This window comes from Anopheles marshallii, chromosome 3, assembly GCF_943734725.1.
Source record: "Anopheles marshallii chromosome 3, idAnoMarsDA_429_01, whole genome shotgun sequence".
Classification (NCBI taxonomy): Eukaryota; Metazoa; Arthropoda; class Insecta; order Diptera; family Culicidae; genus Anopheles; species Anopheles marshallii.
In genome coordinates, this window is record NC_071327.1 from 34066151 (window position 1) to 34137577 (window position 71427).

Genomic DNA, 71427 nt, shown 5'->3' on the forward strand with positions numbered 1-71427 from the left:
ATATGTTCATACGTTTTCAGCTGATTCATTCTTTTTGCATTTTTGTCTATCATAGATGTAGTAACTTTATCTATCTCAAAAAAAAAAAACAATGTAAAGCTTCTTCAAAATAGGGCACCATTCTCATAGTTAAATTTAATGCTTTCATTCTTAGTAAATGATATTAAATGTTGTACATATTGCGCTTCCATCTTCCGTTCATAAGAATTCAACCTTGCCTAGATGTCCCTGTGGTAGAATCCATTAAACCTTTTTCCTTATTTATTACGTCTGAAATTTCAAATAACAGCAAATAAAGCTTTTTATAAAGCAAACATTTTCATCCATTTATGGGCCTTGTAATGCAACAAAATAGTTCGTAATAGTTTCATGTGTCGTAATAATCAACTTACACTTACTTTTGCATCGCTAGTTTAGTTATGCTTGCTCATGCGGAGCACGTTGCTCTTTTTTTTAAACCATTCATACCAATTACTGGCATTTTCTTTACTGCTAGAAAATGACACAAAATGATTTAAACCATTCACGCCGTGAAGTGTGCGGTGTGTGCATCCTGAAAGTCATCACTCCTTTGCCGGTCAGTAGGGCCAGCAACACCAACAACAACCAAAAAATGCAAGTCGTGAGAATAATCTTTTCCGCTTCTTCGGTCAAGGCTAAGATTGACCCCGGTTTCGAAAGCATTCGGTTTGTCTCAAGCATATTGTTCGACAGTACTATTACCAGTCCAAAGTAATAGTTGTTTGAAGAGGAACAAAAAAAAAGCGCACATAACGACGCTTGGCAGAGTGCTATGTTCTGACACTCTGACACAAAAAGCTACAGTTCTTCGGTCAAGAACATCCTCGCTTTCATTAGTTTTCTGTCTGCGTTTTTTTATCTTCACAGTTAAATTCAATTTCCGACCCGTAACGATAAATCGTGCGCATGTAACGCACAGCCACACAGACAAATACACACACGCTGTTTGCAGCAGCAGATCGCACCGAACCGGCCATTAATCAAATATCCGAAAGAATGAGACGCAACGAAAATTGCAACCTTCCGCATGGTTGCTCTTCTAAAATGCCAAATGTGGCTAGTCCCGCCAGTTACTCTTTTTCCGGCGCTTTTCATTTCTTTTTGCGTTTTTATATTTGCCTTTTCCAACAGACAAAAAAGAGCAATAGCAATCTTGCTAAATCTCAGTCCATGAGCGGGCAAGAAAAGTGAAATTTTCAATTACCACTGTTTTACAGAAAATTAGTTTCTGGCTTCTGTTTTGTACCAGTTCTATCCAGCAAACAAACAAAAAGCGTGCTTGGTGGAAGCAATACACACTAGCAGCCGGTATGTTCATGATGGCAAGCATAAATGATGTAGATAGTAATAATTACTTTTAACTTTACACTTAATCGAATTTTGCCTAGGGTTATGTGATGCATGTCCCCTAACTTAATTGTGATGATTTTGCGCACTTTCTTCGCAATTTCAATAATTCATAATACCCTCCTAACTAAATCAATATCACTTAACTAATTATGCAGAGCTTCGAAAAGAACCGCTTTCCAACAAAAAAAGAAAGGTATTTAAAAAACTTTTCAAAACTTCCTTGCTTAACATGTTTCTGATTCACGGTCTATCTGTGCTGATTCTGAATCGTATTGATGTTATGCCTAATTTTCGCTAACGCCATCACAACATTTCACTATTCACCGCTCGATTGAATACGATAAAAAACACCATTGCTACAAAACAATAATATTGTCCTATTGGAAAGAATGTAGAAAACGAAGAAGAAAATATGCTAGTAACAAACAACAGTTAGCAAACAGCTAAATAGACAATAGGAAGGAAAATGGAAACGCTGGCCGCTTGGCTGCTTAGCGAATTCGGTGTGCGGCTGCTGCCGCTGCTTTAACACACAGCCGTACCGGAACCGGATTCTAGATCAACACCTCCCCGAACTGTTATAAATCGGTCGAGTCGGACGATTTTGGTCGCCCGACCGGTGGTGGTGGGGCTGGTACCTGTGGTCGCTTGATTTTCGAATCAATACCCCGCGGCGACTGTGGAACATGCTGCAGACTAGTAGAGGTTGTGGTGCTAGCATTAGAACTGGCGGTGTTGTTGGGCGCGGTCGTTGTCCCGCTCGGTGTCGATGCTGGTGGTGGCATTGGATTGACGGGTGATTGAACGTCACTGCCAAGTGATCCAGTCGATTCCATCATTGCGAGCGGTGGAGTACCTTGGGGAACAGTGGTACCGATGGAACCCCCGGCCGTATCCAGCAGCTGACTGTTTACGGCACTAGCGGGTAATGGTTCCGGTTTTTCCTTGCGCGTATTCGATTGCTTCATCTTCGACAGTCCAGTACCCGAACTTTGATCCTCATCCGATGACCGCTCCACCACGTCTATGAAAGCAACCTGCTGCTTGTCGATGTTGTAAATTTGCGTCCGTTCGAGCGTACCACGCTCCAGATCCGTTGGCTTATCCGACGCACCTATTCGATTGCCTCCCGTCGTTTCGCCTCGGAAGCTTTGCGCTTTCTTGAGCGAGCTCGCCGAAGATGACGTCAATCCGCTAATGATGGTGTTGGTGCCTTCGCTAACCTTCGATATCTCCGGTATCGAACCCTTGAAACTCATCGGACGCTGCAGCGTGGCGGGTCGCTCGGGAATGACAGGTTTCTCCCGCACTACCACACCGGCAGATCCACCAGCCGAACCGAAATCTCCACCAGCGTCATCGTTATTGTTATTGCTGTTCCCACTCGTCGCAGCGCCTCCAGCTTTCGACGACAAGCCGGGAATTGTTGTCCTCGGCAGGGCCACTGGTTTCAATGGAGGGAAAGACGGACCCGCACCTGCCGAAGTCGCCCGGTTGTTATTTTCCTTGTTCTCCTTACTACTGCTACTACTGCTAGTTGTATCACAATTGGGAGCATTTGGTTGCTTGTTTTGGTGCTGCTGCTGCTGTAGGGTGCTGTTAGCGACGCTGGCCTTAATTTTACCCAGCACCTGACTGTCAACACTGACGGCGGCCGGTCGCGGTGGCGGTATCTTATCGGTCGACTTCAGTTTCAGCAGATTGTCGTGGCTTTCGGCGCGCATCATGGGCTGCCGTTCGTACTCCGCCTGTGCCTGCTTGTACGCGTGATGCTGAAGCGATGCAAACCCATCATCGCCATCCCCATTATGGTTGCCGCTTGCCGAACCTGCCGAACTGCTCAGTTGCTTAAAGTAGTGCGTCGAGTGCAGCTTGTTGTTAACCTCCCGGGATGCTTTGTTGTGGTGATGATGGTGCTGATGGTTGTCCGGTGGCGTTGGCGCTACCTGTTTGTTGTGCTTCCGTCTGATAGGTAGCTTCGGGCTGTACTCCTGCGGTGGGCTGGAATGATCCGATAGTGAACTGTTCGACTGACTGCGATACTTTAGCTGATCCGTACTGCCGCCACCACTGTTGTTATGATTGTTATTACTATTGATTAGAATAAGACTAGTATCGTGGCTACTGCTGCGGGAATGTGACACTCCTATTCCACCACCACCACCACCGCCTCCTCCACCTCCACCACCCTCTCCACGCCCAAGGCGCAACTCATCCTGGCTGCTACCACCCGTTAACGTCACTGCGACCGTCGGTTGACCGCCGCTGGACGATGTAACAAACATCGACCGGGACATCATATCGCTCCCGGCACTAGGAACACTCCGTACATGCTGATCCTTGTCGAACGGGAACCCCCCATTGTCCGGGAACAGTGCGTCGCGAGTCATGCTGGCATAGAAGTTAACCTCACCGTCGAAAAAGAACGCCCAATCGGCCACGAGCGCCTCGACGATCGTGTTAACCGTGGCAGTACTGTTCACCTGATCCATATAGTTTTCATTCTCTTTCGGTGACCACAGCAAGTTGGGCGACATTACGATCGCAATATTTTGCGGCGACATTTTGTTCTCCTGATTCTTCTCGGCCAAATAGGACAGGAACTTGGTCAGGTAGCGCAGGTTGTCATAGTTTTCCCTGGGGAGCTGATTCACGATATCGAGGATGGCCGCCTTTCGCTGTGCATCGCTAGGTTTTTGGGCCGCCTGTACAAAGCCCGGATAGAACTTGAACGTTAACAGCGGGTCGGGTAGGCTTCGTAGGTACTTTTTTAGTACACCCGCAACAACGTGCGGATCGCAGTATTTGTCCGCTAGCGGTGGTGAAACATAGTTAGCGTTGATCGCAGAAATCATGCGACGTAGTTTGGATGAGGCTACAAATAAAAGGAAAAATGTTTCTTTTAGTGACTGCATGATACATATTTTGCTTCCTATGATTCCCTACTCTTTATCAATTGATCAGTTCGTTACGGGAACTAATGTTATGAAACATAGGCCAAACAAACTGTTTAAGACAATACCCCTCTGTTGACCAGTTTCATTTGAAGCCGTCCAGAAGTTTAACAAACAAACGGACCATAAATCTAAGTTTACTTGACCGCGCTTCGATCGTGATTCACATTGACGCGAGAGTTCATCATCGTCATCAATTTTTCAACCCCCAACTAATAAACAAATAAACAGCTAAAACTGAAGCCAGAACCAGAGACAGGCGATCGCTCTGTGCTAGACGAGAATTGATACCCCACTTATGCCTAGTTTTCACGTGCACAATCAAGGCACACGCGCCACGACTTACCGCAGCCGACTCGCAGCAGCCCTTCCTCGTACAGGCCCTTCTCTAACAGGCAGCAGACGCACAGTTCGATCACGTAAGCGATTTTACGATCCGTCGCCTTCAGATGATCCCGTAGGGGTGTGTTGAAGATTTGCTTATTATTCCGACCTAGAGGAGAGACGGCGACAAGAAACAAGTAAGTAAAATAAGAGGGAATTCGTTTAGATGCGCAGTTGGTAAGCAAACCGACACTTACGGAACAATCCGTCCATGCTTTGCATCGTGTCTTGTATTTCCCGCAACACATTTGTGAAATGCAGCTCCTGATGCTGCACATACTCCTTCACGAACAGTGCAATGTTTTCCTCCTCCGCCAGCAGCTCGTACATGTACGATTCGTACAGATCGCGCTCCTTCTCAAGCTTCGTGTGCAGTTCCTCCTGATCATCTTTCAGCTGGATGATCTTTGCCTGATTTCCCGCTTGATCACTGTTACGTTGGGCCGACTGAAGAAAACAGAAACATGCAAAAAGCAGGAAAATCCAAAGATGAGTATTTGCGAAATGTTTAAGAACAAGAGCAAAACAAGCTGTAATCGCATGGAACCGCATGGAAAATCGGATTTAATATAGCAAAGAGGAAAAAAAAAGCTCTTCACAGTTCAAAAAACGCCCTCCATCATCGCCAAGACCACCCCCCAACCGGTAATTCTCCAGGTTTTGCATCATTGCCTACGATAGAAGCGAATCAAAGCAGCAAGCGACAAGCAAAAACGAAGCGAATGCATCAACCGAGGGCAACAAGGCGATGAATCATAACTGTGCGGAACCCAACGAGAAGACAGCTCATGTTTTCTCGGTCGCCATTCCACTGCATAGTGGTGCTTGAGCGCGATCGTACTGAGCTGATACGAATACACCCCGCCGCCCGTGATCCGTGGGCTTTGCACATTCGTGTTTGCACTCCGCTGCGAATGCATCACCAATGCACATCGAGTGGGATGCGCTCGTTTACCACTAACAGACAAGGCCAGCAGGGGAAAAGTGAAGCGTTGGAAGGCAGAGGAGTCCCCCCGGGATGAGTCAAGCCGTTGAGTTTGCAGTACTTACATCATACTTTTGTCGCGAGGCCTCATACTCCTGGTGGCACTTGGTGACGACGCGCTTCTGCTTCTGGATCGTGGACAAGTGGCGCTCGATGATTTCGTTAAGTTTTTTGCTGACGGAGTTCTCCACATTTATCTCGCTGTTCACTATTTCCGTCGCTATTCGCTTCTCGACGCGTGCTGCGCGGTGGATGTGGGGATAGAACGAGGTAGAAGATCGATAGACGATTGCAGATTAAATAATCGTCCAGTTGGAACGTCGAACAATCTCCATCGCAACTTCACTTACCGCACGTGTCCAGCACATCCTTCAGCAGACCGGCGGGTAGATCCTTGACCGATTCTTCCATCAACTGGCCAAGCTGGAACTCGGGCACCTTCTTGCACCGCTTCTCGCGTACCACCGCATCCTGGGTCTGGCCGGCGGAAATGTTCGTCGCTATCCGCTTGTTAAGGTTCTGCAGTATGTCTTTGTAACGGTCGACTTCACGCTCGATTTCCTGCAGTCCGTCGGCATTCTTTTCCGCCTTGCTGGACCTGCCGGTGGGGAGTAAAAGAAGACCGATTATACCGAATTAATTGTCAAGAACTCATGAAGGTTGCACTTCACACATAAGAGTTGTTTCAATGTAAACGCATATATAGATGAACCTTTACTGCTATTAAGCCACTTTGTGTATCTTCTCTTGACGTTCGCGCGCAAGACATTGACGCTGAGAAAATTATTTACACATTCCAGCTGCACAACGCAACATTCACGTACGCAAAACCGGCCTTACGCACCCCATCACCATCACCATCATCGAGCAGTAAATGATACAATGTTCTAAAAATGGCCAATGATTCCGAATGAAACGACAAACGGCTCGAACCCCGAATGGATGAACTGTTTACAGCAATGGAACAGCTGTTCAGTGTGTGGATTTAAGTCACATTTTATCGTCCAATAAAATTCTAAATCAATTCAATGCATTCGATTCATCCATCTCGCGTTGGGCTCGCTTTAATATAATAAATATTTTATGCTTTATGCTTGAGATGTATTTACCCTCTTTTCAGTGGCTTTTATTATTTTATTACAAAAAAAGTGCTTGAAAACCTCTTATATTTTGGTTCGGTTAGATTTATGGTGGGAACACTTGGGGGTTGTGTGTAAACAATTTTTAGCCTTACTCCCAAGACTAATCTTAAACAACAAGTATTTGTGTTGCAATGCTAAACATGGATAAATTTCCGGGGCCTTAGAAATGTTGGGTGACGTCAGTGGCGAACGATAAGCAGAAATATCGCGGAGATCCAAAAACAAACGTTCCTCTCCATCGAGTGTGATTGTCCCCAATTGAAACCCCAGATCCCCCAGCAAGTCACGGAGCAGGGATGAATGAAGCGGAAAAACAACCGTTCCGTTGAACTGAAGAGGGGGAAGACTTCAATAATTGCACTAACAGTAGAGCGGACAGCACAACAATTAAAACCTACATAAGACAACTGGCGGTTTGATTTTCTTGCCTTTCATTCCAGACAGCAACAAAGACGACATCGGTACGACAAAGTGGAACTGAGTGCATCTTGACAGAGCTCTATTACTCCGTTGTCTTTTCTCCACCTGCATTTGCTGCCTGTCTGCACACTGCACAACCAAAGCGACAGCGACTCGTGAGAACGTCATTAGTTGCTGGATGCTTTTTTCTTCCCATTCGAGTGGAGTTGATTGGAGACCGCACGAGACGTATCTCAAAACCTTACGTGCACATGTGAAAAACGATCGACTCTGTCAACATTTTAAACAGAAAGTCCAATTGTTTTGGACACTTTTCATGTACTGGATGTAATGAAAATTTGTTGCAGGATTATGGGAAAATAATACATATAGCTAAAGTCATTCTGCAAACAAGAACTCTGTGACGAGGAGTAATCCAAACAAATAGTCAACTTTAAAAAGAACTCACGAGTTTCTAAAACAGCGATGTGTTGACGCATTAGAGCTCACAAAGAGGATTGATGATAGACAATGCGTGAATTGTGCATAATTCTTTGTTAATGTACTTCTTACATCAAATCTCCCGTACAAAAGTCTATCAAGTTTCCTGCAAGGCTTTTCCAACAGAATTTTTTGCCATTTGCATCAGAAATCATGAATGGAAAGCATATCAAGTAACAAAGTAAAGAAAACAAACTGAAACGGTTCCAGTTTAAATAAAACAAATAAAGTTTAGCCTTTATAGACTGTGGCACATGGTGCCAAACCGATTGGCAAAATATGAACATTCCCATAAAACACCGAAACAAAAACACTCCCAACATCCAACCACAATTGACGGGGGCACACTTATCGGTTGCAAAATAGCTCATTAGTAGAAGCTGCATTCTGTCCCTCTGGTGTTTCTTTTTTTTCCAACCAAAGCTCAACCAGCGAGAAATATCACACAAACCTAGTACAGTAGCACTTACAAAAACAGTAGTGTGCAGCAGAGTACACGGGAACACTTTAACAAAAAGTAAACATTTAGCAAGCATAAATTTCACACGAACCCGCACAAAACAATAACAAGAGCAGAGAGAGAGATAGAGAGAGAAAGAACGAAGAAAACAAAAAAGCGTCATGGCCATTTATGCATCACCCAACAACAATAAAAACGGGTGTGAATTGGAAAGACAAAACCACCCTCCCACTGCTAAACCTCGGTGCAAGAACCGCAACATACACGGTGAAGGCATCTAGGTACCGATCGTACAGATCGCATCACACACGTGCATATGCGCGCATACAGACTAACTGGGGATGGGATGATTGCAACACCTCCCAGCCCGGGCTCGATCTTCCCATAGCACCTGGGGAGGAAGTACGTTATTAAATCGGAAACAGTAGAAGAAAAACAGAAATATTTATCCACCAACGAGGGCGAAGGAAAACACAATTGAACCGGGTGTTGCATTCGAAGCACCATCACTGAACTAGCGCAACGAACTCGCTGGAGAACAAGATCGAGCACGGAGAGATGACGCTCTACCCGGCGAATAACCAGCGCCGATTAGACAAATAAATGCCCAACTGGAGCATGAGCATTGCCCGTTTTACTAGCGGATTACATCAGCAAGCTGGAAAGACTAGCGCCCCGCAAGTCGTGAATTTGCGAACGAACAGCAGAAGGAAGTGCTCACACCGAGAAGAAAACCCCACAGAAAGAGCGCAGCATAATTTCGATCCCCAACCCAACTCCGACCAGTTCCGCGCCGAATTCGGCTACTCTTGCCTCGGGGGGTTGAAGAGGAATCAAATCAACACCCCTTACGGGTGTAAAGACTTCATCTATACAGCATCAAATCGAGCGCAGCGAAGCCATCGCTAAACGAAACGGAACGAAAAGCGAAAGACGATCGTCGTACGCCGTTCGGGCGGACGTTTTGCGTTCTCATCCGCATCAAGCAGACAGTTCCCGGGGCCGGGGCAATCGGCGAACAGCTGTTAAGACCACTACCACTGCAGAGCGCAGACACAACGCAACATTAAAGAGAGGCGGTTACAAGAAATATGTAACAACATTGCACGCCGGCGAAAGGAGAAAAACAAAAATTGCCTTCGATTGCGCTGGGTGCGATCGCGATCAAGCTTTCCGGTTGAGGAAGCGATAATGTTGGTTGTTTTCTTACGCGTTCTTCTTTCCGTCCGCCTCCCTATTCGGTCTACCCAATCTGAATGTTGTGCATATCGAAGAAGATCATTGATCTATCGGGGTGCTATTGGAAGGGAGTTGAGGCTTTTTTAGTGCACCTCATCTGCACCCACCCCTGTTCCTGTCCAGTTGGTGAGTCACTTCCGCAACGACGGGGGAAAAAAACAATATCTCTAGCGATCGGATTGGAATATTCATGCAATTATTGGCGCAGACGGTACGGTATGATACTCTCCAAGCCGTTCCAGCAGTACTCACAGATTTCGCAGTACGATGTTGTCGAGTTTTTAACCAACGGAATGATATCGTTCAGCTAATGCGTATTATTGGAAACTTTCCATTTTTCCAACTTTCCATCACCGCCGATTACATAAATATCATTTGCGTTTGGCTGCCAAAAGCAATCATCCGACAAAAGGTCGATGAAGTTATCAAGCAAATGAATGAAAATGAAGGGTGTGAAAATGAAAATATAATTTCTGATATTATTTGTACACGTATTCCAATTTGATCGATTACATCCCTTATTTTCTCAGCTGTGTACAAATCAGACGGTACGGAGCATCATCAAGTCTCCGCTCGCATCGATCGGGGTCGACAAAGGATGCCAGGACTATTTTAACTAATTGGGCAAACATTGAGGGCAATGTTTGCTCTACAAAGAATCGAAATGACCCGAAAGAACGCAGCGACACACCGAGCGTGAGTGTGACACCACCGGCCAATCTGATGTCTGGCAATGTAGGGCTATGTGTCTCATATCCACAGACTCCGCTCTCTTCCGATTGGATGGATTTTAATAGTGGTCGACCTATAAAACTCGTTCCGGAAGAATTGGTCTGTGACAGGGAGATTTTCCTGTGCCAACAAAGGTACGAGAGGTGCGTTAGTTATTCGGGCCGGGATGAATTGTGCGGGTTGCTCTAGCTGGCAAGATGCCAATAGTTGACGCAGGAGCCCGGCTATTGCCCCGTTCGTTGGAGCACACCGAGAACAAACTGCAACGCAAATCGGTTGTTTAGGACGTTAAAGTCCCGCTGCTTTCCATGCCGTCCACACACCAAGAAACCCGGGGTGTGCCACAGCGGTTCCGAACGAAACGCCCTATAAATAGCCCATTAATCTTGGTGCGAGTTTTTGCCCCAAAACAACAAAGACCGCGAAACGTGGACGCGATAATTAAATAAACCGCAATCGAAATGATTAATGAAGCTGCTCCTTTGCTGTGTCTTGAGGGAGCGAAACACTTGAATGCTGGAGAGCAAAGATTCCACAAAAAGGGAGCAACAATGTTAGATTTCGCTCGATACGCTAAATCTCCTAAACCAAAACCAAATCTCATCTCAGGAGTTGAAGAATCGCACATGTGGTGTGTAAAATTATCTAAACATTTCTGTCTCATGCGTCACGACAAATGAAATTCAACAGCAGTGCAATTTAAATAACTTATTCTGGAAAGTCCACACCGTTTCCTTTAATGAGCGCCGGGCAATTCCGGTCAGGCACCTCACCGAGATGAAACCGGTTGACAAATTCACACACAAAAATAATGAAAATGAAAGTCTACCTTACTCATGGACCCATCATTGCACTTCCTTTTCCAGCAGGAGGGGACTCATAACCACCTTCGCCATGTCGTTGGTGTCCCATTTAACAGCCACACACACACACACAAAGGCGGCAGCAGACAAAAGTGCAGAAAACCATCACCATCATCCATGGTGATGTCGCCGGGCCCGTCTTCAGCAAGAGGCTTCCGGTTCGTGACTAATCCTGTGTGCATTCTCTTCTTTTCACCACACCGGGCGGTGTGGGTCGCTGAACCGTGCGGCCAATACGAAACGCAAAAGGTCTCGACAACCCCCACGACTCTGTCGGCGACCTTTTCTGGCGGGTTCGCCATCATTCGCGCGCGCGCGCCCGTTCGCATAAATGCAAGAGATTTCTATGGAGTTATTTTCATTCAAGCCCTCTCTCGAGGCCTTTTGTATGCCGGAAATTTCTTCTCCAGTCTTCCCATCTGCTGAGCTGTTCCCTGTTTTCCCCCAAAATGGACCAGAGCGCGCCTCGCCGCCATTATCAACTTTGACGCTTTTCCATCGTACTGTGGTGGCAGAGAGCAACAGCAGCATAAATAATAGTAATGTGCGTTGATTTTAAATAAATCACTTCGGCTAGACAGACCCGTGTACAGTGTGTACGGCGGTCATGCCTGGGTACGCTTAACACCGCCGATGGCAAAGCAAATGACAGTAATCCCACTGGCAGTGTTTCATCTTTACCAACGGTACCGTACCGTAATGGAATGTCACCGTGGCTGGATGTGCCGGGGAGAGGGAACCGTTCTGTCGCCGAAAAATTCCAGTTACGAACGCAATGTAAGCACAGACGCTAGAACCTAGCACAGACCAGCCACCCGTACTGTTCCGATGCAAAACCTTCACACCACGGTGTACGAGCGTTTTGTGTGTTCTAATAATATCGCAATGAAATACCATTAGTACGTGCCCATGTGTTCCAGTCGATCATAAGAAGATGCAAACCAAACCCAACTTAAAGCGCTTTGTGCCCTAATAATATGTGCGAAGTGAAGTCATCTACAAATATAACGGAATAATTACTGTAGAACATTCTCTTTTGTATCGCGAAAAGCGATCCAAAAATTGTGTCTGAGCCTAATGAGGTGATTTAAGAATAGCTCTAAGAAGAATGTTACCGATTGTGTAGCTAAATAAAATACAGCGTATATATAATAAACAGCGTAGTGGGATGGAAGCACAAAAACACGAAACCGCTCCGGACATATTTCTAAACAGGCAGAAACGGATGTAACCGTCCGATGTTCTTCCGGCCTGAGCTAACCTGTTTCTCGGCACGAAAAGCGCAACGAAGAGAAAAGGGTTTTGCACCTATAAAAGGTTTTCAAAAGCAACCCGTAGAACGGAACGGCCAAACGGCCGAACACATCCGAAGGCACCACGGAACGGAAATCTCATTTGCATGTTTTGCATTTCGTTTAAGATGCTTAAGGAAAATTGGAACAAGCGACTGATCAATCTGAACCATGCCTCGAGGGAGACACACTGGCCAACTTCTGCCCCGCACTTCCAATATAAAAAAACCCCTTCGTTTCTTGGAACTCTCAAAGGGGCTCAGTATGCTGACCGGTAAGGGTGAATTGAGAAAGTTTTCCGATCCAATTCATCGCCACCTTTAGTTCGTCGTTCAGCAAGCACCATTTTGGACAACAGAAGCAAGCAGAGGATGGTGTGGCGATTTAGCCCCATCTCTACCTTTTAAGCATGGCGTTTTAAATGTGGTATGTTTGAGCGGCTAATTTTTTGGGGGAAAGCTTGAAAAATGCATCATATTAAATGGTTCGTTTTATGCTCCATTTGGCGAGGGAGGTTCGCGTGTGAAGGGTAGCTAGTATTTGCCAGTGGCGGTGGAACCAGCTCCGTGAAACCATAAACCGTAATCGTTTGGCCGGCCACCTGGTGGCATCTCGATTCATCAGTGCGGGGAAGGGGGGCAAAGTAAGATAAATGGGTGCCATTGAGTTTATGGTACAACGCGTCAATCGAACACCTTTGAGGGCTATATGACGAGGTGTTCGCTCGTACCCATTAGAAATTCAATTTCTCAAACAAACACACCAACAGACCCGGGAAGGCACACACGTTCAGGGTTTAGCCGGGTGAAATAGTGATAGGTTTTTGAGTCACGGTCGCTTATCAGACGGGGCAGAAAACACTCCACACTCGCTTGTAAAGCTGATAAGATTTCCGTCTGCCCATACCGTAATGGACCGTGCGGGATGGATCGATCGACGGGGTACATCACCCCGGACGTTGTATTTAGTGCACAAAACCATGATTTCGCTGTATGTATATGTGTCCGGCTGCAAAACGAAAACCCATTCTAACATTTCGGCAGTGTTGATAAAAAGAAATAAGGAACATTCAATTTTGCTAGCATACGAGCAAGAAAGGTGCTCGCTACTTTACCGACACGTAACTCATCTCTCCAACCGTGTCTTACTTATCGTACGACAAGGTAAAAGCCCGGATTAAGGCCTTGAAGATTATTCAATCACCTCCAAGATTCCCACTCTTCGATATCCATGGCAGACAGTGATTCGCAAAAGTTATCGTACAACAGGACGATATTTTTATATCCTAAAGAAAATTTCTACAGTATATGTGCATGGGCCTCTGATCCTGTGAGTAGTTAATGGATATGTTTATGGGCAATAATATTTTTACATAATATTTTTCCAGTTGTTAGTAGACCAACGGCAATCGTTGAGAGTTCTATTATCCGTAAAAATCGAACAGTGAAAAATTATTTTTCCGGATACATCAACTTTGACTATTGTTTAATGTTATGTAAGTTAATAGGTTATGCTAAAGTTCGAAAGTTAGATTCTTATCGAGTTGAAGTTGAAGATGTAGAGGTAAAATTTAATATTTATTTGGACTTTTCTTTGACTTATGTTTAACCATAGTTTATGAGTATGTATACAGCAACGAAGTCAAACACAAAAAGTAGGTTAAAATTCGAACAAACCATTAACGTAATAGTACATTCGGAATAATATAACATTTATCACTGACCAATGTACGACATCTTTGGTGTCTTACTGTACGCATTGGGCACGGGTGCGATATATTTGCATTCTCACCCTGCTGATGATACACACGGGTGCTTGTTAACGCATCTTCTTCGGTGTGTCTCCACATCTTACATTTTCAGCTCAATCAAAGTCCAGCCTCAATCCGGTCCGTTTGCTGGCTACACCAGCGTGTCAGTGCAACAACCGGCCGCTTGCTGCACAACTCCGTCGGCAACAGGTTACACATTCCCACAACAGCATCACACCATACGTTGCTTTGGTCGGGATGTGCGCCCGAAACGGGAGCGTGGAGTTGGTGTAGCTGGACACGCATATTATCACATAACTTCAATCAGCAGACCAGTTCACTTCAGTCCACCGCAAGCTAAAGCACCGCAGCCGTGTGAGATAATCAAAACAAATATGGCCTGCATATGTGCCGTCCGCCTTTTTGATTTTTCCCCCCCTGCTATACGCAGAGCTACACTTCGCGCCCTTTTGGTTGGTGCGAGATAGCATGGAGACGGAGAAATGATATCGTCAACTCGATGGCGTTTTCAACCTGACCTGAACACAGACAGATCTTTCTGTAGAAAACGACGTCTTCCGCGGGCAATAAAACGTTCACCATTTGTTGTTGATTGTCGCGCACAACCGAGGTCACCCCGTTTAGTGGTTGTTTTATGATTTTTAAACGGATGGGAACCAGGTGGGTCATCATACGGCTATCAAACGGTCAATGGGCCCCCCGTACGACACTATCTACCCTCCATCGAGGGGTGGAAAATTTTCTTATCCCCACATACGAGGGGCCTCCACAGCAGATGACCGTGAAAAGTTCAATACATGTACATCGCCTCTTGCACCATTGGCTGATGATGATGATTATGATGCGTGAAGTGATAAATTTTTCATACCCCAATCGAGTGGACACCGTGCGCGGTTCGTTTGCGGCACTAGTAGCACGTAAACTTCGCGGAACGATCAAGAAACGACGCTACCAAATTGATTGAAGCAGCCATACACGCTCTTGCGCGCACCAAGTGGATAAACGCCCTCATTTGCATTTTGATGGACACCGAGAGGGAACTTTCCGGTCGCGGTGAAAGAAAGTACCGAATTGAAGGAAAAAGAATTCAAACACAAAAAAAAATACGCAGAGCTTTTGGGATTTGGATGTTGGGAGGAAATGGCAGCATTGCTGTGCGGATGTTTCGCCAAATTGTGATTCAAAAGAGGTAAAAGCCGTTTAATATGCGAACGGTGCGAACTTGTAATACACCATCAAACCCGACTCCGTTCCGATTACTGATCACCTTGCCGGTTTGGGCATAACTGGAGATGAGTACAATCGTCACTTTTCTTGTCGGGATCAAATGAATCCAACTTTGGGACATTCCGGAGTTGACTCCAAATAAACTCTAAACAGTTGTTGAGACAAGGATACAGCTGATTCAGATCCAACTCCGGATTCAACTCAAAAATGTTGTAAGAGTTGTTGACTTCTCTTAAATGAGACACACATTTCCAATAAATACATTATAGCTTAACAATAACCCAAAGGTAATTACATCGATTTAAAACATGTTTTGGAGAACTAAGTGGAACATATCATCAACGTTATATTTCAAAAATCCTAAATTTAATTCGGGGTTCGATCGGAAATGCAACTCCGAATTCAATACCGAGCCCAAACTCCAAGTTCCGCATCTTGACCCCGGAAACAACTGTGACTTCTACTACGGACACATCTCCAAATTCCACATGTAAGCTCCAAATACAGTTTCAAATTTGTCTCCGGTGTTAATTTCGAACTCAAGCTCCAAATTCCTGAATCAATCCCAATTCGTCTCCTAAATCAACTTCGAATTTCCAGAATTCAGTTCCAAATTCGACTCCAGATTCAACTCCGAACTCCGGATGTGAATTCCAGATTCAACTACAAATTCGACTCCGGAATCAACTTCGAATTCTGGAATTCACCTCCAAATAGGACTCCGGATTCAATTACGAATTCCGACTGTGGATTTGGGATTCAGTTCCAAATTTAATCTAAATAATTATTCAATTCTAAATGTAATTCCGCATCGTTTTCGAATTCGATTTTTCACCGTTAGAATCTCGGAGTGGATCGATGAATCCACTCCGGTTTTCCCATCACTAGTCAAAACCTCTTCTGGAGGCTCTGTGTACTGGGAGTCTAAACTGTTCAAATAATCCGTTTCCTGGCCTACTTTAATTGCAATTGACATTGTTTTGTGGTACGGATCCACTTCAGTATATCGAAACGCAGTGAACGATTGTGCTTATTGGTTGGTCGTGTACTTACCGCGATAGGTTCGATTTTAGTTCCTCTTTGAACTTTTCCAGCTGCCTTTTCATGTTTCTGCTCATTCGGTACGCGTTCGAGGCGCTGTCACTAGATGCATTTAAGCTTGCACTTTCGTAGTATTTCGCGCTTTCCGTAGCAGTACCACTCGTTCAAAACGGTGTGTTAGTGCGTTTACTTCCCAGTATAGCGACGAAGCGTGGCTGTAAAGGAAAGGGAAGAGAGCAGCAACGTCATCAGTGACACAGGTGACACGGTGTGTGCGTGCTTTCCAATGACGGAAGATAGCTTCAAGCGCAGACGTAATCTGCGGGATGGACCACGAAGCCGGATCTCGTCCTCGGCGTAAACGAACGCAGTCCGAGGAGAGTCGTCGTAATCTGCTACTTGTGTTGCGCACTTACAGTGTAATGGCCATGTAAATTACACCGACGACTCACACACATGAATCTTTGCACACACACACAATAACCACACCCAAAGAGACCTTGGATAATGGATGAAATTTTGATAATTTGAACCACCGGAAATAATAAAATATGCTAAACGTTTGCTAAAAACACTCCCACACTCACACACACACACACTCAACACAATGCCACGAATCAGCCGTGCGTGAATCACATTGGTGACCAACAGAATTGCAATTGGACAACTGCAACCACACACGCTATGCGCGAAGGTTTCCGCACTTACATCCCATCGCGTTTTGGGAAGGGAGTTTGTTTCAATGCTGTTATCTGTTCGCCTGTTTTCTTTTCTTCCTTTTGTCCACACACGGCACTCGAAAAACCGTGGATTGATAACGGCGCGTGTAAGCTTCCTGCTCACTCCCCTTCTACGACAAGCCCTGCGAGATAAACACAACTGACAGAACGCGCGAGACAAAACGAGACGGTTGTCCGATAAGAAATCAATAAACCTACGCTAGGCTTCTCGATGTGCCCCACCGATAAATGTTGGTGTTTGGTGTGAATTTATAGGCGAAATTGATGTTTTCAAGTTGTTTCGGGGCCAAAAAAAATCCCCACATCATACACATTCATCTAGCAACCCAAGTAGCAGCACTGGTTGCTCCGCCAACACACATTTCGAAGCCAAAAATTTGCACGATTCGAGCGGGGCGAAATTGTGTTTCTGTGTGCGTTTGCCCAAAAACAGCATGAGATCATCGAACCGCCTCAACACGGAGTGACCGCAAACTACCGCAACTACACTACACAACACCCGCGATGACGCGTTGTCGCGCAGCCGCCACAAACGCACGACGTCCTTTATCACGCACGGCACGAAACAGGCCTTGTCATCTGTGCGTGCGTGCGTTCGTGTTGGTGAAGTTCTCGTGTGTCTGATGACTGGCGCTGCACGTTACACGCCCTTGAAAATCGATATCGGAGGGCGCCTTGTGTGTAGTAAACAATCCGCGCACGGGTTGCGTACGTGTGTTGGTTGAAGCGAATTCCGTCACACAGTGTGCCAATAAACACGCACACAGCCGTACAGCGTTAAGAGATCGTCACGATTGATCATCACATGCTGTTGTTGTGTTGATGACGAATCCCGCATTCGTTGTTGTTGGTCGTGTTGTTCAGGATCGTATCAAAGTAATCGCTGGATGGGTAATGACGCCAGCCTACTTGGCACACGTTCGCAATTCCACCACATGCATACACACCGCGTACAGGACAGGATCGTACGAAACACACAAGCGTGATATAATTAAATTATTAGCATATTTTGGTCTGTCCACCGAAAATAGATCGCCCAGAATTACTAACCCTAGCCAACTACCCTGGTCACTGTCCGCTAACTACCACCGCACTGGATCATCTCCACGGTAAACACAACACACAACATATGCACTATGGGAGGAGAACACACTCAACATGAAAGCTCCCCCAATGACACTCCCACCCCACACACCACCTTTTGGAACATGCGCGGACACTGGATGACACAAAAAAAAAGAACACGAACTACAAACAAAAGAGCTCAACCTAAATTAAGCATTACTTTGGAAAATGCCGTCTAAGATGAATTTTCCCCGAACGATCTGGCAGTAAAGTGAAAAACCGGGCAACATTCACGCACAACACACAAATAAAACTACTTCTTTTCCACTTTCGGCATGTAAAGGCCACCCTCCCCAATGTACGCCAAATTCACGAACGAAATTCCACCACTACCGTGAACACGTAGAAAAGGAATGGAGCAACATTTTTACCATTTAGAATAACATGTTACACTCGAGCGGTAGGCAGACGCAAGTTGCGGTGAAACACGGAACAACGAATAAGTTTTTCGCTTGACGGAACACGCGAACACAACCGCACGCAACAACGAACAGGAAAACAATAAAAATAAGCTGCCTCCTGGTGCTTGTGCTTTGGGCGATGACTTTCCGTACTGACGTTTTGCCTTCTAGGAAAGGGACCTCCTTCACCTCACTAAACCACACTAATTTCCATACAGTTTGGTAACTTTTTCTACTACATTCATGGGAAAAATAGTACTCTTTTCATTCCAAGAACGAAAACAAAAGTAGGAATATGACAAAATTGTGTTTTCTGATTGTTCTGAATTATTCGCAGGGGTAAACTGTCAAAACTCAACAGTGGCTCACAGAAAAAGACAGTACATAATATTTGTTTAGAAATTCATTCTTTTTACGACAACAAAACAAATCACATTGATAAATAAAACAAGCGTTTGTGCTGAATGCGTCGCCAAAGATAATATTTTATTTGAAATCAAAAGAAAATTATGTACTAGGGCTGCAACAAAAACAATAATTTCCTTGTAAAGACGTATTTTGTTTTGAACTGTGCTGCATATGTCGCCAAAACATCAACCATGTTAGCTCGCGACTACACAAATCCCCTACCCAAAGAACAGATTCTGTTGTCATTTTTGACAGCTGTCAATAAGGTTTTAAAATTTCCTACATTTTTAACGTAGTTCAGTTCTTCCGAACATACTGAATGTAATTTTACATCATTAAGTAAGTATACTTTTTTTTAATCCCAGTTCGTTATCAGAGGAATTGAACCTTTTTTAGCAGAGAAATGCTAAAGTCTTTCATGTCTAATTGCAATCATGTACTAGCAAGGAAAACATGCATCCTATAATCAGCCAAAACGCTGCCTTGAGCCGCTATTAAGTTATTATTATTACAAGAGAGGAATATTGAGCGAACACCGAGAAAAGAAGCTATAACAAAAAAGTAATAAAACTGAATCAAAGAATAAGGTGGCGGTAATCTCTGATTACGAATTCAATAGTAAAATTCTAGAGAAAATAAATGGTTTTTATTTAGAAATACCACCCCAATCGTTATTCTGAGCGTGCTAGTATTTCTATTTGATCGTTACCAAGAAATATGCGACATTTACTAGAACCTGACATGGCCAACCAAAAATCCTATTTTTCGTGGAATAATTAAATTCTGCTGTAATCAAGAAGCACGAATTGTATTTCGAGTCTATACATTTGTTTCAGAACCACACAATACATCTGCTATCGTTCGTATCGAGATTTCAGTTGTCAATAGGGCCTTTAGAAGCGTACCATAATGCGTGATGTTTTAAGTGAATAATAAAATCCTTTGAACGAATTCCAGCACATAGATACGGCATAAACAGTTGTGGCACCCTTCATATACTTGCCATTCAGATTCGAAAGATGGCAAGCGTCATACCACCATCCGCCGCGGTACACCTCTGCACAGCTACTTGAGTACTTGTCGTTATCCATATCGTACGTACTAAACATGGATCCTACATTACGCGACAACGAGTCTCCCGCACTTCCACTAAATGTGCCCAGACTTTTCAGGGTGTACTTTTCGGTATCGTCGCCTAGCTTAAACGAGTCATAACGTGCGATGCCTACGTTGCCATCAAAATCCTCCATAACGAAAGCTATTTCACGAGGCTTTTCAGAAGTTAGCTGTAATGACAAGAAAAAAAAAACATTAGACGCCTCAGTTTGGAGAATGTCATGTTGAAGCATTACTCAACGTGCTTCTTTTTACGCACTCTATAAATTTTCTCATTTCCCAACCAAAACTCGCCATTTAGGTTGCCAAAGCCGTACTCATAATCGGTCCAGTTGCGATAGAACTCTTCTGACCCATTGAAACGATGCTGTATCACAACCCAACCGCCCTTATCGAACTCTGCATCGCACAATACATCCATCGATCCGTTTCCAGGCATCCGAATCTTATATAGGCCGCTTTTTGATGCCTCATAGCATGAGTCTATTACACCTGTGGAAGAGTTTGTTATCATCACACACAATCAGATGAACTTAATGTGAGCGGATCAACCTAAAATGGCATTCTTTTCGAAAACGATCGGCATCGGCTCTTCCACGGGTCCAGAGGCAACAGGAGTGGATTTGATCTCTATCAACACATTCCCCTTAAACTGATCCAGAAGCAATTGCTGCAGACTGCATGCGCTCGATGCCATAGAAGCGTTAGAAGATAACTCGGTAGATGAACCCTCTCCAGCGGAGGCTTGTGACATTGAAGAAGCTGAAGCTGTTGTGTGAGCTGCCATTCGATCTGGTACGTTTTCGGATATTATTGCTGACATTGAAGACTGCCGAAACGCATCCATCTCCATTTTTAACTGGCGGAGTCGCATCTCCATTTGCATCGTAGTCCACACAACATCTTTTGTGAAGGTAGAAAGTTCTACAATCCTGAAACAATTACAAGCGTTTTGTTGACGTTAAAAACATCATGTTAAACACATCATGTATCTGACCCTTTCTCCATAACTGCGATCTCCATGCCAAGTTTGGACAGGAACGTTTCACTACGTTGAAAACAGCTTTCATCACACAACACCGGAACGAAGAATACAGACAGAAGACACAATCCCACCTTGAGCGCCATTTTACGCTAAGAACGAGGTATAAAGAACCGGATTGCTTCGCGACTTTTAATGAACTGATCGTAAGCGACAAGCGAAGATCAGTTTTAAACCAAGAACCAGGTTTGGGATTTCTTAAATAACAATAATACAGCAATCAAAACTAAGATGCGTTAACCTTGAGGCAGCAAGGTTAACATAGGTTATGCTTGCTCCTTTAGGTCATTCACGCGCATCATCTCAATGTTCCAGACCAAATTCGTATGCATGGTTTGGCAGGCGGTTTATGAAAACATCATTTGGCGACCAGTAAGCTTATAAAGCTGGTTATCAATCCAAGCTATCTCTTATCAATATACTGTATTTTCATGTGCTCGGTGCTTGGGATCCGAATTTAGGCGAAAAACTTGAAATAGATAGGGCGAAATCTCCATGTATAATATGAACCATCTGCACCATTCTTCATCAAAATTGTAGACGTTATAGTCAATACTATACACGAGTGAATTCGGCATGTTGTTATGGTTTGTTGTATATTTTTGTTTGTTTTAGCCAAATCAAATTAATCTTCCAGTATGACCAATAGCAATCTAGAATTCCTCGGGTTTAAAGACGAACTAAAAAGTACTGTAAGACTTTTTCCTAAGATGTTGTTGGTGTAAGATTTAATCTAGATGTAGAGAAAACAATAAAGGCACGGATGTTGTTCAGATGGTCATTAGGTATAAACATGTACTGTCATTTTACGAGTTACACGATACTTGAGTTTGATGAATTTGAGATACGCGAATCTCAAAATTTTGACAGTTCGTATAATTGTGTACGTAGAATAGAAATTTTGTTTGTTTGTCAAATTTCAAATCACCCCAAAAATTCGTTATATTATAAAATTTTAAACATTATTTTTGATTCAAATTTACTCCTATTGTAAGAAAGAAACGTAAATATATCGATTATTAAAGTGCTTCGAAACGTGAAAACAAGAAATCGATCACTGAATACTAAATATGAACGATATTATAAAGGGAATTCGAGCTACGCGAATTTATTTGGCACCCATTATTTGCGTAGCTTGAGAAAAGACTGTTGTATTAAAAACTATACTAATAACTAATCAAACATTTAATAGTATCAAGAGTGCAACACCGACATTCTACCTGTCAACAATATGAAATAACCGCACCATATTGTTCTGGTTTTATCAGTTCGATATGAAAGAAGGTCTACTCATCATATTTTCATCAACGACCTGGTCGAAGAATTATTTTTAAGTGCAAAAAATAAGGTTTGAAAACATCGAGGCAATTTGTGTAGTTTCACTACTGCTCAATAGATGGCGCAACTAAACACAGCACAACACAGAAAGCACTTTGGTTGGAAGTCGTAATGTTTTTATGCTGCCAGTTAAGGTTTGTATCTATTTCAAAGTTACTGTTTATTTAAACCAACCAATAATTGCTTGAAAGCGGTATGACTGTATAACATAGAATACAGTTTATATTGACAGTTTATATTAAACACAGAGTTTCAGTAAAAGACATATTTTCACTTTCATCCCTTATATCATAAATAAAATCCATTATATTTTCTTCAAACAAAATACATGTTAAAACCTCGTTTCTCTCTTACCATTAAAAACTCTTCCTAAAGTTTTATAGCTTAAATTAAGGATGCGCCGTACACACGAGAGCATATTGGGACATACTGTAATACAATATATTACTTAATATTAATTGGTTGTGCTATGTGCCTTCTTGTACGCAGCACATACTACCCAGCTATGGGGGAAAAAAGTCAAAGAAAGCCAGAAATAGAGTTGTTTTGCCGCTGAAAAAACGAAGAAAACATTACTTGCAGGATATTGGGGTTTGGAATTGATTGTGGCATTTTGTTAAGATCATGTCAATAGTCTTTGTGAGCAATTGGAGCCTTGCAGTGATGATTTAAAAATAATCCTAAACTGCTATTAATTTTTCACATTTTAAAATTATTGCTTCAATATTTCCAGGTTTTGAAATAACATGCCAAATACTAATAATAATTAATAAGTATAACACAGAATACACAATAAAGATTTCATAGGCGTTGAGCATAATCCACTAAACTCAACAATTATGCACGATTTGCAACACCGAAACACAGAAATACGTAGAACCAATTAAATTAAAAAAACACTACTAGCGTCCAGTATAATTTACGACTGACAAACAACGGCGATAGGCTTATCAGGACCAATTAGTCAGCAACCCAAAACATCAACCAATAAGTCGCGGCCCCTCTGCAATTGGAAGCCGGAATTGAAACAGGAACAAAAACTCCATCCGGAATTATATCACGCCGCAGCAAACCAATCGATTATGCTCACATTGCCGACCACCAGCAGGAAAATACACATGTGTGTCCATCCTTGCCGGGGAAGAGGGTTGCCTGCTTGCCAGTCGCGGTCGCGCATCAATCCAATAATTAAATACACAGCCGCTTTGAATAGCAATCCCAGTGCACAATGCAACGCACCGTGTTTGTGCATGATCGGATGGATGTAATTGCATAACCCGCTGCCTGGACCTGCATCGCCGCATATCCTGTAACAGCATTACCTTCCTTTGGGGGAAGCAGACGAAAGGAGGCCGGCAGTGCGGCCTGAGCGCACAAAAGTTCAGTAGGTGAATGCCACCTACCGTGGGGCAATACTGGCGTTGGCCCCCTTTTTTTCTAAATATCACGCGTCAAAAGCATGTCGGGCGTTGGATCAGCACTCGACGGATGGTATTGATGGATTCCTTCCCTCGGTGCGTTGCTGCTTGCTGTTTCGGTACAAGAAATGTCACTTCGATGGAAATTTGGTGTAACTTGGGAACACCGTGTTCACCTTCCGGTGCGAAGAGGGGAAAAGAAAACCCACGTCGTGGGTGCTTTCGCCCAGCGTTCGGGCCAACGGAAAAGCTTGACTTTTAAAAACGATTTTTGCGGTTTGTTCATTATCGCCTGTCAATAGGTGTCCGTGCGGGCATCAAAATGGTAGCAAATGCCGCAGAAAATGATCGTTGTAATAAAAACAGTGCCCCTCCACGGGAGCGCTGTCACGCCGTCGGGTTTGCAAGTGACCAACAGCCACGAGGTGTCGAACCGATCCGTCCTTAACGAACGAACCCACTGGTGTGGACCGGCCGATACACGTTTTATTCCACTTTCCAGTGGAACTCATGGAGAGGAAAAATACGTCTTCAATCCTTCTTCCTCAGCATCCAGCGGTTATATGGAGGACCCACTAAACGAGGATTTTATGCAAAAATCATGTGCATTTATATAACGATACACAACACAAGCAACGGGGGCAACATCCACCCCCGACGATGGGTAGCGGAACTTGCGGGGAGTATTTACAAGAAATATGCCCCACGGGCGGTCCTTTCGGGCGTGCTCGGTGCTGCTCGGTTAGATATCTCTATAAAAGCACACGGTCGGCGGAAAGGATTCTCAGTCAGCGAAGATTAGGCCACACTCAAGCACAGCACCGGTATTGCACACAGTTCCGTACCGCGCCTAGCGATTCCACGGCCGTTTTGTGATAGTGAACTCCGGACATATATGCAAGTGCATTTCCACCAAGTGATCGTTCCCAGTTCGGCTTCTTACGGTTGTGCCAAGTGCTCGCGTATCGCGTTATTGTTTGCAGGGAGCAGTCAAGCAGTGTAACCAAAACCGCGAGTCTAAACGCGTGAGTGAGCTTTGTGTAAGTAAGCGCAAGGAAGGAAACGTGTTTTCCACAGTTCCAAGCGGGGGATGGAGTGTGGTATCGAAGGAGTACGATTGGGGAAAGGAATAAGGGATTCAAAATGAAAGTAAGACACATCTGCAGGAGACAATATCTGGCTGGGACTAGAATAGGGTAATTGTTTTGCCGGCAGTTATTAAATCCTGGATATGAAGAGCGAACATCCCGCAGCATTATTCGTGTTTATTCATTCATAAAAGTCGTCAACATTGTGATGAAGTATAACATCTGAAGAGTTAATTCAAGTGGGTCGTGAAAATTGTGATGAAATATAATATTTGAAGAGTGATTTATTAAATTTTTATAGTTCTACCTCATTACACGGAACTCCTATGACTCTTATTGGATGATTTTACAAAGACATTATTAACCCAAATCAGCGAATTGCCTAATATCGTTTCAATATCTGATGCATATCTGCACTGATTTAGTAAATCTTTACTGGACTGGTGTAGTACAATATTTGTAGAGTGCTTTATTAAATCTTTATAGTTCAAACTCATTGCACGAAACTCCAAACACCTTGCGGTATCATACACTCATCCCCTTTTCGATCGCTCAACCCCGGACGGAGGCACATTTTCCATACACGTTAATGCAATTGAAAACACACTGCGGGATGCGAGTGCACAGTTTTTCGCACTTTACCCATAACAGCATGGAAGCTGCCCCGTCCCAGTTTGGTTCCTCGATTTGGGAGCATGTGTGTCTAAGGCAGACGATGCTTGGTTGCCTTTGGATGAATGCATGAAGCCATACGCGTATGGCGGGCAAATGGGAGTATTACGAAGAAAAAGAATTATAAGAAAACGAATTTTCCCTTTTAAAAGACGCTTATCTGGTATCGTACAGGCCCATTCGAACTGCATCTGTTGTACTGTAAAGTACCGAAGCCCTTCGACATTCGGTCAAGGTTACGGCGAGGGATTTCAGATTGCAATAATTAAAGCTGACGTAATGGAGCAATGTGGGCGCGTAGACAAATATTGCTGGAACTGATGTTTGGATTACTTCACTTACAGATTAGCCGTGCCGCCGAAACCATACTGATGGCTCACAGAAGTGCCGCCAAGCTAATACTGGCTCTCATATCGCTGTTTTGCGTTCTTCAGATGCTGGAATGTGGAGTAGTGGATAGAGTACGTCGGTTCGATTAAAGATCGCATCGCGCTTCCTGCTCTAATTGTTTAAGACACATTCACACAACATTGTGTTTTGCAGCAACCCCGGGCATATAAACAGTACAACACCGAACCACAGAAGAGACCGTTCTGCAATGCATTCACCGGCTGTGGTAAGAAGCGTTCGTCCGCATCGAGTCCACCGAGTGCTGCAGCAGCCGCAGCCGCCGCTGCCATGCTCCAGCGTCACATGCAGAACGTGGAAGCGAACCGAAAGGACCGGCTGAGCAGTGATTTCGACCCGAACGAAGAGTCGATCAGCAGTCTGCTCGATCTCAACACGGAACCGGCGGTCGAGGATCTGCTGCGACAGATCATGTCCGAGGCGAAACTATGGGAAGCGATCCAGGAAGCGAATCGGGAGATTTACCTGCAGAAATCAGGCGTCAAGGAGCAGCGTAACGATTTCCCGCTGACGTTCAGCACGCAGTAAGCCTGGGGAAGGTACAAATCCAAGCAAACCAACACGGCACACCCACACGATCGGTTACCAAGCAACCAATATTTCTACTTCTTGGTGTATAAATAGTTCATACTGCGTTCGGACGTTATTTGCCGAACTCACTTTTAAAAAACGCTGCTGGCTAGGGAAACGGACCATTAAGCTCCACGGTTGAACACTGTTACTACTCCACTCGCCGGGCGCGTACCCTGGGTCGTCGAATGAAGGCGCACTGGCGGAACACGAATGTTTCTTGCAATGTAGATCGTTACTAGTCTTAAGAAAGTAAAACAAAAGCCTAAAAACAAAGCAAATCCTAACAATGCGGCTGAAGGCGATGAAGGACCTCGGCCACCTTGTTGTGTATATCTTGTGGCGACGACTGGAGACATACCGTCGCACAGCGAGTGCATTTAACTGCAATGGTTCTGCAATGCAATAAAGTAAATCGCGAGAGTAAATCAGACACGAATCGATCGAGATGTAACGCTGCTTCTGCTGGGATATTCTTTATTAGACTTATAGATGGGTGGGGTGCAAAACCTGCAACAGATAAACGAGAACAATTACGAGTAACGGTGTGCTATTCGAAATGTTTGCACACTAGCTATATAAATATCCACACGGTACCGGGACTTAGAACTCTTCCACATATCCCTCAACAATAATGCCCGGTACGATCTCCTCGCTAATGAAGCCCCCGGTTAGGCTGTTTTGGTTTTCGTCCTGCGGTGTGGTGGAACGACTCCGCGATGGTCCTGCCTTTTGGTCGTTCATGTACGTGTCCTGCGAGAGCGAGAGCTTGCGAAGATTGGGCGAGGTACTGTTGCTGCTGTTGCCATTTTCCGGCCCTTGGCAAGATTTCGGACGTTCCGTCGGTTTGCTCTGGTAGACCACGTTGGCAGAGTCCCTGCGCTTGGCGTCCGCATTGGCAGTGGGGTAGTAGCTGTTACCGTTATTGTTGTTGTTCGCGTCATCAAAGTCGATGCTGGTCGCGGCCATTGAAAGGCCCTCCGAGTTGCGCTTCATTGAGGCGCGGTTGTAGTTGGTCTTGCGCAACATACCCTGGAAGTTGAACGGTGGTTCGTCGTCCGAGTTGTCATTCTGGAATGTTAAAACACAGCCCACGTTACAAAGGATGCGCCACAATGCTTGACGCCACTTCCTACCTCATCGGTGTTTTTCTTGCCGATCAGCTCCATTTCCTTGATCGGATTAATTTTGGTCGGTGTGATCGGTCGGACCTGGGGTTGCGGGGCTGGCCGTTTCTTAACACCTTTCGATGGAAACTCGGCAATGACTTCCGGTTCGGGCAAAGGAACTTTCGGTGCCTGTCGCTTCTTGTAGACGGCCGTCTTACTGGTAACGGAACCCGTATCATCGAAGCTAGTACCGCTGAACTTGTTGCGAATATCATCCACACTCTGCCGGGAGTACGGAATAGGTGAATATACCGAGGACATCTGGGCCGAAGGTTGAATCGGTGAACGGGGTCGATTTACCACGTTGTACGGTTCCACTACACGATGTGGCGAAAGGCTGTAAAATGAGGAGCAAAACCCCGAACTCGGTTATTCATACCGTAACCGATCTCTCACCTTATGGCACCTCACCGTTTGATCGGTAAGCTTGGATCCCGATGGAACGGCTCGTTGGCGAGCGAATGCTCACCGACATCACCGTACCCGTTCGCCCGTACACCTTTCTGAGCGGAATGGGTAATTTCGGACGAAAGGTTTTTCCTGCGCCGCAACGGTGCATCCCAATCCTCCGTGTCGGAATCGTTGCCGGTGTAGATGTAGGATGCAGCCGATGGATCGCACATGTACGTGGTGTCGAAGAAGGGAATATCGTCAAACCGGAACCGTAACTTCCACACCGGCGTACGCTGGGTACCGAGCAGGGCCGGATTACGCTGGTTCGGATCGATCTTGTCCAGCATGATGCAGTTGCTGTTGGTAGCGAATCCAGCAACTAGCCGTTGATTGTAGATGTGAACCTACGGTGGAAAGACCGGAAAAATACGTTACCCAACGACGATGGAAGCAATTATATTTTATACGCCTGAAAGTATGCCATTAGCACTACACGATACAAGTAACGCTTGCGCAGTGAGCTCGTAAGGTCACGTACTTTTGATTTGACTATTCACGTTATTTATTGTTGGTATGAATTAATTTCATTTAGCCCTTAAACAGTTGTTAATAGTAACTTTAATTCAGTTGCACTGTAATTATTCAACATCTCTGTAGAATAATTATTCGGTATTTCATTACATACCTGTTGAGACATGTTCACTAAATCCTGGTAGCGCGCTGCACGGTACTGCAGCAACACCTGGTACATGGACTTCTTTCTCCAGCGATAAGCGAACGGTTTCATAAACTCGGCCGTTTCAGCATCCAGCTTGCCCGTACGATCATTTATCAACGGACGATACTTCTTCCGTGCCATATGGCCCCGATATGCGGACTGAATCTTCAGCGCCGCTTCATCCTGATTGTCCTGGCTATTCGTTTGCTTCTTGCGAACTGAAAATTTAACGTAAGTTAAGATAAGATTAATCGATCTTGACAACTCTCAACCGTTGCTCACTTGATTCACGGTGGATCTGCTTCAGCTTGGTCGCGACGGAACGCTTCGCAAGGAACGCACGCATCATCGATTGAATTTTGACAATCTTTTTAACCTGCGTCTCGTACAGCCGCTGCATGTACTCCACGTTGTAGTACTTGAGGAACACCTTCGTCTTGCCAATGACCCATCCCTCCAGCTTCAAACGAATCAACAACAGACGACAGTTGTCACGGGTCATCTCCACGTTCTCATCAAAATCAAATGCTAGGAACTGATAGCGCCGAAGGAACTCCTGGAAGGGGATTCGATGCGAAAACCCTTTCTGTCGTGCCCGTGCCGTATCTAGCACGGCCATGGCACGCAACTGCTGGCGTACCATTTCCGGTGCAAATCCCTTCGGTTTGTACTCGAGATCCGCGCGTATGCAGCGTACGAAATGTGTGCCACCACTGTTCGGCCCGATCGAGAGTGTTTTAAACAGCTCGAGGCTGGTCGCCCGGAACACCCCGGCAATCGTGCGCATTTTGTGGACCTGCGAGTACATGCCCTTGGAGAGTGTGTTCATCTTTTTCGCCTTGTTTTTCTCCGCTACCAGTGCTGCACCCCAGCGTTTCTTCTTGTTCGGTTTGTCCGACTGGACGCCCAGAGCCTCCTCGGCGGCCATCGTCAGATTGCCGGTGCGCGACAGCTGATTGGAGAACATGATCTTGATGATCGGTTCACCGGAAGCGCGTAATGTTTCCACCATTTCCGGTGGAATGAAATCACGGTTCTTATCGGGCATGCCGCGCGCATCGTACGTGATACGGCCGGTATAGTGTGCCACGGTAAACTCGTGCCCACTGGTACGCTTGATGAAGGGACTTTTGTTGGTATGGATCGAATCGATGATGTAGTTCTGCCCGTGACGTCCTCGGCTAGCGTCGTCGATGAAGCTAAAGACGCCCTTCGGTTTGGTCAGAATGTGATCGACAGCCAGCTTGTTATCGTAGTAGTGAAGTGCAGTTACTGGAACTTGTTCTTCTTCCTGTGGGAGAGACAATTCGACAACCGTAATGAAACCCGTCCGCACTTGCGCTCCTCATTGGAAGTTACCATTTCAATCATCTCAAACACAAAGATGCGCTGGTTGTACAAATATTGCATCTGTTCGTTGAGGGAATTCACAACCAGCTGGTCGATGTGGTTCCGATGGAAGCACTCAAATCCAAAATGGTCCGTTATGGTGACGGAATGTTTGTCTCCACTGCAAGTACGAACCGTTTAGAGGACATTGGGGCAGGTCAAGGAAAATCAGGGACACTACTCACTAGATGGCTCTACTGAACGAAAGCTTCTGGTTGATGGTGTTCGTAATCCAGTCCACCAGCCGGGAGTAGATGGTAGCTGCTAAGACATCCCGTGCATCCCGTGCCTCATCGGCCGTATGTCGCCGACGTTCGGCAGATCCGCGCACAATGACGCAGTAGTTCAGCAAAGCCCACTGGAACTTTTTCTCGTCAAGCTGCAGCAGTGCCGCTATCTTGGTGATCACTTCGAAGTCCTCTAGCTCAGTAACACCATCCGTTTCCTTGAAGCGTACCTCACCGAGCAGCAAAATTGCGGCTAGCGTTCGGTAGATCGTCTCAAGAATATCCTGCGAAAGCTCCAGAGCTAAAAGTTGTTCTTCGAACTCCTTGAAAGATTTCACATTGCCGGCGATATCGTCGCGGCAGTATTTTAGCTTATCCGAGCTCATGGCCTCGGATATACGCAGATAGCGATAGTTACGACCACCCTCTAGCGAAAAATCCAACAAGCGCTCCTCGGCATCCATCGTGTCGTAGAAGTAGTAGAAGATGTGGAAATTTGATTGATTCCTACGAAAGACGTAACAGACGAACTTCTGTTTAAAGCTTCTTTGATAACCAAGGCATTAAATCACAACCGTACATGTTAGTTGAAGAAATGCGAAGCTTCTCCAGGAGATATACCCAGAAGATGGCACCCGATAATTTTCCAGTTGCACCGTATGTGAGCTGCACCTGTATGATACTGCGCGTAGAATTCGGATTCAACGGAGTGCCCGCATTGGTAAGGGTGCTCAGTGCCTTATATCCGTTCACGATACGCTCGTACACACCCGGGTTTCCCTCACCAAGCACACCAAGATGCTTCATCAGTAGCTTCAAGTTAGTCGTTTTTCCCGAGTAGCTCTCACCGGCCAGAATAATATGCTGCGGTTCATCGTGGTGCAACATGTCCTGGTACGCACTGTCCGCGATCGCGAAAATGTGTGGGGCATTATCGGAGCGTGATTTAAACATGTACTTCGAGTGAAACTGTGAGAACGAAGATAAGAGAAAATAAACTTTATTGATAAGCTATTGTGTTCGTCCAATGTCAGCGGTACTTACCCCACGCACGTACTCCGGAATGGTTTCGTTAGGATTGAGTGAAATCAGCACATCGCCCACAAATGTGTACGTGTTACCGGCCTTGTAACGCTGGGACACCTCCTCCAGTATCGTCTCCTCGGACAGATGTTCTAGCGCCGCGAGATCCTCGACGTGCAGCTTTTCTGGTCGATTTTCCACCGATTTCAGCAATCCACGAACCACCGCAACTTCTTCCTTTTTCGGAAGTTGCACATTGAGTACCGAATCGGCCAGCATTTTCATTTCTTGGCTCAACTAAAAGAGCATGTAAAGATTTGTTATGTAAGCACAAAAAATCTCTTGCTCAATATGGAAACATGGTACCTACATGGTAGTCATTTTCGGGCACTTGGGTTAGAAAAGGGTGTTCGATAATTTCCATAATGAACGGCCGATGATCCGGATTCTTCTCGAGACATTCGGCAATGAAGTCGTTATACTCCTGCGACCACATAGATTGGCGATAGAGTGTTGGTGGAGGGTTGCGAACGATTTGGAACATGGCCCTGGTCGCATGCATGTCCGCGAACGGTGGCTTTCCATCACCGAGCTCAATCGCCGTAATACCCAATGCCCACACGTCCGATCGATTGTCGTACACATCCTTGTCTGGAAGAGAGAGCTCCTATCGTTGGAGTCTTCGGATATGCTACTGATGCTGCCAATACTCACCACTCTTGGAGCTGGTGACAACTTCCGGTGCCATCCAGCATGGCGAACCGATGCAAGTGCCCCGTTTGCCGAGCGTAGACTTCGTGTCGCGTGCCAATCCATAGTCACACAGCTTCACCTCCCCGTCCTTCGACAGCAGAATATTGCTTCCACGGACATCTCGATGTACGATATGATGCTCGTGCAGATAAACCAGTGCCTTCGAAACTTCACGCAAAATGTACGCCAGCTGCATCTCGCTAGCGCGACGATTGCTTACGAACAGTTTCCGGACCACATCCACAGCTGGACCATAATCGCAGTACTGCAATGCAACATCATCAACACAGAGTTTAAGCAAAAAAACCCACAAACTTCAATGCTCGTTACACACTCACCTCCAGCACGAACCAAATCTCGTCACACTCCCCGGCCGGGCACTTCTTCCGATAAACACCGTAAAAGTCGATCAGGTTAGCATGTTTGGAGTGATCGCGCAAAATGCGAAACTCTTCCTGGATGGTCGTTTTCATGTCTCCTTCAAACTTCTGCACCTTGATCGCCACATTCTTGTTGCTGGCCTGCGTATCAGTAGCCCGGTACACCTTGGCACACACACCACTACCGATGAGCTCACCGAGCTTATAACGATTCCCCGGATCGGGAAGCGTTTCAATTTTTAAATTAGCCATCGCTACCGGGCACAGGACTTGCACACTTGCAGCACTTACACTTTCCTTCAATTACGATTCGATCTAGTTGTCCATGGGTTATCAAGGGACTTGTGAAATACGACGAGCTTTGCTGTTAGCTGTTTAGCTGTTTAGCTTCGTTACGAAAATAACGTCTTTCTATGTAAAAAAATGTTGCAATGCAATAATGATTAAAAAAGATTATTTCAACAAAATTATAAACCTTCTTTCCGTCCCAATCGTACGCGCATTTTTGTTTTGCTTCTGAAGACCTTCATGGTCCTTCAGACCTTCATCGTCCGTAGTAATAAATCGAATGACAAAAACCACGAAGATCTTCAATCACAAAAACCACGAAGATCTTCAATTGATTGAAGGGAAAGGAATTTTGCTCATTTTCATTAGTTACGATCGTTGAGTGAGTTATTCGTCGGTACCCGTTCCCATCACTGTACCCAGACTACTACCGCCCGTTTGTGGTTTGAAATTCCGATCGAGCCGTTAACGATCGTAGTGGTGATTGAGGTCGTAATAGTTAACGAAGGAATGCGTCAAGGTTTTCAAGAAAAAAAAATTGAAGAAAGAGACACATCCTTTGACAAAAAAAAAACTCCAACCAGAAATGACTCAACCACCGATGAATTTGCAACGCGACGATAAATAATTGAGTCCCTTTAGATGATTCATTTTATCGCAATTTTAGACGAACACACAACATTCTTCTTTAGTTGAGGTGATTTGCAAAAGTGAATGCGGTTACTTTCACCCTGATGGTTTCAAATTAGCTCACTTGATACAATTCTATTCAGTAGTTGCTTGCACAAAATTGAATAAACGCGTCCGGTTCCGGAAATAACTTCACATATTCAACGGGTAGTAGCACGGTTACGCAAAACCAACACTCGAAGACATCGGGGAAACCTTGTTAGAAATTTATTGGTTTTCGTTTCGCGGTCGTATTGTCGCACTAATCCTGTTAGGTTATCGAAGGTAGCACTTGAAACACTTCCGGCGCCAACGTTACACTTAATTGATTTAATGTGCTTCATGTTAAAGATCAACTGATTGCTTTGTTTATGAAATGCAACATTCTCCCAACGTTACGGGAAAGATCTTCACTGGAAATTTTCATTTCAATCACTTAATTTTTTTAAGTTCACGTTACACAAAACATTACCCGAAAGATATTGCTTTCCCACTTCGTACAGCTCAGTTTAAGTACTTTGTTTATGAAAAACTACCAATTGCTAAACACTCGCTTGGGTGCTGGCCAATTCTGCAGCTATTGAAGATGGGGTTATTCCTTGGCAACTCAACTCGACACCATGCACCAGCAGAGAACGGATTGCTACAGTGGGTTCGACTGCTTACCGCGAATTCTAGACACCTACTGACCGTTGCACACTGTCGCTGTTCAACGGGAAAGCGACCCGATGTCCTCAGGAGAAGCCTCAAAAGTCACTGCTGGCACTAATTCAATTGTTAGCTCCCTTCGGCACCCATGTTCTAACACACGGTTACGCCATACACCGTGTGCAGGCGAAGCGATGAATCTACATCAGTAAGCCCCCAAAATTCGAAACTCCTTCCGTCTGGGACAAAGTACTGGTAACAAGGCAGTATGGGTTCGGTAGGTTGCTCGCTGTGGGCACGAACACGCACAAAGTGTTCGCAACTAGTTGAATTCCCATCCCAAACACGGTACGATACTGTGCTTCTAATTGATATGCAGCTAGTGTCGAGGTTTTCCGCGTGATTCGTCTAGTCTTTTTGCAACAACACCATCGGCTGGTGTTAATGCAACACTTTGATGCGTTTTAGGATGTCACGTGAAAGCCAATACGGACCGCAGGGCGTCATGTTTCGCTCGTTGCTGGTGTGCAAAATCCAACGGCGAGATTGATATGATTTAATTCTCTTTATGCACGAGCACCCTGCCGTCCCTTGTCGCCCTCATCCTAAGATGCCTATTAACGATGCTTAGAATGCAGGGTGGAAACATGCAAAACAAATTTCCCTTTCACTGTTTTCACGAAGCCAGACGAACCAACACGTAAGCTTGTTAGTTAGTTTTCACTTTTTCCTGCTGCACGCATCATTCGGCCATGTAATCTGATTTCGTATTGATCTTTTTGTTCTCTACCTATCGCTGCTAGATCATAATATACGACTCAAACGGACACACAAAAAAAAAGATGAACTGAGCCGCATGGCTATCTTGCTGCGGCAATCTGTTAACTTTTGACGAACGAAGAAAGAACAACACGCCGGCCCTCTAATAGCTCAGCTTAAGAAGCACTCAGGCGCATAATTCGATGATCAGATTAGCCCCAAAACAATCCCAGCGCTGTGCACCGGGATTGAACTGTTTGTGACCCGGTCCGCGTGACTTCGTACCGAGGGAAATCAATCGATCCCGTGCATCCCGACGATGCTTTCGCTCGTGTGTCCTTCCGCCGAGTCCTGGTGTGCGCCTTCGTTTGGCAAGCCGGCAAGATCAAAGCCCCGGCCGGTCTGGCCGGGCTGTGAAGGTGTGTTGAAAATAAACAAAGAAGCTATCATCCACCTTCGACAGGAAACAAAATGATGATTAAAAGGCAGACGTTCGTGAGGCGATTTTCCACCCAAATCGTCCAAGGCCAGGTAGCGCGAGCGGTTGCATGAGCTTGCATTTCCGCACACCGGTTGCCTGTTCTTGAACCGAGTTTTAGCGCATCCGTACATGTGCGTCGAAGTATTAAAAGATTTATCAATGGGACATAAAGCTGCCTACTCAGCATTGAAGATGCTGGCAGTGGGCCGAGAAGGACGATGGGTGATGATGATGATGAGCCGACGATGTAATTATCTCATATTGAATGTTGTTTTCTTTTCGTGTTTTCCATGCAAGCGCTTGAGAAACGTCCATTTTGTGCAAAGCGCATTTAAAACGTTGATACAGTTTTGCTATAAATGTGTTCTTCGGAATAGGCATGAATGGGATCATTACAGAAAGCGCAGTGCCTTATGAAGATCGATGCGGATCAATGCACAAAACGCTTCCCATTGGATGAACCTTGACATATGCTATTGGAATTGTAAAAGCATAAAACACTGTTCAATGGGATGTTTTTGTAGCGTAATGTTGCATTGTTGTCGGATTTATTTGGCTAGATAAATGAGAGCTCTCGGGATACATTTACCTTACATTTGCGACCTTTTACGACATCAAAATGATTATCTTTCTATCGATAGTGTATATAAAAACTTATGATCACAATCTTCACTCCAGATTCATCCAGCCATGGCATATAATCAATTAAAGTTCGCAATTGCTTCGTAAAATGAATATCCCAAAACACGAATTACTGTTATTGACTGACATAATTTATTATCACGAATCAATTCGCTACATTTACTTGCGCCTCGCTAAAGCTGTCTACGTGCCTTATTCTACAACTCTCTACACGTTTCGTAGCCATCAGTTTGCTTCAATTGTTCTTCATGAAGATCGCACTGAACGCCCTTTTTCTCAAACGTTTGCTGCTGCAACATCGATGGCACCCGGCAATCGGACGAACAAAAACATGACTCGCACGAGCCGTGTTTGGTTTTTTGTCATGCACAACGTAATGTTACCGATATAAAAATAAAACAACTGTCTCGCTTGCGGCACATTATGACACATACAAGTGTAATCGCTGCTTACAGGGTTAGAATTAATTTAAACGCAAAACACATTCGAATAAATAACACGGTCCTTAGGAAGCTAGAGTGAAATCACTGTCCGGATAGGGCGAGAGCATGGGCTTGGGATTGGATTAGGGCGAAGGCCAATAGCTACCCAACCAGCCTGCCTAACGACTGCGACCTTAACACACACACACACACAGTATAAAAAGAAAAATAAAACAAAAATTGTACAACATTGTACAGAAGCATCCAGCCGAACTGGATTAGCTATTGATGTGGGAACGCGACCGTTCCGTAATACTGCTTAGTTGCTTCACTGTCTCCACCGTCGTTCAACACGCACGCTACCGGTCGCAGGAGCTGGGAAGGGTTTTAATTAGTTTGCGACCTGTCAGCTTGCCTTTTCCGCGCGCCGGGACGAAAACAATCGGCCATGCTGCGAACGTGCATAGCATAAAGCGCAACACCTTCAGTTGCACACGCTGATCCACTCCTCGATTTCACAATCGTCACATTCCACGAAGCAGCACCAGTGAAACTTGCAGTTGCACCGATCGATGCGCTTTTCGCGTATCAGATTGTAACCCCGGCCGCAGCACATCGATGCGCAACCCTCGCTGCCACTGCTCGTCCGATTACAGCGTCGTCCGATAGTGCCTGCAATGGGCAAAACAAAGCCGTAAATCATTAACACAAACGGTCGAAACGCGAAGTATTCTGACACCAATGCATCGTCACCATCCTTACCTGGTATGTCGGAGATCTGATCGCGCTCGCAAAAGTTCGGTGATCTTTGGTAGTAGAAGAGCGCATTCTCCAGCTTCCGGTTGGTTGGACCACTGACCCGATTGCCGAGCGGAACCAGTTGCTGCTCACGGGGTTGCCTTCTTGGCGGGCGTAAATTCGACACGTGTTTGCGTTTCTTTGGCTTACGGTAGACGATCATCGGGGGTCCGTTGCCGAGATTAGACTGATCGACAAGGATCGCGCGACGATACTGTTGCTTGAGGACGCGCCCAACTACACGAAAATCTGGGGCCGACTTCCAGCAGGTCTTCAACTGACAGCTACCGGACATTCCGTGGCATTTACACCGTACCTGCATATTGTTTGAGACGGCCTGTGAAGAGGTCGCAAAAAAAAAACACACACACAACTAATGTTGAAACTAACTTCTTTACACAACTCCACGCTCCCAACCTACCCGCCTTCCCGCACGGTTATTGTGCAGGTTGATCTGGGACTGTATGTCGGCGCCCTTTTCGCGTGAGTCTAGAAACAGCTCGGAAAACTCGACCCCGAACGCCATATTGTGCGAGCAGCCGCCCCATTTCCATCTGCTGGCCTGTTTCGCCTTCAGCTTGCGTAAACTGTCGCCCTCCTCGAACACGCTATTGCTTTCCGCGATAGCGTCCAGGAAGCGTAGCTTCTCCTTTTCCAAGCTTTCACGCAGTGACTTGGACATGCCCTTCCGGTTGACGGACGGGTCGCAACCGCATGAGATGAGCCGGCCCTGGGCACAGGCTCGTGCGATACTGTGCGTTACACCGGCTGCCGCGATCGCGTACGCAAATGCACTCTCTCTATAGCCTAAACGAAGGAAGGTGGAAATGTTGAATAAAGAAAACATTAAATGGGTTGTTATATAACAATTTGTTAATATATTTGGAGTAAAGATTTTCAATATTTTGTAAAATATCATAAAATGAAAGATTTGATAGCAGTGAATATGATAATAATCTGAAAAATTATTTCAGATCCAAGCCCAGGAATTCCATGTAGTTGGAAGTTGTACAAATATTTATAATTACTACGTCCACTTCTTGGTACGAGAATTCTTCGTTATCGTTTAAACATTGCTCCGAAATGTTTGTAGTCTCCAACTAGTCTACTGCCCATTTGTCCTGAAACCTTTACGAAATACGTTGGCATTTATGCGGCCGCAAAAGTAACTGTCCCAATGAATTTCTTGTTTCTTTACCGGCACAACAACATCTTGAGGTGTGAGCCTGCCATTTATGGCTTTCTGTGACTTTATTTACCCGTAGCTAGATAGTCAGTCCTGCGTGTGAAGACTGGCGCCGCTACCATCATGCCACCGAGCCGCCCCGTCTCAAAGCATTGACGGTGGCATTCTGCTAGCTGTATGATAGATAGGTTTGGTTCGATTAGCAACTTCAAACTAAATTTTATCACTTGCAACCTGTATACAAATTTCCGAGATTTAAATATAATCCGTAAGAGCAGTAGGATTTCGTATTGTTGTTCCAATCAGGAGTGGTTCACTCCATTCCAATGTTTCAACAATTGTACCTCTATAAACACAATGTTCATACGTTGTGTTTATGTGTTTCTATCGAGTTTGGCTTGAATTTTGATTCCGCCTGTTATTAAACACACAAATTCAAAGCCCTCGTTATTCAAACGTTGCTGCACATTCAATGTTTGATTTAACTCTCCGTCTTCGTCCATTCGATTTCAACACCAGTTCCCGTTCCACCGTAGCGGTTTTGACCGATCCACCTTTAGCGAAACCTTGCGAGATGATCCTTCCCGTGGGATCTGTTTCCTCCACATGATGCCCAGAAACACCGAACTGGATGGACGTTTAAATTCATCCGTCTGCACCTTCTTCCCATCCACTGTGCCCAAAGTACTCCGCCCAGTTACGTCCAATTCTTGGTGCGTCCTCACGTATCGAAAGCAAATGCTCTGCCCTCGAAGAATTGGCAGCTCCGGGCCGGGTACGACAGACAGACAAGATGTCGCATGACGCTTGCAATCGGTCTCCTCCACCTTCGCTACTCGCCCGCCGCAGTGCTTCACTTCTGCCCTTCGCTTACTGGTAGCCCGCCCGAGATGGGTTTGAAATCCGAAAACAATCAGCCAATAAATTTTATTTCATTTGTATGGAAATTAAATTGAAAAGTGCCTCCATGCGAGACCAAGGGCACGGCTGAGGATGCTGCGATCGCAAGGACGCGGACGATGTTGGCTGGTGATTTTTGAATTATTTATTACAACCTGCCAACCGAGCTGAAGTTGATAGGAGGGAATTTGCAACGGTCTGCATCCGCTGCCGGTCTGCATCCGCGGTTGCATTCGTTATTTGCCGTGTTCTGGTGGCTTTCAGAACGCCCCGAATCGACACGCTCGTGTACGGTGCAGCGAATGGGTGAATTGGTACCTCACGACACGGATCCGAGATTTTGTATTTTTTTTTTGTTTTTGGTGTATGCCTCACAGGTTGGCCTATCGATCAGTGCAAAAGCAAATGATAGAACGGACAAGAAGTGGCAACGCTTCCAGCTGGAAGTTAGTTGGCGTGATATGTGGCTAGGATTCGGTCAATCAAATTAATAACACCATCGCCTGCAGCGAGCCGCTGTCGTTAGTGCTGCAAAGTGTCAATCGTCTAGGGAGACGGATCCACCACAAACTAGGCACAATTGTATGATAAAGTTGCTCCGATTTGCCGTCCAACGGAGGGAGATATCACGGAACAATGCCAAGCGATGTAAACGATCGGCCGAACCACCAGTAGTAAGTGCCCTATCCCTAGCGGTCTAACTTCGCATTACCTTTGCTTCATTGTAAATAAACGTCATTTTGTGTGTGCGGTTTTGAATACGGGACCTCGGTGCGCATAAATAAAGCTACTCCCGATGCCAAGGGAGCGAATGAGGCAAGTCGATCTGACCTGAGCACTTACGTACGAAATCGCTTCAAACTGAATCCCTTCCGTTCGGTGGGATTCTTCACCATTGCGAACAAACCCTGAGACAGAAGCGGAACCTGCAAACCTCACATATTGTGGAAAATATCTGATTTGATTTGATCTGATCGTGTAGTTGGGTGAATTTATTTGCTTTGTTAACGGGCCCCAGCTTTTGCGAATGGTGCTCGGAGACACAATCACGGGATAACTTTTGTAAAGGGTTTCCTGCGGAACCCTTTCATAGCCCATCGGCTGCACGTACAACTCCACCGGGCAGATATGTGTTCCTCACGTTCAATCTTCTAAATCGAAAATCGTCCTTCACGGTGCGACTTCATGTAGCGCAAGATTCCGTTGCGGGCACCGAGGATGACATGGCGTTGGGAAGGAAAAGCCAATACGATGGACACTGACAGCAGCATCGCAATTTACCATCGTACGAGTGTTGACAATGAGCAATGAAAATGCTTCCAAATGATAAGGTTCCGAGCTGATGATGTGCTGCTGATCGGATGCTTTTCATGGTTTCGTGCTTCGAAAGGGACATTCTTCACGTTGTTCTTGCGAGTACTTACGGGAGAAGCATCAGCCAACCAACTGATGGTATTGAAACTTTATTTAGCAGCATCTTCTTTCCCGAGTGAATGATTTGTTAATAAATTGAAAACAACCCCTTGTTTCGCTCTTTTTCTTCTGTGAAAGTTAAGTGCATAATTCGCAAAACATGTTGCACAAACTGGATTAATTTCATCTCGCACGCGGAAGCCATACATTTGCAGAATCCATTCATTATCGCTAATAATACGGTTCTAATATCGTATTTACTTTCAATAACTCATGTCCACTTACTCGGTACCGTATGTGCAGTGCCGCCTATCGTATCGTTACATCAAATTGCGTCATTCGGTTTGTGCAAACATCGCGTCGTGTCAGTTTCTGCCAGCCAGGGATCATTATGTGCCCAGTACAGCTTCGCTTTAAACCATTTCAGCGCTGATTGAAATGATTTCCCGCTGGCGGCTATCAAATGGGCTACAAAATGTGTGAACGGCTCGATCAATACTCGCGAACGCACCACGCCACACGATCTACTATATTGACCGTCCAACTCCAGTCCGCTCGACTAGTGCAGATTACTTTCTCGCTTATGTTCAGCTCTTTACTCTCTGCACCCGGCCGCCTCGGGGTGCAAATGTAAAAATAATCGATCATATCATGCGCGAATATGTCGGGGGTTCGGTGGGCGATTGAATCGAATTGGGCGATCGATACATATGTATCGCCAATGTCTGTAGACGGGACCATGCCACACGCGAGCCCATCATTAGTCGTGGGTGTGAGTGGTTTGGAAAAAAACCGCGCGTTTCTAACGGTAATCGGAACGGACCCCCGCAAGACAAAATGGCGAAGAAATCAGCGCACGCTCCGCTCGATTGGAAGTCAATCAAGAAAATTATTATTGAATTTAATGATTCCGCTTAGAGCGCATTAATGTTTGCTGACTCGCTCTCTCCCTCGCGCAGTGCGTTCAGTTAGGTTTTGTTGCGAAAGACCACCGGAAGCGTTTCAATTAAATTGATTTAGCCAGAGTTGGTTCAGCGGCACCTGGGTGCTAGCGACCAGTATCGGACTGTATCAGTATTTACGTTCGCTCGGCTGTATGGCTTCAGGGAATTTTAGGGGGTGGTGTACTACATTCCAACGATTTGGATGCAATCATGAGATGCTGAACGGGGAAAACAAATAGTAAGCAAAATTACAGCTGACATGGCCCCGAGATACGTGTGCCAGATATGCAAGACACGGAGTTCCCGATATTTTTCCAATCTTAATCTCGGATGCGTCTTCTTAATGGGAGGCATTTTTGCTGTGACGATTTGTCTCTGTTTTGTCCCATAAAATGATAATCCTTTTGCATCAAAATTAAATCCTCACATAATTGATCCACAGTCAACCCGAACGGAACGAAGAATCCTGCTGACGTAGACGGATGGCTGTATTAGCCACTCACGGAGCGTAATGCTTGACGTGGGGTTATAAATATTACCGTCACCCGTTGCGTCATCCACATCAAAGGAAGTATTCGGTAAGTGCATTCAAATGTATTCACCACCATCTGTCTGCGTTCTCCCTAAAAAATACACGCGCATAAGTACCTTCCATGAAGATACCCGTCTCTCGCCTCGCTTAAGCAATCCTCTTCACCGCTGCACCATTGTTTGCAGCAGAGCAAATCTCCCACAAATTCACCCAGAACCTTCCAACTTCAATCGTGAAGGATGGCATCGCGTATTCGTTTCCTTGAGCTCCCGGGTAACCTTTCCTCCCCCGTTCGGAGGCGGTTTATTGCAACATACATGATCGTTAAAACGATCAATTTGACGAATGACCGCACCTCAACCGCACGACCCTGACTGATCGATTGATCCGATCGATTGCGATGCAAAGAAGGAGAAAAGTGGCTGCCAACTGCACTGGCACTGCCGCATAAATCGGCACACTGGTACGCCCGGGAACTGAAATGTCAACCGTTGACGAGCGGAAAATCGCCTGAAACGCGACAACATAAACAACCTTCCGGGTGTACGGATTGACGAGTCGATGATGACCGAAGACTGGAGAACGAAAGGGTTTCCGTCCCAATCGCTATCCGTAGCTGATCACGGTGGCTACACTTTGACATATGTACATGTCATGACAAATTATGTTCTTCGCGTGTTTAAATTTGCCTTTCTCAATCGGGAGAACACCGGATCCGCGCAGTTTCCTTGCGCTACATGCGACATGATGATGTGTCATTTACATACACGGCGCGGCAGACCGAAACGGAACGTGGTTCGGAAGTTGGGAACAAAATTTACATCAATTTATACTTCGATTTTGATGTTTCAGTTCGGCCCATCCATCCATCTTTATCCGGGACTGCGCGAGAAGGTAAAAGTCACCCGTACGCCAACACACGGAGTCTACGTAGCTTGTCAACTGGCCACTCTTTGTCTCGGTGGGTTGAAGGATTGATTGCCTTCTGGGTTGGTTTGACGATTGAATGAGATGCATGAACGGTGGACAGACCACCGTGGTCTGGTTTGATGGGACCACGCGTTGACACACGGTATGACAATTGAATGGACTGTCGGGCCTGGACTTTGGTCCGGTAGCCGGTAGTCTTAACCTCCCCAGTCAAAAGAGCAACAGTCAATCAGCACAAACGCTGGACGAGTGAGCAAGTAACTCCCTTTTACTGTATGGCGAAATGTTGTCCCCGAGACAAGGGAACGTCACTGCAGAAAGTGATAGTGTTTCTGAGGACGCTCCGACGCGAAAGAATGCCATTCATCACGATGTCCGTCGAAGCGGGAGTTATGCAACGTTCTGGGCATATTCACGGAAACGGAGTAACATGTGGTTAGCTGTAGCTAATAATGAATGATGATACTACCGGATGAAGATTCGGATAAAGATATAGATTTAAATTATATTGTTACCCAAAAGTGGCAACAGAAAATCTCAAAAACCTTCATTCTATTGTGTGCTTTGTCGGTGTGTTCGGAAATTGTCGACGTCACCTCCGTCTGACACCTTTGTGCGTTTAGTGTCATCCTGTGTCTAACATTGTGGATGCCGCCAGAACACCCAAGATCACACCGGACTCACAGACCTGATTCGGACCCTCATCAGAAGGAAGTTGAACGAATTACCGATGTTCGTCCATTATTGTTGTGTCAGCAGAAGAGAAAGACTATGCTAATGAGTTACCCTGGTCATCGGAATGTGCTCCGGTACTGGGACACGATCTTTAGCAGCGACCGTATGTCCAAAACCGTTTGTTGGGAAGTACTTTGGTGCATAAAGCAACACCTTCCCATCTTCAATTCGAGCAGCTTTAATTTACCATAAATTTTCTCAATTTTTATGTGTCCCAAACCGAACGGTGACCGCTCGCTTGCTTTGTCGTCATCATCGTCAGGATGACATACCAGGAAAATGGCCGCCGGTTAGGGACAGTTGGCCGCATTTTCCCGACCCTTACATATGAACACGAAAAAAAGAAGGTAGCATTAGAGAAAATTATGACCCATAAGCCCATTGGTCACGCTTAAACGAGTCGTCCGGGGTTTTCGAATACTGGTCGGACAGTGCGACGTGTGCGTTCGTGATGGAAATGTCGTACCGTGTGTCGCTTCCCGAAGTGATGATCATTTTGGGCTGAAGTAGATCGAACCGGGCGGTCTTTACGCTTACCTCGTTTCAGCATGTTCGATGTGTGTGGATTGCGGCTTTTGGTGCTGAGCGACGAACAATTCCACCGGTGCCATTGAAACTGGTACTGACACTCGCGCACACCCAGCTCCAGTCCCTCGATGGCGGACGCCGTCACGTCACTCGCCCGATAGCAAAGCTCCAGCTGGTCCCGTGTCAATCCCGGCACCGTACGGCACGTCGCCCGGACATCCGGCAAACTTTGAACTCTGGTGGTGAAAATATCAAAAACAAAGGGAGAAAAAAAGCGAAACATCTGTAGAAAGTGGACATAAACAAATACGCATACACCGATTATGGCTAATATTTACAACACATGCGCGATATCGGAAGAAAATCTCTGCCCAAAGGGAAATGGCTGCTAATTTCGGCTCGTTAACTTAATGGTAGGCCAATTAATATGTGGCAGATAAATTATGCATCCTGTGCGGACAGCGCGCAAGAAGTCACATTATGTTCGTCGGTTGTCGTCTTTTTTTCTCGCTGCAGTCATTTTATGCTCCACTTTGAACACAGTCCACTCGTCTCCCCAAATGTGGAACACGATCAGCTTGACCCGTCCCGGGTGGTTGTTTTTTTTGCATGTTTCTTCTCTTCAATATTGGGCGCAAAACGCTCGGCATTTAACACCCGATGCGCCCGGTTGCTGCGAAGATGCTCATTAATAATGAAGTGCAACCGGGCTGTGCATGTTTTCAGGTTCAAGGGGTCGAAGATGTGCGTGCGTGGACTGTGCTGCATTCTTCCGCACTGTGGCGGAGGCAGCGTCGGAGGTAGAATTAATTTTATCAATTAGCGACAGGCGATGCAGTCGCGCTGCAGTGCGCATTAATCCGAGCCTAATTGGTGTCAACGGTGAGTTATGAGTTAATCATGCCCATCGCATGGGTTCGCTTTTGTAATCCCAATTCATCCTTTTTTGTGTCTGCCGTTGTCATCGGGTGTATTCCATCCGAAAAAGAAAAGGCATAGAACAGTATATTGCTGCTGAAATATCTGCTACCCGATGGAATGTGCTGCCTCCATTGGGTTGGTGGTTGGTTAAGAAACAATGTGGGGTAGCACAACAACCATGAGAAATTCAATAAAATGAGCACAAAAATTCATATCGGTTATTAATGTCTACCAGTTAAACATTCATCAGCTCCATCAACCATTGGGTACGGTAAAGCATAGTTTCGTTTTTGTGATTTCTCTCCCCAATTCTCATCGTCTCAAGATGTGCAACAAAAAACAAACAGACACACACATCCCATCTTATTGAAGTTTCAGGGACGAGTTGTCCTGGTTGCGTTAGAGCGTTCCGGCATTCGGAGATCCTGGGAACGTTCAGGACGTCTCCTCTGTTCTCGGCACATTCAACGGGCGGCATATTCATCATAATTGCTACCGCATGCTTGTTTTGCACTAGATTCCTGGGTGGGACGGATCTTTTTTCGTTTCGTCGTAAAAGCTCTAAAGAAGACGCCGTCTGGGCGGCAAAACTTCACCCCCAGTACGACCTGAGCCACCGTGTGCATACCGTACCCGCGGGTGAGGGTTAGGTAAATATGAGCCCTTTAAATCGATGTCGACATCCATCTTTGCTCGATGGCTCACGGACAGCTTCCGCAGACCGGGCGGCAACGACTCCCGTTTTGTTGACCCAATCGCTCGCGGTAATTTCATCGGATGTTTTGGGGCCGTGAGAACTTTTGTGAAGATATTTCATTCCCTGTCCAAGCGCATCCCGCGCGGAGTACATCGACGATCGGGAAGATCTTGCGCAAACAATCAAGCGACGAAGCAGCCAGGCTAAGGCGCAGGTCGTTGGAAAGACAACCTTATCGCACCGGTGTGGAGAAGTAAGCAAAGTAAAGCCAATAAAACCAAATGTTTGACATTCTTTTAGAGCTGGAGAGGGGAGTGATCTCACTGAAGAGTTTCCAGAACGTGGTGGAAACCGTTTCAAGATCTTCCCAATTCGTGATGCCACAGTTAAAGAGAGATTTCATTTATTTAATCGAAGGACTAACGTTTCGTAGAACACGTAGAGTATGCAGAGCGCTCCAGCTCATCCTGTTGGTTGGTTGCCGTAGCGAGTTATTTCAGAAATTATCTCCTGCAATCTTCCAGCGAACTAGCGCATAGCACAGAAAATCAGCTCTATTTGATAGGGGAAAAGTTCATAAATACTAGTACAAGTGAGTAGATTTCATTTCAGTCTGGGTAGCGATTTCCACAGCGCAGCACATTCCACTGCACCTTCCTTGCCAATGCAAACCAATTAGTCATCTCGCACTCGAACGAAAAGCGCATTCCACGGGTTCGTTTCACCCGGGACCCGGGAGAGACTTACTCAGAAGCCAACGACTCTGGCGAATGCGGTATACCGCATTTCCTCGGTTGATCGTTTTGCTTTCCATCCGTTGCGCCGCTGCGTTTGGCGATTAAATGCTTGCAAGCGGTAAAAAATAATCACTCCATTAAGGAATTTATGCTACCCTGGATGGGAGAGCACCCGAAAGCCTGGCCACATACTACACAGGCGGAGGTGATGAAACTTTATACTAATTTGTGCTCTTCTCGCTGGGTCTTTGGTGTATGAGGTGGTGAAGTGCACGGCCACCACATCGTGTGGCTTTTCTTCTCCCCGAGAAAATATGCCAACTATTTCGGGGAGCCACAGAAGTCGACGACGACAGGATAAGAAAATTATCGACCGTTACCGAGCGAATGGTAACCGCAATTGACGTCGCGTCGAGCTTGTACCGTCCTAGAGGGCTGATCAACTTTAAATGCAGAAAAATCGGATAAAAGGTAAAATTTTAATTGTCACAATGTTTGTTAGACTTCCACCGAAAGCAAAAAAAAACTCTGAATCAGGCGATAGTGGGAGAGGAGTGAGAACACAAAATTACTACCAACGAAATTAATTTGGACAATGCACCCGAACGTAGCTGGCAGTGAACTCGTTGCATTCCCGAATCGCGCCACGGGAAAAATTCAAACGAACAAATTTTGTAACGCATGGGAACAAGCGTGGAACAGATTTCTCAAATAGTCCGGTTCTCAGGCGATGCTCGTTCGTGTCAGGAGTTTGGAATTCCTGCAGAACTGCGTCTGAGTTCGATGTCACGTGTACCACTGGATGGTTTCGATCAATTTCTCGAATGAGGGTGGTTACGGATGAAGACGATAGTTCCAGAAAACTATGAATGATCCGAAAAGTTGCTGCTTTCGTTTCCTTCCAGCTTTCGAACAGCTCCGATCTGATCAAACTGGTTCGCACTGGTCAAAACGATCAAAGCAATGATCTTGAGCAAAACAAGGGAAACAAAATAAACTCCAGTATCGAATAACAAATGCCCAACCATAGATCCTACCAAGCTCCCTGATTGATGTCATTAATCCCTTCGGATCACTGCCAACAAAAAAACGACTCATTGCCAGTCTTTGCCATCATCCGCTCGTTGTCACTGCAGACTGCTTATCTGCGATCTCGATCTGCGATACGCACACATCGGTCCGTTCTTCACGTCCCTTTCGCTTTACTTGCACGTCCCGGTTTTGCAGATCCGTATCAGGGATAGCCATCCTGATCGGCAATGGTCTAGCAGCGAGGGGGCATGTCACAAAACACGAATGCAAAACCTCCAGAGCTCAGACCCACACGAATTCGATTCGGCTTATCGCTGCGAACTGATGCAGCTGATGCAACGAGACAAAACGATCGTTGAATGAAAATCGCTCCCAAATCGCTATGTGTCCTTCGCAATGGACGTAATGGACGGAGCGGAACTTTCGGCGATTATAAATCCTTTTCGGACGGTGCGGAAACAACACAACGGAAGATAAGCTTCCCGACAGGAAGCATCCGGATCACGACGTAATGCGTTTCCATTGCTTGTTTACGCCGTGTTTGTTTAGTGTTTCTCCATACAGTGTTTTTTTTTAAGGTAAAACTCTTCTCTCCTCTTCTCTTATCACACCGGATAGATCTGCTGGGAACCGAACGCATCACTCTCAGAATTTTTGTTGCCTCCCGAGCGCCCTATTGCATTGGATAAGTTTGAGGATGCATTGCGAAATTGCAACCCACTAACAAACTTTACGTTGAAAAGATAAAAGCATTGCCAACTTGAAGTGGCTGCGTGGAGGACGTTTCGCATTTGACTGCATCTTACCACGTAATGCGTAAATTTGTATTCATTGCAGGCATTGCTTTATCGGATCTTTATCGGAGCAGACGCTGCCCATGCACGGTGCACTCGCACAACTGGTCTATTCACCCATCCATCTAGCTTGTGCAGCACAATCCGCCCAGTTTTTGTTGCTGCCGGGGCTTCTGAGCATATCCAAACGCTCATTGCAAATGCTGCTCGGGACCCCGGAGAGTACTTTATTATTTTTGAAATAGTTTCGTAAATGTCTTATAGTTGGTATAATGTTGATTTACGGGCCGATTGCGGTGTGGTTCATCAGCAAGTTTGCTGCACACACGCAGTCGGTGTTCAGGGCAGTCCATGCCGTCCTTCAGCTGACTACGATGGAGAGATGGATTTGGAAGCGGTTTGTTTAGCGCTCCGTTTTTGGCAAACGTTCAAGCTGTGGTTGATAAATCTTGATTAATGCATTGAATTGGTTGAAGTTGGGCGTTATACGTTCGGTTGTGGCTACATTCAAGCGTTGCGCTTTTTGTGCACAAAAGAAATATGTTCTCATCGTAAACAAATTTTAGAAACAAATGTCTATCACGTACTTTCCGAACGAGGTTAGCAGGACTTTGTTGAGGGTTTACCTACTATTCATGTGCTTAAGAGAAACTCAATGTTCAGGAATTTGGGTTCAAGAGTAGTTTAATGCACTAAGGGAAGTTTGGTGCAAATATATAATAATTATAAAAACCTCTTTTCTCATGTCTAGTTTTATCCATTCTAGGTATGCTTTAATTTTTACGTTTTAAACCAGATAAAAATTTCAGGTAAGAGTCTGATACATTTTGTTGTTCTCCAATATTAGTGACATTAACCTAGATTTAATATTTATCTTATTCGGCATTTATCTTTCAAACCCCTTTTGAGATGTTTTCATTGTAGTCCTTCGAAATGCAAAACAATAAAAAACAAATTGTCCATATTTTAGTTAACTTTTCTCGTAAGTAATCGTTTATCATATTATTACTTAATGTTCAGATTATTGATTCAGATTATTTTTTATAGATAGTATTGTTTTGAAATAGTACAGACAACTTTTAATTCATGTATCAAAGTTTTTATTGAGATGAGAAACCTAATTCATTTATTGAAAACGTGTATGGCACGGGAGCAATACGAATATTAAATAAACTTTGTTAATCCGGATGTGCAACATCATCATACACACTTAATTGAGGTATACTTCTGGTCAAGTAAAGTAATCAAATGTGAATATACTTCTGTTTTTCTAATATGAATATTTTATGTATTCGTTTTACATGTATTTTTAACAAATTTCAATTTTTAGCAATTTCACAATAACTTCTTCATTAGTTAATACGGAACGGATATTTAGATATACCGTATCTTCTTGTTGATAACATCAACCTTTTGAATCATGTTTACGCCATATTTCCATCACTTTATGTCACATCGGTTTCTAATAGATCCCTTTGCTCACAAAGCTCTTACCTTTTTAGCGCAACTAGCAACAACCACAGTATGAGCCTTCGCACACCTCGAACCTCCCAACGCCCCATCGCTTAACCTCGGTGCGTGGTGTAACGTTTGCGAAAGGATGCGCCCGATGCACGGTGCACCACGGTATGCAGTTCAGTGTCAGTGCGTTCGCTTGCTTAATCCATTGCGTGCCAGTGTCGATCGACCGGTCACTTTGCAATTGCATCTCAACCACGGCGCGTACTACAACGTCGAGGACACACGCGAACACTTTGCTGGTAACGGACGTGCCAACCGATCCGGGCGAATCTGTTACTGCCTGAACCAACACTATCCGGCCTACTACGGCGCACTCTCACTCTATTCTTACGGATCACAACGAACGATCGAACTTTGGATGTTTGCTCAGGAAGTTTACATTCACCAGGAAGATGTATGTCAACCCAAATTCTTCCCCACACACATCAACCAGTTTTAATCCGAATTCGATTGACCGTCTTTACTCGCATAGACACATGGACACCACATTCTCGGGGCACACTTCCACGATTCGGTGGGATTTAGCGCGCGTAACTTCACGTGCACGTATCGTGCCACTAGCTGTGGTAGTTTGGGAATTTGTCCGTGTGGCCACCGTCCGCAACCCGGTTGCCTTGGATAGGACCGGAGTTTTCCCTTTGTCCCCTTGTTCGGTGCACGTCTCACACAGCAGCAGCACAACGTACAAGAAAACACAACATCCGTCGCTGTTGACCACCGATGCGCGATGGTGTAGTTGCCCGGGGTACCTGGTAGTCCTTCCGATTGGTCGAACGTTCGCTTCGCTGGTACACCCGGATCACTGGGAACTCACGCCGTGTGGCTCTTGCTCGCACTCACACGCTTACTGGCGTGCAGCTGGGATGTGTAGGATTCCTTTATTGTCGAAATTCGGTCCTTTCGAACGCATAGATTTCTCCCAAATGCCACCGCTGTCTGTTGATGATCGTCCGTTGCTTTTCGCTTTTTCTGCAGATCGAGCGATAGACAAATGGGCTTAATGGCGGGTTGGGCCTTTCACACGCAACCGAGTTAGTAGCAGTGAGAACAGAAACACAGCAGATGGTTTTTTGCAAACGTTTATTTCACTAAACAAAAGACACAAATGACGACTCTGCTTACACGCAACACTGTATTGCTCAACTGTTGGCACAAGAAAGGTATCTAAATCGCCATTTCTTCGTCTCTCTTCAAAACTTTGGCGTTACTGCACTGCTTTGCATACTACATTTCGCACTATAAAGCCACGGTGCACTACTGTCCTTTCGACTAATACTAAGCTCTCCGTCACTGCGTTAGGGTGAATCTCGTTCGCGCGTATATTTCAACAACCGTTCAGACCGCGTTTCGATGCCAGTCGAACCTCGGTTGGGACCGCGCGCGCGAAACGAAACACTAGTTCTCTCTAGTTCTCGTGCGATCTGTCCCGGGCGAGCTGTGGGGAGCTTTCGGAGCTTCAGCGGCACGGTATGAAAAAAAAACCCGTGGCACGACGCCCGGACTGAGTGCCACGGACTGACGCGCTCAGAGGGAGCTCACAGAAACCGCGTCCGCAAATGTGAGTGTTCATCCGCGTACGGTAGGATCGGTCCATCGGTGGATGTCGATGGAAAGGGTAGTTAGGAAGGGGTATGGAAGGCAGGTGGGGGGGGGGGGGGGTGCGATAGTTAAGGAATTTGGAGTTGGATTTTTTGCCCTTCTCTTCCACCTTTTTTCCAGCGGTGGCGTTCCTCTCGTCGAGATGAACAGTGATGAGCTCGGTTGATGAGATTTCGAAATTTCAACTGTGGGTGACTAAGCCCTGGGCGGGAGTTAAATTGTTTTTTTTCCTCCCGAAGGGTTGTGCTTCCCCTTGTTCTACGCCATAGCGAATAACTAGCAAATTGAAAATCTTGAACCTCGTGTCAAAATCAAAGTGATTTTTCTTCTAGTTGTTTTTGGGGGAGTTTCATCCCATCCCTGTAACTCTTTTCCTTCCGCTTCGTCTGAACTGTTCACACGAAACCACACTAAACACGAGGTTCGAAACACAGGCGCGGCTTCTACGCCGCTGAATCGCAGGACGACAACTGAATGAGCGCGTAAATCTCACCCAGTACACGACCGATTTTTATGTGTCTTTCAGGCATTGATTTTGACATGGTTTCCCTTGCCTGTCTTCCGCCTTCTGCCTCACCGGTACCGTACCGCTGCCAGTGCTGCCAGTCAATCTCGAATGGTGCTCTCATTCAACGGGCGCTGATATTATACATCCCGCTAGGACAATGCGACCGCGAACAGAACGCACACAGAGACACGTGTGTGCCAGCCGCCGTGGACCGGGGCGACAACAATGTTGTTAGCGATGCGCACCCTATGCTACTGCGCATGGGTATGTTTTTCCCTCGGGTCGATCTTTCCTCCCGTGCACCAATAGGATGCCCGAGGGTCCTGTATTATCTCTTTCTCCAGGGTTTTTGGAGCGCATACGGTGCGATTGCGGTTTTTTTTTCTCGGTTTTGTTTGCGACAAAACGGTGTCCGGATACGGTGGCCGGAAACCGAATACTTGGGTTTACAAATGCTGCCCATTGCATGCGGATCCTCCGGGACCGGATGCTGTGCAGGAAGTGGGAGCGGCAATCGTGGGGAATGTTTTTGCTTCCCATACGCAGGAGGATGGCGAAACAGCATGGAACAAAATTTTCGAAAAAGAACATCAGCATACCTCCAAATCCAGTACTATTGTTTGTTGATCATCTTTTAATTTGTTCGGATTAAAGTTTACTTCAAATAAATTTTAATGTTTAATATGAATTGCACCTAAACTTAAGACTCTAATAGAGTTAAGCAATATGACCTGAACGATCTTTATAAATAAAACACATCATTTAGGAATCTGATAATGGAAATCCACAAAATTTGTGAATGCTTTAAAACCCTTCATTCTTTGCTAATTCAGATTTTGTTTCTTAGCTAACACACAATTCTTTCGAGATTAAAATGTCTTTAGAGATTCACGATCCTTCGAAGATCACTTTTTCGTCGTAGACAACCTTGCAAACAGTCGATTCATTTAGCACAATAAGAAATAAAATACTGAACTCGTAGTTTGTCCAGCTAATGTAAAATATGATTATGATTCCCCAATTATCGTTAAAAGGTGGTTTATTGAAGTTATTCTTATGTTTGTGAAGAAATTATGGAAATAACCTCTCCACATAGTATTAATTAAAGATAATTATCTTAATTCTCGACCATAAATAATTTTACAATTTTTAATAATACAAAAATAAATCAGCTTGTACTTAACTTTTTGCGTGATATATTATTCATATTCCAATAAAACTTTTGCAGGTAGCGCAACAATAATTCAATATAGCATAATCAAAATAAATCAGGTTCATTGTTAAACATAGCATATCATTGCACCGACACCAGTTCCGGACGGAATTTCTACCAACGAAACTACAACTCGAAATGAGGAATAATTTGCAAGCGGTCTCTCTCTCTTTCTCTCTCATTCTCTAACTCCCTCCCTTCTTGATGGTGTTGCATGAATGCGCGCTCAAAACAAGGTGCATTATGCATCAGTAATCCCGCGACGCTAAGGCACTAGAAGGGGTCAATTAGGTTTGTATTTTTTGGCTGATGGCTTTATGTGTGTGCCTGTGTTTGCACGATATACGCCAATTCCCTTTTGTTGTGCGATTAACACTATGCTCTCGAAGGATAGCGCTACGCGTTCTCTTCATTTCCCGGATTTTTTTCTTCGTCGAGGGTTGCCGATATGCTTCAATGACCACCGCACGAGCATATCCATCCGCTCACGTGTATGTCAGTGTCTCTGTCCGTGTGCGATTGCCACCCGATGACATGAAAATTAGTGTTTAACATTATGATTAACCGGCTCGTAGGATGGAGTTGGAACGTTGCGCAAAACGAACGTTACAATGCGGTGCAATTTAGGTAAACAACAGATAGGGATAAAACCAGCTGAGAACAAAACATCGACCACCAGCAGCCCTTTTATATCGGCAGAGGTTGACAAATGACACAGGAAATCGTACATCGTGCCTGACAATGGAACCAAAACCAATAAACGCACTCGTAAAACACATGTGAATAATTGCAACCCCTTTTGCTAGCGTATTGCGTAACAACAAGGGTGACCATGTTTTCCCACCCATATCAACAGCGTACAGGGCGAATGAAATGCATTCCCAGCATCGCCTGGAGAGGAGAGCGAACGATGATCGGTCTGAAACTGATATGTAAATTGGCCCGTCGTATCGCTTGACCGAGCTGAAGTGTCATTCACGAGCGAATAACAACCATTCCGCGGTACAATCACCGCCTCGATCCTAGACCAAACAGTTCCAGTTTGCATCTCGTCTACACGAGGTATGGGCACAAGTATGTTGGAGTAGAATGGGTGATGGCGGTTTTCCGTTTTTAAGCGGTCCGTTACAAAGTAAAAATAATTATCCTTAAATTGTTTCATCTCTCCCTCGGCGGAGTTCGAGTCGGAAAAAAATCACGTCCAGTCCTCCCTTTGCGTTGCACTTTTTTGGACCATTTTCCAAGAATCAATTTCCTTCTCCTGCCGCTTTGTTGTGGCTTGCGATCCCTATCGTTGGTCCGGTTTTGCCCGGTGATCCTGTGTTCGTTGCGGCAGATGAAGGCCCGAACGCGATGTCCAAATGCGCAATGCGATGAGATGAGTATTTTTGCTCCTTTTTAAGCGGTTGAGTGAGGTGAGAACAACATGGCCCAAAGGAACAACAACACGCGTAGAAACAGCGGCCGTATGCTGTAATTTGTGTAGCATCTTTAATTTGCTGTTTCAACATATTTTCACCCAAAAACCTTCTTTGCGCCACTCCTTGGCTGTGTTCTTACTTGGAAATGTTGCTTCGGTTTCTGTTTCTTGCCTGATCCCATTTGGCACTCAGGTCGGTTGCTTGCATGGTGGCCATTCCGGTTCGAGGCAAAAGTGTTTCGTTTCTCCACGCAATGAAGGATTCCTTCCGAATTAAACCACACGCCTCCTTTTCACCATTTTACTCAAACCCCCATTACGGTAAGAAGTCGAAAGAGTAAAGGAAGCAATCGGATATCGGTGATGGTAATATTTCTTCCAAACAACAGTCCCTCTCCCATGGATGCAGCATAAATACAACAAACTGTCCATATGTTCCGCTTTGCGGTGGCCAGCTGCCTTCGAATCCCTACGAAAGCATCTCCACCAAACCACAATCTTCCATCGGAAGGTTCGCAAAATGGCTGCCGCAGGAAAGTTATTCTAAGGCTGGAGGTAAGAATAAAATATACAGACACACATACACATATACTCACCAACCGAATGGTGAAAAAATACCCGAATGGGCCGAAGCGTGGATAATTTATTTCTCATAAACAATCAATGCACCGAAATGCACCGTTGCAACGCTATAAAATGCGAGCGTGCGTATCGTAACAGTGTTGCGGGAGGTAAGGTGAAGGATTAAAGCTTTACTAAGGCCAAACGATGGCTAACATTCCTTTGCGGTCGCGGTGGGATTCGCTGGCCTCAGGCATCGCTATCCACCCCGTTCCATCCGAGAGGTGTGAGATATGTGCGGTGGAATTTTTGCACCCATATAATGAATAATTCGATCGATCTCCATCGCGAGACCACCGGCGTCGATCATTTCGTGAAATAAGAAAGGCAGAAGAAGTAATGGACCGCAAGAAGCGTAAGGCATCTTTATGGAGATGAAAAAGGATATGATATTTTGCGTTTTTCACCTTGTAAAATAAAGCTATTAAAATATTGATTTGTAAATAATAAGATATAAATTAGCATAACAATTGAACCAAAATTTAATGAATACATTATTTAATGTTATACATTACAAATTAATGAAATTTTTTAATAAAATTAAAAATTCAAATACTCTGCATGAATGGAAGTTTAAATCATAAATATAAGTTAAATCTATTAATACAGGGTTTTCGAGGTCAAGCATTAGGGTTGATTTATGGAGTTCTTATTATTAGATTAAACTGGAATTTGTGAAGATAGATAAGGAATCTCTGACACATTCGGGATCTTGTGCAAAATCACTTCAACGATGAAAAGAGTTTCAAAAAGTAACGAACCCAGAAAAGTCTTCATTTTAACCTTTTCATCCCAAAAATCCTGTAAAAGTAAAATTGTAATTGTAAAATATTTTTAATTTTGTCCAAAAAGGTGTTAAACGTAAGGATAATGAAATTAAAAATTATGTTTTTTTTTTAAATTTATTATTAAGTCACTGTTTTTGAAAGAAAAGTTGATGAAATAGTTGTTTTAAGAATGTTTATTATTTATAGCTGGTTGATTACCAGGCGTCTCCTTACAATAGAAATACAATAACATACCAGTTCGCTCCTTGTTAAAGGGTTCCATAGGTTATGCCACAACCAATTATATTGCTATGTAAATTGGAATGATTTTAATAAACTCCATAATCCAACCGACTGCTACTACACCGAGCATGAAAATAAAGGCACTTGCTGAATCTCATTAACAATTCACCTGTACCCGTCGACATCCCGTGATGATTATGTGTGACGTTTCTAATTCCACCAATTTATCCACTCCAATCCCTTATCATGCATCGCTTCTTCCGCCGGTACACGCCACACCAGCAGCACTCATCACTCATCAGTAATGCGCTTCAACACTTTAAGCCTTTAACCCTGTTTGGTTCTTGCCCAGTACAGTACAGTAGCATTTGTTCGGTAGATTGAAGAGTGAAACCTGTAACCCTTCCTTCCACATGATTTGTTTCTCACTAGTATTGCTCCCGATACGTCAACAGTGTTGTTTTTTCCACTGCATACCAGCACTACATCACGAGCACCTTTCGCGGACATTACGAATTTGAATGATTAACCTCGTACCGGAACGCGACAGCATCGGCTTCGGTTGAGCCTCGGCATCCGACATTGGCCCTTAGCCGGGTGGCGGAACCTGCCATGGAATAATTCCGCTCATAATCGCTCACACTCACCTTGCGCACTTCATCGCAACATCAAAGGGATTGCTGCACATCCTGTCTGCCCATGTCCGCTTTACGGGTGCCCCCACCTATTTAACGTGCTCCTATCGCGCTAACCCAATTGAAATGGGGTGGTTTGGCGAAAATATGAAATTAAGGCAAGAAAAATCCTGGGCCAAATAGTACGGGACGAACAGTATTATGCATGCTGCCTGATGAACTGTCTTACAGAGCTTCTGGGAGACGAGTGTAAGGAATGAAAGGGAACGGAACCGACATGCTGGATAACTGGGGTTGGATGTATTGAGTAAGTTTTTTGAATGAGGGGAAAAAGCCGCAGGACGTTGTAAACTACGAACCTACCCTTGCCGTAAGAATGAGCTGCGCGATGGTATAGACAAGAAACGGATGAAAAACGCAATCGGTGTCGAAGACTGTTTCAAACACAGCTGCTCTGCACACTGTTGGCGTGAAGGAAGGATTAGTCATCTTCCATGCATACATGAAGTTGGTGGTATGGTTACCAGGGTTTATTACATGATTACCAGCTACTTTTATGCTTGCGTTTACGGCTAATAGGTTTTTTTCTTCTCTTTTTCCGATAATTTACTGAGCTATATTTGCGAGGTGTACGTTTCCACGTACGATCACGTACGATTGCACATCCTACAGGGAAAAAAATAACATTTCACGCTTATTTGCCTGTACGACAACTAGACAGAGCCTTGCTTCGCAGACGTACGTGTGTCTGTGCCATAAAACATTGCTGACCCCAAAATCGGTTTGCGGTTGGAGTATGAAGGGAGTTGGGTAGACAAGCTGGTACCACCAAGACGGTGGAAAACCGCATATCCACATTCCCAGCCACACATACGGACACAGTCGGTGTCTTTGTTCGAACACGGCCGAAATGAATCGGTGCCCGCCACGGTGGTCAACCTGGAAGCGTTGTTGGTGGGCATTTGCATAGAAAAATTTCATTCGACTCCGTACTATTTGCACCACCCGCTGATACTAACTGTTAAGAAGGGGTAGATTGGGAGGAAGTGAATGGCGAGGGAATTTTATTTTCTCGTTTCCTCGATGAATGGAAACCTTTCAGCGAATATTAACGTTTGCTTTACAGCTCATCGCGTTTGAAAGCGCTTTCAGCGCTTTGAAAGACCCAAAGCGTGCAGAGAAAGAGAAAGAGCACTTATGACTAGGGACAATTCCAATTCGCAGCTCCGAAACCTCCCATCACGTAACACGATTGCTTGGCAAATAAACAACTCCCGGAGCTTGGTACTCAGTACCCGCAACAAAATCGAACTGTACCGAGCGTTGTACGTTTGCTGCGGTCTTTCGTCGTCAATCTCCTTTCCGTCAAACATTTCAGGTGACAATTTAAGTCGTGATGCCTGATACAAACTCGACGGGGCGGCAAAACTCACCCCGGTGCGGGAACTTACCACGAAGATGACTGCGGGACTTACGCAAGTCAATTCACTTGCGACCACTCAACAATTAATTGTATGTTTGCTCTGTTTGCGCGGAGCCATTTATGCGTCCATTTGCCATCCCATTCTCCTCCAATTCCACTCCGTTGAGCCGTAGCCCGGTGGAACCAATTAGGAGTGCAACATTTTCCCATGACACACCGATCACCGATGGTGGAATGGTGAAGCTGGTGGGTTATTTAACTACCGTCTTTACACTGTGGCTCAATCTACAGACGACTGCTTAGCGGCATTTCAAGCAGCGAGAAGAGAGCTCTGGATCCTTTGCGCGCGATCGTCATGCTGATGAGTCAAATCCATCAAAGTGCCATCCAGTGTGGAGTCTTTTAGCACTTTTAAATCGCTCTCCCACCATTTTTTCGGTCGAAAGGTAACGCACCCGATTCTTTAGAAATGGTTAAATCATTTTGTTCCGTTGAGAGTCGTTTACGTTCTACTTATCAAAGGAAGATTAGATAAAGCCGAGGTAATTTGTTTCTTAACGAAAGCTTTTAACCGAAATGTTAACAAGTGATCTGGATGCTAGTCCGTTTTACATAACGTTTCCTTAAGCTTCCTCTAATTCTGCATTTATTCAAAACTTCTATAAAGTATGCTTAATTCAAATTCTTATCCCCTTCTTTCAACGATCTAATATTTGATTCCACCCACCCGGGGAACGGTTGGCCTCATCCGCTCTACCTGGTGACTGTTTGCCGAACTAATTCGAATTGTTTGTGCTGGTTAAACAACCGATAACCCGCAGCCGAAAAAGTAAGACGTTATGCGTTTAATTGCTTGACGCGCGAGCCCACAGCACAACCAATCCCGAACGCTCGAACCTTGTGCTGCGGGATTCGATTTCAATTTTTCGGTTGTTTTACCACGCGAAGAGCAAACTCGTTCACACACCCGCACTCACTCGTACCGTAGGAATTTTGATTTGTTTGATGTTCTCATTATCGCCGGATGCCGATGCCACCCATTCGATGCGTACTGTGTCTCAGTGTGTCTTCGGGACGCTCGCAGTTCCGGTGTGAATCAAGCGGATGGGCACGGTTTTCTTCGGGTATGTGTGTGTATTATAAGACGTTGTTTTGTCTTCGGGGATTCTCTACAAAGGTTTGTTTTTTCTTATTCTTTTCACTCTTTAATGGTGTATTTGCTCGCTCGTAACCCTCGCGACTTCCTTGTAAACAATTGGGAACGATTCTAATTTGTTCGGTCAATTTCGGCGAGGGACGTCGTCGAAATTGCGATCATTGGGCCGGAAATTATCTAGTTCCATTACACATTTACATCAGCCGTCGAACGTTTTTGTGAGTCCTTCTTTTTGAAGCGATCATTGTACGAACAACTTTAAAGCACGGTTGTTAGTGCACTTTTCGTACCTCATTCATCAGTTCCGTTGATTACAATTACGGTTAATCAGGGTTGCTTTCCACCCGTTTCAACAACCCCCAGTTGCTTTGGGTGGGTCTTTGCGTGGAGTATAATTTGCACGATCACGGCCACGGCTTAAGACGTGTTTTCCCGCATAAGTGCAACATGTACGGCAAGTGCGGCAAGTGATTAACATGATAAGGATTTATTAGCATAGCAAGCGGCGTGTGTCGTCATGAGGGGTGCCAGTGCAACTGCACCTGTTTTCTATCCACCTAACGAGTGTAATGCAATTGAGATTGAAAATAATTGGTAATTTCTACTGAATTTCTGTTACCTAAATTAAAAATATAATCGTGAAATGTGTTCAGTTAACCATGACTTAATGTTAAGTTAAGTTTAATTAAAAACATATTTCCATTAATACAGATTTAGTTTTCTTAACAGCTTTTCCTCCCTTTTTCAAATTATTTACGCAGCATTTCAAACTACGATCCAGTCCTGCTCTTCGGTATTATCACGCTTTATTGCGTATGTTGTGTTCGACCTCACACGTTGCATTTTTTGCAAACTGCCGCTCGCTGCTGTGTGGCCGTGTGATTATCGCCAATTTGCACACTAACACGATGTGATACTAATAACGGACGATTTGGTTACTCTTGGGGCAGTGCAAGCTGTTGCAAACCTGTTGCAAATGCTTGCTAGAGCATTCTAAAAGACGATTCCAAAGGACGCAATATTAAAATGAACCAGAATTTGTATTTTTTTATTGCATTTATTATTTTGTTAAACGAAACGCTTTCAACATTCCACAGCGTAAAAGAACGCAACGATCGGTTTTATTAGAAGAAAACACGAATCTGGGCGAAAAAACGTTCGGCTTTTTCGTTACGTTTACTTCAATTCGTAGCATGCGGCTAAGCTCCACCCCTGAGCTCCATCTCGCTTGTACAGGCAGGTTCGCGAGTGAGAAAGACACATCCAACACGATTTCTCTCGCGGTAGTGAGAAATGTGTTCATTTTGCTTCATCCGATGAGATGCTTCAGGTGAGATAAAATGTTCGCCAAAGAAAATTATTGCACACCCAGCAATGAGATACAGGAAATTATCGGTTTTCGAACAACTTTATGTAATACTGAGATAAAATATAGCTAAACAACTGTCCAACAGCTGACAATCTCATCGCAATAGAAAGAATCTAAGAAACATGAAAGTAAATAAATATCTTAAACTTATTCGAAACACTCTCAACACTTTCAACAAATAATTTGTGCAATCAAGTAAATAGATAAATTTGCTAATTTATTGTCCGATATGGATTAATAAATTTTGCAATAAACATGTCTTCCCTCTTCAATGCTGCAGTCTAAACAATTCGATGTAATTGAAAGATTTACTTCGAATCGATACGAACATGTGTTCATCCAAACCCATATCGATCGACACGCATTTGATCGACTGCATAAAGTAAGCGTAACGTGCAGCGGCTCCCAAAATCTAAGTCAACATCAAAGCAAACCCTCTAAAATACGGACCCCCCAGTGTATGGTGGTCTCGTTTCCCTTTGGAGTGCAAAGCAAAAACGCGTTAAAAAATTCTTTTTAAATCCAGCCACTTTCTTTCCACCCGGCACAGTTTTATTTTTCGCCCCACTCTGTGAAGCGCGCATTTCACTTGCCATCGATGCGCCGATTGCGTGTGCCGGAGCGTTTGCGTTTGGCGAGATGCGTGCAACCATTCCTTGCTGTTTTAATGGTCAATTAACCTTTTTAAACTGCCAATTAGGGGCTGATTTTATGTACTTTCAATTTACCGCCTCCCACTATCACCCCATCGGTGCTTGGTGCCTTTGAACTCGAGCCGACCATTTTCGGTGTCGGCGGCTGAGTAAGTTCCAGAGTGTGGGTAAGTGAAAATTAAGTCCGGCAGCTTCCTGTAAATAGAACTCCACACAAGATTCGTTGTGCTAGCGCAACCCACAAAAGCACAATGGCCAGAGATGCATCTTGCTTTACATCAAAAATGCAATCCAGCCCGCGTGTTAAAACTCCGACAGCGGAGTTGTTCTCATTGCAGCTGCCAATCAAAGCGACATAATAAATTATCGCATCATTGTGGTGGCACACTTTGGCAGGGCCGGAATATAGGGAGGGAGGGACCGGTCGGCAGTCGGTAAGATTGATTTCCCCCGGGTTGAGACGCAGAGTCATAACGAGCTCCCCACTGAGGTGGCAAAGTGACAAAACCATCAAGGTCTCCCCGTGCACGCAGACATCTTAACCACAAAAACCGACATACCGTACCGGGTGCGTATTATCTCCACAGCGGAAGGATGTGCTGCTTTTCAGCTGGTCGCAGGCCCCGAAGCATCCCTGCTTCTCCAGGCAGATAGGCGGCTTCTTCGTCGTGCCCCTTTTTAATCCGCTGCTGATGGTGGCGTAAAAGTGCATTTCACGATCGTATCATTTATAATATTTTTCACAGTCAATTTCCGCTATCATTAAGTGTGTATAACTTTGTTCGTCCATGACTTCAGCAGCCTATCGCTTCGGTTCTCATGAGTGCCCGCTCTTTTTCCTTTTACTTATTGAATAGTTACGTCTAAATCATCTTCAGAACTAAGTCACTAACAATTGTGACCTATTCAGATGGAGCCCTACAAACCACAATCATCCACCAAAGTGCATCCGGCAGTCGGTCGGAGAGGGAAAATGTGTGACTGCTTCCTAATGATCACTGCCATAAAGCGATACCACCGTATGTGGTCTGTCGGTGGTAAAGAAATAGCTAAGAAACACACACACTCACCCTCCTCCTAACCAGCTGCTGTTTGCCCGGGAGGAAGTTCCAACGGTTTGTATCGCAATTTCGCAACACCCGACGTGTAGACAATTGAGGCATGGTGCAACTTGGCAAAACCACGACGCGACCGTATAGCTTCCGTGTTGCTTCTTGCAACAGGCAGGAACAAAAACCCCGACTCGACGTGTGAGACATTTTAAGGCCCCGTTGTGCGCCGTTCTGAAAGCTGATGATGAAGATGATGCGCTTTTCGGTGACCACCATCCGATCACCAGCGAGATGAGGACCACATGCCGGCGAGCCCTCGGGGGCGGCAAGCATTTGTGTCGGCGACCGGTGAGACCTCCGAAGTTGCCGGGACCTATTGTTCGAACTGTTGTTAATATAATTAACACCCGCTGTGTAACATGTCTATTTCGATGAATATAAATAACATCGACGTTTGGTAAAATCGGCGTGACGGGAATGCCCCGTAAGAAACGATGGGTCGGTGGAAGAGAGTCAGAAAGACGGACAGAAAGAGTGGTAAAGAAAAGAAGAAAAAAAAAACACCCCGATCGAAGAATCGGCGCATCGAACGGATTCATATCGTTTTGTTTCCTTTCTGCTTGTATCATATCCATTCCAGTGGTGCTTTTTATGCTTTTCTCTGGGCTTTTTGCCTTTTAGATACTCTCTCACTTACACCTCCATGGCTCGCCGTCTTTTGTGTCTGCGTTGTGGCCAGTGTAGAGCGCGCAAAAGAATCGAAGAAAGCGGAACTGATTTGAACTAATCTGGAAGGAGGGAAGATGTTTGTCGGTTTTTGTTTGGAAATATGTATGCAAGAGTCTCGCATCCTTGGAAGAATGAAAACAACGAAGGATGTGAAATAGATGCCCGGGAAGAAATAAAGAATGGAATGCAACGGTATCGGTGTTGGAACGATGAATGAATCGATGGTGACAGTATGCCTAAAAAAAGTTCCCTCGGGAATAATATATCCTCGCAATGGTAATTAATTCGTTTTAGTACTGTGTAACTATTTTAATTGAACATCTGGAGGTTGCGCTGACTTAAAGTACTTGCAGATTTTTGATATCTTCAAAAGACAGCAGGGGCAGTAGTAATGAGTACACCTGGCTCAGAATTATTTCTTGGAAGTTTCAGAGGAAGTTTCTTGAAATCGAATGAATGAATCACCCATCTAAATCTCCTTTATTAAAACGAAAGTGCCTTGAATCCTGTAAAGGTTAATCTCTTAACGCTTAAAAAATCAGTCTTCTCCCATGAAGTAATATGCAAAGAATTACCAATGATTGTGCAAAATATGGTAGGTTTTTAAAGATTTAGCTACCTCCAGAACATTTCTTTTACTTTCTTTGAAAATAATCAAGATTTTGTTGTTATTAGTATTTATATCTATGCTACAAACTCCGAAGAATACTTTTAATTGTTTGTCATTCAAATAATTGTTTAGTTAATGAATAATTCCTGGGCGTATCCTATGAAGCTTATTTTTTTATTATTTGACTTACTTTGACTATTAACCATTTCTTTGAAGATTACTGAATCTTTGGAGATTCTCAAACCCTTACTTGCTTGTCATGAGATTCTATGGAGCGTCATAGATGTTTGGAAAATCATGAATCTTGGAAGATTCGTAAAACTGTTGAGAGTCGAACCATGATTCGAATAATCCTACACTAAAGGTCCATTTAAAGGGATCTTCTTGAAAGATTCATCAAATACAACACAGGCGGAACATATTTAATCAAAATGGTAACGTACAAACGTTTATTATGAGCACCTCAACATTCTCCCGCTGTGTCAGAACTGGTTATCATTTACCTAACACATTACTTACACAGCCATCACATCAGCAAAAATCATAAAACATGCTAAAAGGGGTCAACCCCAGCAATCGGTGGACGATCGGTGCCCTAACGATCGGAACCAACCAAGATTCATATGCATCCTTCAGCCGCATGCGCTGCACGATCTAATCGATTACCGGTGCGGTAACATTTTTAAACCCTTCCTTAATGGATGTTTTATACTCAAACATACACCGAAAGCTACTCTCTCGCCAGCTACTCACCATAAAAATGCTGTAAACACCTTCAAACCCCCCTTTGGCTCGCACGTCACATTCAGTTATGCTTCGTGACGCTCCAGAAGAAGCAGTAAATTGGAGATAAAAAAAAAAAACAGAAGGAGCAACGACGAAACGGGTCAAATAATGCACTGCACCGTAACAACCGGGCCTGTTCTGTGCTTGTACACGCGTGTGTGTGTGTTGTTTGATAGTAAAAATCATCATCAACCTCATCTACGTGCGTTTTCGTTTGGTTTATCACGTTCAGCATTCCATCACCGTGGCCGGAAATCACCTTTACTAGGCTATTTGGACTCGCTCGACGGAGACGACTGCGACGAAAACGGGATGGTGGGAAGTGTGATGGATTTATGACACGATATGAGAACTTCGTTGTCTCGTTCCACGAGATCAACTGAGACACTTTTTTTTACTTCTCACTGCGACTAAGTGCCGTACGCTGTGTAGAGTGTGTACGTCCGAAAGCATAGACAAACGGTTGTCAGCTACTCAAAAGACACCAGAATGAATGTGATCATTGTGCGGCGTTGGAGGCAGTACGATCGAGAGAAATAGGTAAAAGTACATCAGGAAAGTGAAAGTGATGTGATCGTTCTGGTGAACAGTAACAGTAGCGTAGGATGCATTCCGTCTCAACTAATTCACCACATCGAACTGTGGAACCCCGTTCGATGTCATCCGGCAACCGATTAAAGATCCATAATTTTTAACGAGCCGAAATCGTGCATTAAACGGTGCTTCATTCTCTCCTTCTCTTCGTTTATTTTAACTACCAATAAATCTTGCTTCGAGATCGTTCTCCGTCGAGCTGCTGTCCTCCCTTACGTGCCGCAGTGTGTTAGCGTGGCAAGTAACGTTTTCGAAGGTTTGTAGGTTTGGTTTATTCAAAACATCATTTTAAGGACTCGATCACTCGTAAGCAAACACTGCTTTAGGCGGTTGGAGGCCAGCTCTTGTTGAAAAACAAACCATGGACATCGTTGAAGATCATCATCAGAATGTGCATCATAAGATGCGTAAAAGAATGTTTGACACAAAAAAGTAAATCTCCAACTATCGAAGATCAGCCGGTTATGGTCTCCCGGCAAAAACGATACGCTTTTCGGTCGCTCTCTCGTTCCTTTTTTTATGAACGCTTGTCACATACCGAAGGATTGTAGATCGAGATGGTAGCAAAACCAATCAATTGCACTCACAGCGCGATGTCGTCTGTAAGTTCTGGATATGGAACATAACGTAAAGACAAAAGGTCTCAAAAGAGATCATTCATTCGATCGTTCTTGGGCTATGGACGCACAAAAACGATTAATTGTAGTTTGCTGAAAAAAAAACAATAAATTGTTAAGAAAAAGCCAACTCAAATCCAACATTTGTGGGCAACGCTTAGCCTGTGTGTTTTTGTGGATTCAGTTTAGCGCGTTTTGTTGACCATCGTGTCTCGTGTACTCTCCAAGTCCAAGCGATGGGAAAAGGGGTTTCGTAAAAAAAGAGAACGAAAAAAGTACAGTAATCGGCAGAAACACTGACCAGTAACCGAGGCCCTCGTACAAACAAAAACCCTAAGGTATCGTGAAAAACTTCCACCGGCTCAGGTTGAAGGTGCTTGGTTGGCGATTGAGCTCCAGAAAATGGGTATCAGAAATCAGTCCCGATCAGTGCCTGTCGGTGTCGAATGGCTCTACCGGAATATTTGCCGTTCGCAAACATCCTGTCCAGTGGTTGGGTTCTGGAGATAGGAGTTGGCTTTTTACGTTTTTGTTTCCATCACTCCATCAGGATAATCACGTCGCATAATGCGAGCGGTTCAGGAAGAAGAAAATGTATTTAATAAAAAAAAAACCTCGAGAGAAACAGGGTGAAAATATGTCTCCCGTCTTGAGGTTTTTATCCCGAAAACTTTTATAAGACAAAACCTCATAGCGTGATGGAAAAGTTTTTGCTGAATTAAGCACCGTCCACGGCAAAAAATCGCAATGCCGAATTCAGAATCCACCGCAAAATCCTATCCGTTTGGGGTGCACTAAATTGACGAGCAGCATATTAAACGTTGCACCAAGCATTGCAAGAAAAAAAATCATACAAATGGATCACTCGATCCTCCGAAATGGGTGCGCATGCGTATGCGCTCGCCACGGAGAGCCATGCTGCCCTCATGCTGTTTTTAGTTGCTCATTATTTTCCGGGCGCGGTCCTTGATTTCTTCCAATGTGCTTTATTTTGTATCAAATTTTGAAGACTTTTTTCGGTGTGGCTGCACGGTAAAAATCACCTTAAAAAGCCATTCAGGCGGGTAGTGATCGAGCTGCAAGCTGGACAAAAACTGCAAGCCCACCAAGTTATTCCCCGGTTAACGGATGAATCAAAAGAAGTCGGAATGAGCCACCGGTTGGGACAGTCGTTTTTCTTTCCCTTGCGACAGGTATGAGAAAATTGCCACCGAAAAAACTTCATCCACGTCGTCACACCGAACTGACGGGGATGATGAGAATTCTTTGCGGATTGTGAATTAATTTTTGTCAGAATCAGTGATTTCTTTTTTTGGTTTGCGTTTTTGCGTAGAGTTAACGTTCCAACAAAACAAAAAAAATTCGAAAAATTACACACAAAAAATATCACAAACCAAGATCACAGAATCTTTCGGAGTGAGGTAAATTGTCAGTGACGATTGCATAGACACGGAACGATGCGAGTGGCGGGATAAAGCATATTTTAGTGCTCAGATGCTTTTGTTTCGTATTGCTTACGATCGTTTGTGGGATAAATCTGGAGCAGAATGTGAATGTTGAAAGGTTTGTTTTTCTTTTTGTTGGACGCTGGTATCATTATCGAATGCTACATTGCATGAAAACATGAGGAATGTTTCAAGCAGAAAAAAATATCCAAAGTTGTATAGTTTTTGTAGCAAAGTTACCGTTTTCGGTTGTTTATTTTGGATCAAAACGATGGGAACTCAATTTCAGAAGATGTCGTTTTGCTACCGATAATAGAAGTTGATTATATACGCACATTTTGGGTATGCTTTGATTGACATTTGTATTGTAAAATATGGATCATGTTGCAATTAATATAATAAAGAGCGAGCATAGAGTTGCGAATAAGATCTTCGTACAAAAGCAAGCAATGCACCATTTTTTATTCAAGTACTCTGCATGCTGCACAACTGTCTTTCAATAATTCATCGAATATACTAGCACCTAGCATTTTTAGTGGAATTTCTCGAAGCATGAAGTCTCAGGAACACCTGGGAAAATTTCCATAACCATAATAAACCAACAGATAACAATGTTACTGCCCAAAATTCAAAAAGTACGCGCATTTATACTCTGTGATGTTTTGCCCATCGCTACCCACCACACCAGAGATTAAAGATCTGTGGTCCGATTTCAATTTGTCAATTATTGGATGCTTGGTACACTAGCTATTTCTAGAATATATTAACCAAGTGTCATAGAATGTAATGAGCTATTGTGATTATTTTTCTTACACGTATTATTTGAAAGAAGCATTGTATTTAAAAAATATATCAAACACAATTTCAGCCTCAAAAAACCATGGGTAAATGCTGGAATTAAATTGTTTAAACATATTAACAAGCCCAAGCCCAAACATATTAACAAGACCTTATTTATTTGAAAGAACACGAATTAAAATATAGTTTTCATTACGCTACTAGTTCACCGTTAACATTGCCCTTCAACAAAACTTGTGAAAATATACACCAGTAAACTGGACCGATCGTTGATGGATCTGTTTCTTATCGAAGCCATCACCCAAACACGACACATTGAAGATGTCCACCGTAGTTCAGCGGTGGCCAATTTCAGCTTAAAATAGATCTAAACCTTCTGCTCCAACAAACCGGAAGCAGGTTACAGTGCTACAGTGTCCACTTGTGACGGTTGTGTTTCAAACCTGCACTCCAACACCGTTTACCACCCCGCAACCGGAACAAACGTTGGAAAGGAAGTCCAAAAGTACCCAAGTACAGCACTGTGTAAATAAATTTAACGTCACGCGCACCGGCGCACATCGAGAAGTGACGGGGTAAACATTACACGAGAACTCATAAAACTCACATGGCACACGGTCTTCGACAAGGGCTTGCTGGATCTGGATCCATTGCAGGGTCGTTTGCCGGAAGAGGAGATGTATACACGTTTTATATTAATATTTCTCTAGCCTGCCTGCCAAGATCAAGTCGAAAATGGAAGCGGGAAGCGTGGAAGCAGTAGATAAAGATCTTATAATCGTTGCCCGTTTCTCTCACGCGAACAAGTACACCGGGTTGGTGGTGCCCGATAAGATGCTGCCAGGGTACCATCCATCCAGCGAGATAAACAGCCCTCGTTTGGCGGTCGTTGTGTTGTGAGATAGTCGTGCCAGGAGCGTCCTACAGGTTGCGGCTCTGTGAGATGGACGTCTTGACGACACCGGTCGAATCGATTCGCGATCGCGAAACCCCGGGGCCCCGGGTACCAGTGGCAAGTGTTAAACGATCGGGAATGTCGGCGTTTGCATACGCGAGTGCGAACGCAAGTGCATCGGGCGTTGAGTGCGTTTCGCTGTGCGCCGTACGATTGCATACATGTGACGTTGATGCAAGTGTGAAATCGAACGAGGAATCAAATTGGAAACAAAATACACGTTTCAACCGTGAAGAAGAAGGAAAAAAGTCGCGATGAAAAAATCACATCGAAAAGTAATTTTATTCTCACGGGTTCGTACGTAAGTGTCTGCAATAAAGCCCGCGAGCCCGGTCCGGAAGAGAAAAAGGTCCAAAATCTATTGCGAAAAGTTGAGAGCCTTTTCGCAGATTGTTTTCTTCTTAATTCATGTGCTCTTCATCGTTCGCTTCGTTCATTTAGCGTCAGTGATTGCAAGCCGTCGATTAGTTTTGGCGATCGCCCAACAAAAAAGAAAGACGATCGCGAAATCCCTCGCGTGGAACTCTTCGGAAGATATCCATTAAAAAGAGCCCCCGAAACGGTGGTTACTAGAAGGGTGATAGTGGTCGTGTGGATCTGGAGGTGAAGAGGTGAATCAATTCCATCGCCCTGATCGACCGGACATCGTCGCTTATCTGCCGACCGTCAGCAAACGGATCCGTTTGGCCATTTTAGTCTTCGATCGATTCTATGGCTCAATTTTCAGCCACCCTTTCTGGGATGTGATTCAATCGATGGAAGGAGAAAGGTGGCCATTTAGCTAAGTTTTTTTTTTTGTTTCGGCTCACCGTGATTTGGAACTGATTTACAGTGAGTGACAAAAATATGGTGACGGGTAGTGCAGTTTTCATAAAATAAATTTTCAACCCCCAAGAAAGCAACCCCTTTTTCCAGCAAAGAGCATTCCTGTTCTGATTCCTGTGTATTGCCACCATTTTGTCCGGCACTGTTTAGGATATACATTTCTTAATCTTTGCTTAACATTGATTTCGTGGTCGAGTTTTGGGTTGCGCTTGTATTTTTTTCCTTCGCCCCCCGTTTTCAGTTGCTCTTCGGTGGCTCTCATTTGCGCAGCCCGATTTGATTATTAGCGCGTGCACACACGCTCCCGGTCGGTCTGTCTATGTACGAAAGGCAAACAAAAAAAGGAGCCAAATTCACATATAGTTTTCGCTTCATATTTATATTCGTTCGGCTCAATATTCGCAAAAACGGCTCTTCGGTTTTGGTTTTTTTATTCGCGCGCATCGCTTCATTCCTCCCGCGACCAGGGGGCTTCCGTCCATGGAGTTTGAGTAAAGGCATATAGGGGTGGCAGAATTTTAATTCCAGCTCAGCTCTCTTTCATCTCCCGCCGACAGTTTTTCGCCCGGTGAATGAGCGAAAACGCAGTGAGAAAAGCTGCCCCATTCATAGTGTCACCGTTCGGTGGGTTGGTTCAGTTTTTTGGGGGCTGCTTGTAATCATCCCCTCGCAGTGGATGATAGTGGAGGGTTGTTTATTTTTTGTTCAATTTTCCACCCGGTGGAAAAACTGCGGCTGTGAATTTGATTTTTAAATGGTTATTTTCCTCAGCGCTTTTCCAGTAGATCGAGACAGAACAGTTCTCACGGCAACAACAATCACTGTAAGCGTGCGTGAACCAAACGCGATGAGTGAGCAGTGAGCCCGGCTGCAGACACCCGAAAGCAGCAAGGCGGCACTCTCCACACATTCGCCCTACTACTCCCACACATACCGCACACACTCACACAAACACTACGGGCGGTAAGATGAAAGGAAATCCGCGCGCGCAATAACCTTTTAAAATATATATCATTTGCAACGGTGTGGAAGAAGAAGCATACCTTCCCGTGTTGTGTAGTGTTCGGCTGTTTCCTTCTGCTGTTCGCGGTGA

At 44.8% G+C, this 71427-nt stretch overlaps 5 protein-coding genes across 5 annotated transcripts; 1 reads left to right on the forward strand and 4 right to left on the reverse strand.

Moving 5' to 3' along the window:
* Positions 1-1949: 1949 nt before the first annotated feature.
* Positions 1950-16438, reverse strand: LOC128713651 (uncharacterized). The gene is made up of 6 exons (XM_053808514.1): positions 16374-16438; positions 6045-6292; positions 5760-5935; positions 4907-5156; positions 4672-4818; positions 1950-4246 (listed from the first exon to the last, which is right to left on the reverse strand). Exons 1-6 carry the CDS (start codon positions 16436-16438, stop codon positions 1950-1952), a joined length of 3183 nt encoding a protein of 1060 aa, XP_053664489.1.
* A 3490-nt stretch (positions 16439-19928) lies between these two features.
* LOC128713545 (ficolin-1-like) lies at positions 19929-21279 on the reverse strand. Its single transcript, XM_053808406.1, has 4 exons — positions 21149-21279; positions 20704-21083; positions 20411-20643; positions 19929-20321 (listed from the first exon to the last, which is right to left on the reverse strand). The coding sequence occupies exons 1-4, from the start codon at positions 21277-21279 to the stop codon at positions 19929-19931; spliced, it is 1137 nt and encodes a 378-aa protein (XP_053664381.1).
* A 4801-nt stretch (positions 21280-26080) lies between these two features.
* Positions 26081-26645, forward strand: LOC128714382 (cardioactive peptide). Its single transcript, XM_053809256.1, has 2 exons — positions 26081-26170; positions 26253-26645. The coding sequence occupies exons 1-2, from the start codon at positions 26081-26083 to the stop codon at positions 26643-26645; spliced, it is 483 nt and encodes a 160-aa protein (XP_053665231.1).
* A 645-nt stretch (positions 26646-27290) lies between these two features.
* LOC128714381 (neither inactivation nor afterpotential protein C) lies at positions 27291-32991 on the reverse strand. The gene is made up of 12 exons (XM_053809254.1): positions 32698-32991; positions 32321-32624; positions 31977-32257; positions 31628-31903; positions 31164-31552; positions 30542-31090; positions 30327-30477; positions 29250-30258; positions 28935-29185; positions 28268-28653; positions 27824-28193; positions 27291-27758 (listed from the first exon to the last, which is right to left on the reverse strand). The coding sequence occupies exons 1-12, from the start codon at positions 32989-32991 to the stop codon at positions 27291-27293; spliced, it is 4728 nt and encodes a 1575-aa protein (XP_053665229.1).
* A 4141-nt stretch (positions 32992-37132) lies between these two features.
* Positions 37133-50357, reverse strand: LOC128716292 (protein Wnt-10a). Its single transcript, XM_053811213.1, has 5 exons — positions 50290-50357; positions 44624-44850; positions 37868-38253; positions 37411-37783; positions 37133-37320 (listed from the first exon to the last, which is right to left on the reverse strand). Exons 1-5 carry the CDS (start codon positions 50355-50357, stop codon positions 37133-37135), a joined length of 1242 nt encoding a protein of 413 aa, XP_053667188.1.
* Between the last annotated feature and the right edge of the window lie 21070 nt (positions 50358-71427).

What these genes read in the sequence shown, in the direction of transcription:
- LOC128713651 (XM_053808514.1), bottom strand. Translation starts at nt 16,438, where the DNA reads ATGAGCAGAAACATGAAAAGGCAGCTGGAAAAGTTCAAAGAGGAACTA. An exon ending in CTAAAATCGAACCTATCGCG is followed by an intron (nt 6,293 to 16,373) that starts GTAAGTACACGA and finishes CCCCACCGGCAG; the next exon opens with GTCCAGCAAGGCGGAAAAGA. An exon ending in GGATGTGCTGGACACGTGCG is followed by an intron (nt 5,936 to 6,044) that starts GTAAGTGAAGTT and finishes TCCACCGCGCAG; the next exon opens with CACGCGTCGAGAAGCGAATA.
- LOC128713545 (XM_053808406.1), bottom strand. Translation starts at nt 21,279, where the DNA reads ATGGCGCTCAAGGTGGGATTGTGTCTTCTGTCTGTATTCTTCGTTCCG. An exon ending in CGAAAAGAATGCCATTTTAG is followed by an intron (nt 20,644 to 20,703) that starts GTTGATCCGCTC and finishes ACTCTTCCACAG; the next exon opens with GTGTAATAGACTCATGCTAT. An exon ending in GAAATGAGAAAATTTATAGA is followed by an intron (nt 20,322 to 20,410) that starts GTGCGTAAAAAG and finishes TTGTCATTACAG; the next exon opens with CTAACTTCTGAAAAGCCTCG.
- LOC128714382 (XM_053809256.1), top strand. Translation starts at nt 26,081, where the DNA reads ATGGCTCACAGAAGTGCCGCCAAGCTAATACTGGCTCTCATATCGCTG. An exon ending in AATGTGGAGTAGTGGATAGA is followed by an intron (nt 26,171 to 26,252) that starts GTACGTCGGTTC and finishes TGTGTTTTGCAG; the next exon opens with CAACCCCGGGCATATAAACA.
- LOC128714381 (XM_053809254.1), bottom strand. Translation starts at nt 32,991, where the DNA reads ATGGCTAATTTAAAAATTGAAACGCTTCCCGATCCGGGGAATCGTTAT. An exon ending in TGCCCGAAAATGACTACCAT is followed by an intron (nt 31,904 to 31,976) that starts GTAGGTACCATG and finishes ATGCTCTTTTAG; the next exon opens with TTGAGCCAAGAAATGAAAAT. An exon ending in CCAAGCTTACCGATCAAACG is followed by an intron (nt 28,194 to 28,267) that starts GTGAGGTGCCAT and finishes CTCATTTTACAG; the next exon opens with CCTTTCGCCACATCGTGTAG.
- LOC128716292 (XM_053811213.1), bottom strand. Translation starts at nt 50,357, where the DNA reads ATGGGGCGTTGGGAGGTTCGAGGTGTGCGAAGGCTCATACTGTGGTTG. An exon ending in TTGCTAGTTGCGCTAAAAAG is followed by an intron (nt 44,851 to 50,289) that starts GTAAGAGCTTTG and finishes TTTCACCACCAG; the next exon opens with AGTTCAAAGTTTGCCGGATG. An exon ending in ATAACCGTGCGGGAAGGCGG is followed by an intron (nt 37,784 to 37,867) that starts GTAGGTTGGGAG and finishes ACCTCTTCACAG; the next exon opens with GCCGTCTCAAACAATATGCA.